We start from the raw sequence: 72,089 nt of genomic DNA, 5'->3' as shown, positions 1-72,089 counted from the left end.
GTGACCGCGAAAGAGTACACCGGTGGACGAGAAGAACGTACGCGACGTTTGAGGAACGAGAAACCGGGAAGGAAGACTGCTCGAGGAGAAGGCCGGAACTTGGGTTTGAGTGAGCCGTATTCCGGATAACCGAGATCACCCAAGCTAGCGGAGCCGGAACAGAAGACCCGGACCAAGACGAGCTGAACTGGAGCAGTGGAATCGGACCACAAAAAGTAAACTAGGTTGACTTAAGTGGTCCGGGCACCCGGAAGTGGATTTTGACCAGATCAAGGTTTGACTCGATTTGAACGTTGGGGGATAAAGTTTTATCCCCCAGGGCGCCCGGAACCCTTGGGGGCACCCAGTCCAGTGCTATAAATATAGCACTGCTTTGCACAGATTAATCAATAAACTTGTAATCCATTTTCTCTGTGCTTTACTATTCTTTTGTCTTGTCAACACTATAATAGGCTACTCCGCCCAGAGGAGATCATCAGATAGTGCGCCATCCTTTCCTTGGATTAGTAATTCTCTGATTGCAAACCAAGTAAACCCTCTGTGTCTCAGTTTGTTTTTAATTAGTCTCTTTTATTTAAAGTTACAAGTTTTATTATTAAATTAAAAATCCAATAAAGGTGTAATTTATTTTTTTTCAGGGCAATTCACCCCTCCCCTCTTGCTGGTCTCCAAAGAGACCAACAAGAGGTATCAGAGTAAGGCGCTTCAGGAGGACTAACTGCCGATCGAAGCAATGAGATGACCGGACCAAGAATTGTTCCACCAAAATTCGAGGGGGACTTCGCACACTGGAAGCGTCATATGGAAGTATTCCTGAAAACTGATTTCGAAATTCGGTTAATTATAAAGTATGGGTTTGTAGCTCCGGCGGATTAGAATGGAGAAGAAAAAGAAGAGAGCCAGTGGACAAAGAAGGAGCAGAATGATTCCGTAGCAAACAATCGTGCGGAATATCACCTGCTGAGCGTGTTGCCACCTCAAGAAGTCAACCACATCGGAAGCTACTCGTCGGCCAAAGAACTCTGGGAGAAGTTCCTAGAGCTCCACGAAGGAACATCCGAAGCCAAGCTAGCAAGAAGAGACATCCTTCGGAACAGACTGACGAACATCCATCTGGAAAAAGGTGAGAAGGTAGTCGATCTACACACGAAGGTAAAAGAATTGATTACTGTTCTCGAGAACCTCGATGAAACGGTAACAAACCGAGACACCATACGCTACGCACTCAATGCGTTTCCCAGAACACCAGAATGGACATCAATCGTCGACGCCTACTATATTTCAAATGATCTGGAGGTAAGTACTTTAGAAGAATTGTTCTCTACTCTTGAATTACATGAAACCAGGTGTGCAGGGATAACAAATGAATCAAGCTAAATGATCGCACTAAATGCAACCAAGAAGGATGAACCCGAGTCGGATTCAGAAGAGGATCAGGAAGCGTATATGGTAAGAAATTTTAAAAAGTTTTTTAGATCTAATAAATTTAAAGAAATGCAGAATAAAAAGAATCCAAGAAATAGAAGAAGGATGCGTTGCTACCAGTGTCAAAAAGGACACTTAAAAGAAGACTGCCCAGAACTAAAGAAGGACAAAGTCAAAATACCCAAGAAGCATAAGAATCTAAAAGCAACTTGGGACGACACTTCATCATCTGAGTCCGAGATTCAAGAATATGCCAGGATAACACTGATGGCAAGCTATGAGGGGCAAAGTACATCAGAACCCAGCATCGATGGAGGGGAAGCGACCTCAGATGAATGCAGCAAAGCAAAGGGAGAATCAGGCTTCAAGTCTGATATGGTAAGTGAGGTATGTCTCTTACCTCCTGTTCAGCTTTACTTTGGTATTAAGGTTTTGGCAAAATCCATGTATAAATTAGAAAATAAAAATACCAAATTAAAAAATGAAATTCTAGAAACAAAAAGAATTTTGGCAAAATCATGTCTAATAGAGAATTTTGATAAATTGAAACTTGAAAATGAAAATTTAAAAGAAGAAATAGAAAGATTGAGAAAGTCTAACGGTTCAAACATTTCTGCTTTTAAAAATTATAGAGGAGTAAACTGGTACTATAGGTTTCACCAAAATCAAATCAGAAAAATATCAAAAGCCTATGTGCCTAGAAAATACTTGACTAACCCTGTAGGAAGGAACCTCTATTGGGTTCCAAAAACTTGTTTAACTTAAAAATTAAAATTAGACTTAGCATTTTCAGCAAGAGAATTAAACATGTAATTTCTTTATGCGACTTTGTCTAGAAAGTGGTTGTTACTCCAATAACCAAGAAGGCCTAGTGCCTCGCCACTGCCTGGAAGCCAAGTATCGAAATGAAAAGTTTAATTGACTAACTGAAAAAACATTAATTTAAAATTACTTAATGCTTTAAAAGGATTATTCAATTTGTTTTAGAAAACATTTTCAAAAATATTCATGTTAAAAAAATGAGAAAATTATTATTTTTTTCCTATGTTTTTAACTTAGAAATTTTGAAAGTTTTCCATTGCATAAAAATTTTTGCTTAGGATTTTTTTATTTTTAATTGATTTTTTTTTTAAACTTAAAAATTATGTTTTAAAAAACTTTGAAAATTTTTCTATCGCAATTTGCCTTAGAATTAAAAAAAAAAACTTAAAATTTTGATTACTTAGAAACTTTTTTTGCAAGTCCTTAAAATTTTTTAACTTTGATTAAGAAAGTGTTTAAAATCTTATTACTTAAGGATTTTTTTAACCTTAGGCTTGTGTAGGAACCCCAATTTTTTATGTGATCAAAGGAAGAGAAGTATGTTAAGTCTAGGGGGAGGTATATACTAATTTTTGAATTGACAAATCTTGAACTTATTTGCATATTAATTGTTTTTATTGCATTTGTTTATTCTAACTTAACTTGGGTTGATCACATTTAAAAGGGGGAGATTGTTGGAACCCTAGGGTGTTTTGATGTGATCAAACAAGTTAAGCTAGGTCTTGTTTTGTCTAACCCTTGTGTCTAAGTATGCAGGAGCTTAGGAACACAGGAAGTCGAGCGGAAGACGCGGCTAGTGAGAAAGACGGCACGGGGAGAGAGCTGACGAGGATGATGATGAACCAAGGACCTTTGGAGAGGCTCTCAAGGTTTCTGAAAAAGACCAATGGTTAATGGCTATACAAGAAAAAAATGGAATCAATGAAAATCAACAAGGTCTGAGACTTAATTGACTTACCTGATGGTAGAAAGGTCATTGGGAATAAGTGGGTTCTCAAAATCAAAAGGAAGGTTGATGGAACGATCAAGAGATATAAAGCTAGTATTATAGCCAAGGGTTATACATAAACAAAGGGCATTGACTATGAGGAGACTTTCTCCCCAGTAGTGAAGTTTACATCAATCAGTTTACTTTTAGCGATTATTGCCAGTTTAGATCTAGAGTTACACTACATGGATGTTAAGACCACTTTCCTTAATAAAAGTTTGGATGAGAAGATTTACATGAAACAACCCTCTAGGTTCATTTTAGTAGGTCAAGGATATAAGGTTTATCAACTTCAAAAGTTGATATATGGCCTAAAGTAATTATCTAGACGGTGATACCTAAGATTTCATGAGAAGGTGATATCATATGGTTTAACAATGGTCAAGGAGGATCATTGTACCTATTTAAAAATGTTAGATGACTCTTTTGTGATTCTGTCATTATATGTGAATGACATAATGTTGACTAGGAACAACATTGAGTAACTTATAATCATTTGATCATGTCCGAGAGTCGAGGCGATGGACGCTGGGGGACGTGGCACTCCTGTTGACTATTGACGGACTTCGAGTCTAAGGAACCTGCAACCACAGCTGCGTTAGTGCCGAGCCAGGGAGGGGTTCCCCAACGATGGCCCTTTGACGCTCAAGTCAGTCTCCGACGATGTATAAGCGAGGAAGCAAAGAAGCAGAGTAACAGTAGCAACAGTAAAGTGTATCATACCTCCGTTGAAGCTCTAGGCCCTTTATATAGGGCTCCGAGGGAACGCGTACATGCTCCTTAATGTGTGCACGCTTCTCAAGGCTTCCCCTGAAAAGACATGTTAGGAAAGCGTCCCTAACACCATATCTCAATGACTCGAGTATATATCTGACGTGACAGTGGAAGCTTCCGTCGTATGATCCTCTGCTTGTCCATGTCGCCAACCATGCAGTCTGTCGATGGCACGGGTTCCCAAAAGGATGTCGCAGGATCCCTAATTTATTTGTTCTAGGGCTGAGCGGGAGGATCGCTCGACCGTCCTACTGTCTTGATGTTTTCGGGCCGAGCGGAATGATCGCTTGACCGTCTATCCGCCGCTCGGGCTCCTTATTGCGACGAACATGAGGTCGTGCTTGAAGGTTGTATGCTGGTTTCGAGACCTGATGTAAGTCCGAGCGGGATAGCCGCTCGGCCTCTGTTTTGCTGCTACTTCGGTTCTCTAAGCGTCGGAAGCTCGGTGTGTGGCCGAGCTGTGATAATATCAGATCAGACATTCCTTATTCCGACCGAACAAGTGGGTTGCCCGTTCGGATGATGACAAGAGGCCCGTGACCACCGTGACTTTGACCTCCAGCGTGGGAGTGACCTTCAACGGGGTGGGATCCGACCTCACCACCGGATCATCATTAAAACATGGTTGTCATCTAGCTTTGACATAAAAGATATGGGTGAAGCTGAGTTCATCCTTGGAGCAAAGATCCAGAGGGATCACTCGAGAAGAGTGTTGCCTCATTCACAAGAGACCTATATTAAGAAAATTCTAGAGTACTTTGGGATGAGTGATAGTAATCCCATTGATACTCCAATTGCTAAAGGTGAAGGTCTGAGCTTAGAAATGTGTTCTAAAACTTAAGTAGAAGTAAGGGAAATGAGTAAAGTACCTTATTCCAGTGCAGTAGGAAGTTTAATGTATGTAATGATGTGTACATGATCGGATATATGCTATGCAGTCAGTTTGGTATGTAGATATCAAGCAAATCCTAGAAGGGGTCACTGGAGAGCAGTGAAAAGGATCTTTCGATATTTAAAAGGAATTGTAAACTTCTCTCAGTGTCATGGAGGAGATGATTTGCGACTTGTGGGATATTCAGATGCCGATTAGGGAGGTCATCTGATAAACGCAAATCAGCATCATGTTTTGCTTTCTTGCTCAATGGCGAAGCCATTTGCTAGAGTAGTAAGAAGCAAACCTGTGTTGCTCTATCTACGATGGAGGCTGAGTTCATGGCTTGCTTATTAGCAGTTTAAGAGAGCAGTTTAATCAGGTCGCTATCATTTACACTCGACGCCCTAAGTTTTATAGTAGTATCAAACACATAGATACCAAATATAAGAGACATCATTGAGAAGAATGAAGTGATTATCAAATACATTTCAACACACAGCATAGTTGCTGACTCTTTCACCAAACCTATTAGTAGAGACTCTTTTATTGGACATAGAAAGTCATTGGGTTTATGTACTTTATGACATATCTTAGTTTGTATTATTTTGAATATGATGCCTAATGATTATATTTCTTGTGCATTGATTGGTCACACTTATATGTATATAACGTCTTTGTAATATACTTGTTATATAGATAGATATGTCAGGCTGGCAAGGTCGACTTTATCACATGAGTGACCACCTCCAAGAGTGGGGATAAAATGATTTCTAGCTGTAAGAGGTTTTGAGAGTAGCTCTGCTAGAACTTAAGTCACCCTGATATGTGTTCAGAATGAGGTCATGTGTGACATAACTGATATGGGCGTAGTCGCATCCATATTGCTTGTAAGAAGCTAGGTTTTAGATCTCAAATATCACCTGTGAATTGTGATATGTCTTTGAGATACTCTCTCAGAGATCTTTGGATAGAATCTTATGTGTAGACTGAGTCTCATACTTGCACAATATTAAAGAAAACTGACATATACCCTTCTAAGAGATGGGGGATTAATATTGTGGTACGTATTTCATACCATGTGTGATATGATGACTGTGATAGTGGGAGTCATATTATATAAGATAATAATTTTATATCCCTGAGCTCCATTGTGTGAGATCCAAAATCATCTAGGTGGGATTTCCTGTGCTCTTATTTCTTTCGGTTGTTTCTTGATGTCATGATTCAGTGTTTGTTACTTTAGTTTGTTTACCGATGGCCCGAAAGATGAATTAAGGTCTAAGAGACATGTCTAGAAAAGCATATGAGTTAAGATTGATAGATTCAAGTTTGGAAAAAGAAAGATCAATTGACAATACATCATCATATAATATTCACTGACTAGTCTTTTATATTTATTTATGTAGAGATTAAAACATATTAGTGAATATAAAATCGAGTGTCATTTGGGGATTACTTTCGATGAGGAAAGTAACTCCGTGGATGTATTAAATCTTAGATCTGGGATACAACGAGATTTTGTATCTTATGATACAATGATGACTATTCAATTATTCTAACAGGTGCATTAAGTAGTTTTATATGCAGGTATGCTTGCAAGTCACACGACGTTCAATTCAGTATAGAACAAAAGAAGAGAGTTGTAGTATCTATTTTGTTGAGAATAACAAAAAAAGGCTATCATCATGCATCATCAGGTTAATGATTGAAACGTTGTAACATAATGTTGATAGTTTGAAATACATTACTATCATCTCGACTTCGAGCAGTCCGTAGCTAGAGTTTACAATAATTTCAAATGTTTGTAGTGCTGGAGATTGGTGCATCATCAATCAAGGTATAAGGTTAAATTTTTATAAAGTAGAAGAAAATTATATATTTTACTTTTATCATATCTAAAATGAGATGGAGTCATGGATGATTAGATGTTATTGAGCCAACTTCGAGAGTTTGATGAATTTGATGAACTTGGAGGCTTGGAAGAAGACTTTTGTCTTTATGAAGGGCCATTCTAAATGGCATATTTAGTTAGGTAGGGTAGACTTTCTATTGACAAATTTTTGACTAAGGGAGGGCTTCTTTTAAGTCATATTTATTGTCTTAGTTTAGTGTTGATTTTGTATGGACTTACGAAAAGGTGTAAGCTAAGCAAATGAGAGACCATTCAACATCCAATTTATTGGAGATAATTATAATCAACTATAGCATGCCAGACGATCGCCTAGTTGGCCGAAGTAAAAGGTCGGATGAATAGAATATTTTTATTTGAGGAATAATTAATTGGATGTGCTGCAAATGGGTATAAGTTTAAGTAATCATTTAAAGATGAAATTTAATCAGTTGGTGATATACTCCTTGTTTTCAATATTAACATTTGAGAACAATTTTATGGGGGCTTTTAAGTTGATAAAATAGCTTTGTTGTGTGTGACATCATATGAGTGCTTGGAAGTTAAGTTTTTATGATTCAAATATTTTTAGTATCAAAGTCTTTAATAATTTGAGTAATGATGGTATGTTTCAGCTCAATATCTCAATAATCTTGCTTAGAAGTATAAAAATGATTATTTTTTATTCATGTAATAAATGATTAATCAAATCTGGATCGTTCGATTATACGAAATTTTTTTATCAATCATCTAGATAAATCGAAAAAAATACATGGAGGGTCATTTTAACCGTTAATATTCTCAAGTCCACGACCAATTAAAAAAAAATTATAATAAATCTTAAACTTTAAATCTCTATTTTTAATAATATTTAATCATGACAACTTATGTTTAGATGGAGTTGAAGAAAGTATTTGAGCCCATCTATGCTTTTAAAATATCTAAATAATTCAAAATTGTCATATAAAATTTAATAGATAATTTAACAATTTTAGTTAAAATTATTAGATGATATAATAGTTTTCATAGAGGTCTCTATTATTTATTTATTGGCAAATGAAGATACAAGTAAAGGCGATGATAAAAATTTAAAAGAAAATTATTTATTTGTTATGGTTGGTGCAGCATATAAAGTTGATAAAAGATGGTTATACTCATCTTTAATATTACTGTCAATTTATTTTATGACCAACATAAAGGAGATAACTTATGAATAATTATTAATTTTTAGAATAATAACTAACACATGAGAAAAATATTTATCTTGACTATATCAAAATTCAAATCTCATACCTTAAATTAGTAATATTTCATATGTTGGCCACCAGATAATTCTGAGAGGATTACTATAGCATATAAAGAGATAGAGCAATTTAGATTTTACCCAATCAACTCTAAGAGTATATTTCTATCTCCATTTTTATTTATTATATAAATTTGAAATATACACGATTTTATTACCATAACTTCATATGCCATGTATTTTTTTCTTAGATTTTAAGATTTAAATTATAATATTTATGTTAAGTAAATAAAAAAATTAAACATGATACTCATCAAGTAATACCATAAGATGAGTAGGATAACAACTCTCTATATTATAGATAGTGTTATCCTTTTTATTTTTTTTATATATCTTTAAGTTAAATATTATAATCTAAATCATAAATTTTAAAGATAAACATTGTAAGATAAGTAGCATAATAAAATTCACTCTGTATATTTTATAGAAGTCAGACTTAGGGCCGTCTCACGATTTCTTGAGGCCCTAGGTAAAAAAATTAAAAAATAAATTTTTTTAATATATTTTAAATTTTCTTTAATATTTTTCATTTAGATTTGGGATTGAAAATAATAATTTAAAAAAAAATAAAATTAGTTATTAAAAAGAATTAAATATTTTTTTTAAAAAAAATAATTTTTGATATAAAATTTAGTTTTCAGATGGATATTTTGATAATAATTTTATTTTTTATTAATAAAACTATTAAATTATTTAATCTTTTTAAGTTAGAATCTCAAATAGACTTTATTAATTTTAATTTTAAAAGATTTATTTTTTCTAATGCATTTTACTTTGTATTTTATAATAAAAAATCTCTAATTCATATTATTATCGAGAAATAAAAAGAAAGAGCGAGGAAGAAATATTATCGACAAAGGAAGAAGGACGTTCTCTGCGAGTATCATCGGTGAGGAAGGAGAAATATGTAAAATCGCTGATGAAAAAAGAAAATGGCACAATGCACTGATGAAAGAACCATTAGGATTTTTAAGAAATAGTGAGGAGAAAAGAATTCATTAGGTTTTATAATAATAATATTACTAATTGTAAAATAAAATGGGAATCGGAGTAATAATAAAAAAAGCAAGAAATATGTCAATTTAAAAATGAATTATATTTAAGGTAGAATAAAATCTCATATAAAATTGTGGTAGACAATTAATAAGGTAGAATAAAATCTCATATAAAATTATGATAGACAATTAATGAGGAAATAAAGATAAGTACAAAGTATAAATAGGAAGTGGAATCGATAATGAATTAATTGACAAGATGTCATTAATGAATTAGCAAGACATTTATAATTAATTAATATTAGAGTAAATCTTGTTGGCAGAATCTGGCCAGCTATAATTCTCTATCGTCCAATCATAATACATGCATGTACATGTATGTAATTAATATATGCATATGATATTACTAAAATACTCTTGTACATGAATTCTAACTGGCCAGGCCATTTAACATTACCCTTAGGGTGCGTTTGGTTCAAATCATCATGTATAACCTTGGTTATGTGATTACCAGGTAATCACATAACCAAGGTTATAGGGAATAAAACATAACCAAATGTTGTTTGGTTCAACTTAGGTAATGCAACAAAAACTTGTTTGTTTGAAGGTTTTAATGAATACCCTAGTTTAATATTTTACCGTATTACCCTCAGTTACAAAACCAACTATACATAATATTATTATTATTATTATTTATTATTATTATTATTATTATTTATTTATTTATTTTTTAATGTTTTTTTACTTTTCTTTTTCCGGTATATTTTTTTACTTTTTTATGTGTTTTTTTATTTTTTAATGTTTTTATATTTTTATATTATTTATAATTATATTTTTTACATTTTTAAAATTTTAATTTTTATTTATTTATTTTATTTTTAATTTTATTTTTGTTTTTTAAATTTTTACAATTTTTTTTTAATTTTTTAAAATTTTTAATTATTTTTAAAATTTTTTAACATTTTTAAAAATTTTATTTTTTTAAAATTTTTTTATTTTTTAAAAATTATTTATTTTAAACAAAAATTAAATTTTTATTTTTTTTAAAATATTTTTTTTTCATTTTTAAATATTTTTTTACATTTTTTCTCTTTTTTTCATATTTTTTCTTATCGAAGGGTATTTTTGGTAAAAAAAATTCGTTAACCCCGGAATCAACAAAAACCTTAGTTTTATGAGGTTTTCCGATTCCGGGCTGCATGACCCTTTTGCTGACGTGTCGGGCATGAAACATTACTTGGGAATCATCAAATACCTAAACCAAATAAGATTTTTGTTGATAACTTTGGATGGATAACCAAGGTTATCAAGAATAACCCCGAACCAAACACACCCTTAAAATTAATGATACTAATTTAATTTTTTCAATATCTTTAATTAATTAATCAGTGGATTCCAATAAAATTGAACCCTAGGCATAGATCTTAATGACCTATGCCTTTATTTATTCTAAAGAACCCCACTAACTAATACTGTTGTTGGTAATTACAGAAGTAATTACTATAATAAATTTTGAAGTCAATTATTAATATGTATAAAATATCTTATTAGAGTAAAATATCTTGAAAATATTGGCTATGATTTAGATATTTATATTTAATCAGGTCGACGATATTAAACCATTTTATTAATCATCTATTTATTCAAAAGGGTACCTTCGGAATTATGAGTTATGGTGTAATGATAAGACATTTAAATTATCAACCAAATATCCACGATTCAAACTCAAGTTATGATAAATTTATAAAAAAATTTATTTCAAATGAGACACGTAATTAAAGGATATTGAGCTCCTGAATTACTCGCTATGAGCATTGGAATCAAGTCGATCATTCCAAACTCGACCTATCAATTATTTTTTTTATTTATTCAAAAGGATGAGGAGACGGTGGCCTTAATAAAGTTGAAGGTTATATTAAGATTTGGGTGTACAAGTAAGGTTGATTGAACAGTGATTATTTTTTTATACAGAAAATTGATAAATTTTAATTGATTTAAAAAGGATTTAATTTTATTTTATTCGGATGAAGTATTCCTGAGTCAACAAAGTGTGAAAAGAGATATTGAGCACATGTTGCGTATTAAATTTGTAATAAATTGATTTTCTTGCACGCCGCAGACTTTACTGACTTGACAAGTTGACCTAATACAAAAATGTTTATTAATCAATTTATGGTACTGAGCCTACTCAACACAATTAAACAAAAATCGAATACACACCACGTTGCCTTGTCACACCATTTATATCAATTTTTTTTAAGAGAACCTTTATTTTTATTATCCCGAAAGGATATTGTATATTAAAAAATATAAAAAAGTATTTTATTCTATATATTTTTTTAATATTATACTAGTTTTAATAAAAAGTATTTTACAATGTAATTTTTTAAGATAAAACTACTATAATTTTAATTAATATTATTACACTGACAGTAAAGTATCTTTACTAAATATCGAAGCAATTACAATAGTTTTAAGCATAATAAAGTACTTTTAATTAAAAAGTATTTTGAATTTGTAATTATTTTAACTAAAGTTGCTTTAACAGATATTCTCATAATAATAAAAAAATATTACATTATTTTGTTAATTTTCTCATAGGTAAGCAAGCGTCAATATGTAAGTGACGATGATATGTAGATTTAATGAATTTTAGAAGCATTTTAAAAAATTAATTGCAGGGTTATTTTGAAATGAAATAAAAATAATATTTATTTTTAATGTAGAATAACAATATAATAAAATAAATAAATAGTAATTCTTATTGTGGCACGATTTTGAAATACGTTGGGCCATGATGGGCGACATGGTAAAATTGAGCCCAGTTGCAGCCCATTATCTAGAAAACTCGATTTATAGGTAAATTTAGAAATATATGATTTTTCAAATACAACTCGACCTTGAATTGCTGAAAAATATCAGATTTAGATGGGAGGCTTTCAGATTCACGTCAGGTTCAGATTGAGAGTTTTGGTTATGTAATGATTGAGTCGGATTGACTCGAATGGATCTGGATAGATTTGAATTTAAAATTTAATGAGCTGTTTTTTATAGGATTAAATTAAAATTTATTTTAAAATTAAGATATTGTATATAAGAATAATCAAATATTACAATAAAAATAAACAATTATAGATTTTTTTTTAAAAAAAATTAAATCAGATTATTGAGTTATTTAAAATTTTTGGATTGATTTTTATAAAATCCTTCCTAGGATCTTATTTGAATTCATCTGACCAAATTGACCATCTCAAGTTGGTAAAAAATAACTGTGTTCGTTTTAATGTCTCCTAATTCGTTTCATGATTAATACAAATGAGATAAATTATAGATGATTACTAACGTTTGAAATATTGACTTGGATATGAGAGAAATATTTATCTCAATTATGTTGAAATTCGAATCTCAGACTTAGGTGGCGTTTAGTTAAATGATAGGAATGACTATGAGTATGAGTTTAATAGTAAGGTTAAATAGGAAAGAGAATAGAAATGAAATCCACCTAGTTATATGGGTTTTATTGATTCCCATAAATCTAGAAATCATTATCAAATTATTATTTCCAAAACCACAATCTAAACACTATCTTTTACTATCATTCCATTTCCTCATTCCCAAATCTATCAACCAAATGCCCCTTTAAAAGTTAACAATACCTTATGTGCTAGTCATTAAATCATCTTGGGGCAAGTTCGGACTGAGTTTGGGCAATCATAGAACTTGCCCCGTTCAAAAAATAGATCCAAATTTAGATCTGTTCTACCTAATTTTTCAATCAATCCTATTTCCAAATGGATTGGATCCGTCAATCCGCTAAGTTTAAAATAAAAGATACTTATTATTATTATAATATATTTTATATTATATAATATAAATATAAAATATTATTATTATTATTATTATTATTATATTATGATAGATTCGTAACAGAGTCATTTAAATTCGTAATCCACCCTTAATCTATTTCTAAATCTAGTCAACAGATTTAGACCCGCTACATCCGTCCTGAATAGAACGGATTTAATATGCGATCGAATTTAAACCCTACTTATTTAAAGATGAGATCCATTCAAATCAAAGGTCCAGATCAGTGGACCATCCCCTAGTCCGTAAATTACGGACCAGGAGATCCCTGCTGGATATATCATATATATGACATATCGTATTTATATTAGCGGATGCAATATAAGAGAAAAATCCGATTCGTTTTCCATCAACCCTTCTCCGCCTCTGTGCTATTTTGCTAAATAACAAACTACCAAGTCGCTTGCTCCTGCAAACCTCCCTAGAACCCGTCGCCTGTCCATCCTCCTCCTTCGCCGTCCGCCGCCGTCAACCTATGGAGAAACCGAGTACTTTGATCTCCCACATCGAAGCATTCGTGGACTCGGCCCGCGTTCTCAACCAACATGTCTTGCTCTTTTGTTCTTTTTTTTTTCTGCAATTTCTGAAATACTTATTTGTTGCTTTTCTCTTGTTGTACCAAGCGTTCCTGTTGTTTTCATGATTGATTTTATTACGGAGCTTATTTAGAACCGATTGTGCTGCTCGAAGTGAAGAAACCGACTGGAAGCGAATATTGTAGTTAGGGTTTCGCTAGTCACTCTTCACCTTCACGAACTTGGAGGGTTTCGCGATCTCTTAGTTTACTCATAGGGATTATTTTTAGATAGGTCTTTTTCATAGCTTAATTCGTTTCTTTACATTTAGCATTTGCACGCACCAAAAGTTTATTTTAATTGGTTGATTTTTCTAACTTCCATTTACATACTTTTGTTAATTTTGTTGTTTTTGGGGCATCAGTTAAACAGCTGAAATTATTGTATGACAGGCCAAAAGTGTGGATGCGATTTCTTCTCTGATAAAGAATGATCTGTTAACCCTGGAAGCATTGGTAAATTCTTGATGATTATTTATGGGCGTATATGTGTGTGTGTGTGTGTGTGTGTGTGTGTTTGAATATTTGTCATCTTATTATTTTCTTTTGTCTGTCAAAATATTGAGGTGCGAGAAATGGAGCTGTACTTGACCTCCACAGACCATATTATCCGTGGTAGAGGTAATTATAGTTCGAAAGATGGAAGAGTACAGTTGTTTGGGCAATATTTTCTGCTTATGGAAAAAGTAAAGTTTGACACTGCAATAAAATCTACATTTTACTGAACTTTAAAGATTTATGCTGTTGGACCTCTAATGAATGCCGATTCATTGAATGTGAGTTATGCTTTCTTGTTTATTGTATGCTGAATTGCACGTGCGGATATGTATACAATGGCACCAAACCGAAAAAACAGAGACATGCAAACTTATTGATGTTCACTTGTTTTTTTGAGATTGATCCTTTCCTTTGATGTTGCTTTGAGTTTGTTTATCATCATCACTAGATCGCTTCATAGGCCTCCAAGGGAGGGGGAGATAAATTGCAAACTTATGTTGTTATATTGATGCCAGAGAGTATGATGCTCTGATGACATCACAGTAACATGTAGTTTATTAATCTACAGAACATCTTGGGCTGGTTTGGTAGTGTGTATTTTCGAGAAATACATTAAACTAAATAATGTCTTTGTTGACCTTTTAATCACATATAGTTTTTACTGAAATGCACCTAGAAAACAATTTGGGATGTCTAAAAGAATGGTAATATATTAAACTATACAGTATGAAGTATTTATCAATACATCAATTTTACTATCAATTCATTTTTTATTTATAAATATGACTTTAACAACTTTGTTAATTTCTATCAATAAAATTATCTCATACAAAGTATTATTTTACTGGTTACAATAACTTTCCAACTAAATAGCAATATTGAACTATTTATCACTGTATATTCAGTGTACTATTTTCATAATAATTTGTTGTTTTCTTCTCCCTCTTCATGAGATTTAAGTTATGATTCATTGATTTGTTATGAGGTACAAGTGAATCTGGAGTTCCTCTTTGGTCGAAAGTTTGATACCACTTCAAGAGATCTTTTCTATTTGCAATTTGTTGATTCTTTATAGTTTCACTGAATTACCGACACACTAGATCCTTCATTTGTGCATATAAGGTCTAATTTTCACACTACTCCTATAGATATTAAATTGGGTCCTGATCCAACAAACTAGTTTGGTTTTCCATGGACAAATTTTTTACAATAAATGGTAATGCACAAGACATAGGGATCTCTTGAAGACTGCATATGCACATGTATACATATTGTGGTGGATAATGTGGGTGTGGTCCTTGCCCCTCCTAATTGTCATGATTTCCATATGTTTTCCCCAGAAGTTATTATATATACATCTCTCTCTCTCTCTCTCTCTCTCTCACAATAAATTGCTGCTGCCTGTCCATTTTGAACCAGTGCATGCTCTTGAAATTTGATGAAGTCAAGAATCTTCTCCATACAACATCCACATGCCAAGTGACCTTTGCTTGCACATAATCATACACATGTACTAGGTCATTTTTTGTAACACTGTTTGCTCTTGAGATTGATAAAGTCAAGGATCTTGTGCATGCAACACTTACATACTAGGCAACCCTTGCTTGCACATAATCACATAAAAAACACAGTTTCAGTTATTTTTTTATTTTATTTTTCAAGTTCAACAACCTTTAAGTTTGGAAGTATTTGTAACTTTGAGCTTTCCATATTGGATTTTCAGGTACACTTCTCCTTGCAGAAGTACTTAATTGCCTTCTTGAGAAGCCATTAGATAGTCATACTATAAGCATTTTGGTAGAATTCTTCACAGCAAAACTAGTAAGATCGTCTTATCCTACTTCGTTTTGTACTGCTGCTGCAGATAACTACTTTTTTTACAAACCAAACAATCCAAATTTAAATAATTTAAGGCCTCTTTCTATTTTGTTTATCACGTTGCCTTTGTCCCTGATTGCATGTTATCTACTGCATACACTTGCAACTGATGAAACTTTGCCTTGATATTTTAGATTGGCAATATAGACCAAACAAGTTTCTTTCTAGGAAGAAATTAAGTGGAAGAGATGAAAATTAATGAAAAATGCTCAAGTAACTTGTGTTTAAGACTTGAAAATTTTAAAATGTTATATGTGCATTAGATACGAGGGCTCAAGGATTTTTTTTTTTTGCATCAAGTTGGTCCTTCATTCACTATAAATTTTTTGAAGAATTTTTGGACGATTTGAAATATCTATGTATCTACTGATTAGTTGTTGCTTGAGGCATATGATTTCACTGTTGTATCCAATCATGCCATAATCTAAACATTGCCATTAAAATCAATTTTCTAGCAGATCCACTTGTCCCTAAGATGAATTATAAGATTAAGACGTTTTGTTGATATTTGTTTACATATGGATGATTAAAAATGAATTAAAAATTAAAATCATCTGCACCAGTCTACACCAAGTGAATTTAACTAATATAACTGTTATATCATCTATGATAATTCAACTCACTAATGCAATATTTATTAAAAACGAAATTATTCAATTAATACCTAAAATTATCTAATTAACAATTAATTAATATGTTTTATATTATATAACATATGTTATATGTTATATATTATATATTATATTATATGTTAATTCATAATATATAATATATAACACATATGTTATTTAATGTAAAACATATATGCATATATAATGTACAACAAACATATATATGTTATATAATATATATAACATATCTCATTAATCATTCCAACTCAGCCTCAAAGCAATCTCAATTCAAGTCACAATTAAGTAGTGCTATAACATTTCTCCTCATCTAGGAACTTTACTCCCTGCTGCTCCCTGCTGTTTGGCTTTCTCCAACCCCTTTCTGCTAGATCTGTGTCTTGTCACACTGAGTTTGCCTGTGTCTTCAGCTGCATTCTTCATCAGTTTTTTTCTTGACAATTAGAACAATGTGCGAGATACTAGACACTGGGTAGCTCCACTTCTTGCAATGGCGTCGTTCTAGAGTCCCTATAAGGGTATAACTCAGTCTATTTGTTGCTCTGTCACCAGTTCTTCCTCTGCCCATGGATTCTACAACGACCTCTCCCTCTATTTGCAGATTCAGCCAATATTTTTTCTCCATTTTCTTTTCTCAAGTAACAAACCTTTTAACAGACAGTTCCTTGATCTCGGCCCCAACAATTTTCAACCAGCAGCCATCTTCTTCTTCTTTTTCCTGCAAGTTTCTAGGTTCCAGCTGTTTTCCATCACTGGAAGCTACCTCCAAGATACAGCTTCTGCACTAGTCAGCAGCACTAGTGGACTCTCTTCATCTTCTTTCAACATCTCTGCCAAATCAGCTTGCACTCGTGTGCACTGATGAGTAGCAAACCTGTTCAGGTTCTCTTTATTCTTGGTGTTCTGAGACCTTTCTGGTGAGTTTCCTTTTCCTTTACCATCTCAGATTTATCGTAGTGTAATTCTTCTCCAGCAGCAGTTCTTATCTTTGTCCTTCCATTTTTGCATCTTCATCCTGATCGTTTGTCTAATCTTATCTTCTTTGTCCTGCACTCACTATGTCCCACTATATGTTATGGATTGTCTGAGTGTGCTCCTTCTCACCTTTCTTCTTTCGGGTCTTGCTTCAACTTTTCAGTCACCCTTACAATCCTCATAAAGTGTTTTTCTTCTCATATTTCTTCAACCCCTTGTGGTGCTGTTGTGCTGTTGTATGTGCAGCTGCAAGTAAAAGTCTACTGAGAAATTTATTCTTAGGGTTTCTCTTCATCCTCTCTCTGTTGAAGTGTTGATCTGAGGTCAGGGAATCCACACCTTTGTGCTCCCTCAAAGTTTTGTTTCATCTACGCGCAAGTGCTATATTTGTGATTTCATCTTTATTGTCTCTTAGTCAAACTTGATTTCTAGTTTATATAACAAACTGGACATAAATAATATCTATACTCGAGTTTGAGGTGAATACTAAAGGTATTAGATATTGAGTAAATATTGTAATAAGTTTAGTCCCATATCAGATGAATAAGGTTTATGTTCTATTGTGACATATAGTTATCCTTTTACAATAACATAGCAGTATAGTGTTGGTGCTCGTTCTTCTTGATCCTACATATAGTGTTTCATTTTTCCAAACTTAACTATAATATTGCAATGGCAGTTGAAATGTCAAAACAGAGTTTCTTTTATGTTGTTTTGCACAGGTCTCTATAGTATTTCATTTTTACAAGTTAAATATTGAAAGCTTTAAGAAGAATTTTTTTATGGGTATTTGACTTGACTAGTAACAGCTAGATCCAAGATATGCTATATTGTTGTCGATTGTGACGGACTTCATATGTTTAAATAAGGAATATCTTAGGGACTCGAATCATTGAATGCATGAGCATCTCTTACATTGATAGAAACTGTATTATATCTCATTGTTTACATAGGACTACTAACATACTAGTTTCCTAAACAACAACAACAACTAAGCCTTTATCACATTGTTTCCTAAACTAACATACTAGTTCCCTAAAGTCTAAGAAAAACACAAACTAACATACTAGTTTCCCTAAACACAAACAGATAGATCCAAGATATGCGATATTGTTGTTGATTGTGACGAACTTCATATATTTAAATAAGGAATATCTTAGGGACTTGAATCATTGAATGCATGAGCATCTCTTACATTGATAGAAACTGTATTATATCTCATTGTTTACATAGGACTAACATACTAGTTTCCTAAACAACAACAACAACTAAGCCGTTATCACATTGTTTCCTAAACTAACATGCTAGTTCACTAAAGTCTAAGAAAAACACAAATGCCATCACAATTATCAAACCTAATGCTTTAATTTCCACTTATCTCCGATACAGCTGTTTTGATTTTAAAATTTTTTTTGACATGATTGAATTTAATGTATTCTTTTCATGATCATTTTCGTTTTGGAAAGCGATCTGTAAAGTTGCAGGTTGCTTATCATTAAATTTTAGATGCAATTTCTTGTCTGAATGGCAGCTCAAATTGATATTTTGTGTGGTTATCCTTTTTGCATCAGGAAGATTGGCAAGTACTCTGGGGAGTTCTTGTTGGTTGCCTAGCTCTTTTGAAGAGAACAAAAAAGTTTGGCATGGTTGACAATAGTGATGCAAGAACACTTGCAAAATCTTTCTTAATTAATGTACAAGTGCAATCACTAGCAGTTCGTGACCGTAAGGTTAATAGTGCACGGGCAATATTTTTTTACTATTTTGGAATGTGGGTTACTGGTTTTTGACATGGATTTTATATGCCTTTGCAGTTATGTTTAGAAGTTCTTCAGTGCCTATTGGATGCTTATACTGATGCTGTTGTGGTGTTGGTATTTTGCACTTCTCCTTGTGATTTTGAAATTTAATTTGATCACCTATTTCTTCTTGTTTCCTTTAGCTATCAAGCTGTGATATATGGTTCTGTCGTCTGTGCATTTTCTAACAAAATCCATTGCTCCATTTCATATTAGCATCTCTTGATCCATAGTTCTGTATATGTTCAAAAGAAAACCCATTGCCTTTCAAATCGGAGGATCATCAGTCAGTACTTGTTGAATAGCTGATACAATCTAAAGTTTGTGACTTGTGAGCCTTCAGTGTGGTAGGATATTGCTGGCTCAATTGTTATACATATCAAGGATTTCGTGATTGTATTTTGTCATTGAAAAGCACTACTTTATTATGTTGAATGAGTATAACTTAGAAGAAATGGAATGAACTGAGATGTACTTGTGGTATAGGTACTTGTACATGCCATCTGAAATTAGACGTTTAAGTTGTGTAATACACCATATCCAAGTGAGTTACACGGGGATAATCTCGTTTTTCTTTTCTGTACTTTTAAGGACGAAAATCCTAGCTGCTACTGAGTTAAATTCAAAACTACATCATGCAGAGAGAATGATAATGATGGAATAAATAATTGAGCGCCCATGGAGATTGCCAACTACTTATGTTAGGAATTACTTGTGTTGGGATTGATCTATTGCTAATGTGGCCCAAATTCTAAGGGATTCTTTGCATAATACAAGGGGCCTGGTGAACCAGAATTATGACACAACGCAAACCAAGAACAAAAAAAATGCTAGAAAACTTGTGCTTTTCTTGTCCTTGTCCATGGACATTGCTCCTCATCTGAGAATGGAAAAGGTAGTTTAGAAGGTCAATTGACTAGGGATGCATTATTCTTTTCCTGTTCTTGTGACGAATTAAAATTATGCACATTTAGTTTTAGAATTGTTATTTGATTTCATTTTTCACTTGAGGGGATATTTGTCGTGCTGTTCTGCTGATGTGATTCTATTTTTAATAGCTCAGCTATGTTTTGATTTGTGTAGGGATAACTTTTTTATTACTGTAAGTTATAATTAACTTATCTCAAATGTCTTATTATATGTAGCAATTCATCTTACATCGTACAAATTGTGGTGGCACAGGGTGATGACCTTGTTTATGGAATATGTGAAGCAATAGATGAAGAAAAAGATCCTCGATGCTTAATGCTTAATTTTCATCTTGTTGAGATTCTTGGGCATTTGTATCCTGATCCATCTGGCCCAATGGCAAGCTTTGCTCAGGACATCTTTGATATTTTAAGTCGGTACTATCCTATATACTTCACACATGTAAGTTAAAACAAAATAGAACTTGACCAGTGTTTGTGAAATGTAAATGGAACTTTAACTTCTCCATCTTCTTGAGTTTGCAACATTATTTTGCTATATTTTCTGGTTGGTTTTGTCATATGCCCATCAAGGATCTTATGCTTTGAGTATAATATGGAGACCCACCCTTCAACTTGTGAATTATTTTCCTGTGCACCCCTTCATTGATATTTTGGTGAAGAATTCTTAGAAATGTTTGGTTCTCAATAGTACATTAAGACATGATATTCCTCCAACAACGAACCATTTGTGTTTATTTCCTAATAGTGATCCATACCACTAAATTCAAAGATTTAGAAATCAGAGATTGGACATACTTTTTCTTTTCCCCCTATCATAAAGAATAATTTTAAGCTGCATATGCCTAAGGTGTATCTCTGCTAATACTATATTGAGGTAGATTTGCTGTAGAAATTTTGTCAAGGCAAAGAATTGTAGTTAGTTACTTGGATAAAATCTACTATGATGACTGATAAGCCATGTTTTTGTCCAATATAATATTAAATTTTAGTCCTTTTTTATCAAGCATGTGAATTGCGTAATTGAAGTTATGAAGTATAATATGTAGGACATTGTAAAACTTTTGTGCTATTGTATGCTCCTGTGTAGTGTGTGTATTGTTATGTTATGTCCAACATCAAGCCATATCTGTAGGATTGATGGCACAGCTAGAGGAGGGAGGGAGGAGAGAGGAGAGGGGACATTGTAAAACTTTTGTGCTATTGTATGCTCCTGTGTAGTGCGTGTAATGTTATGTTATGTCCAACATCAAAGCCATATCTGTAGGATTGATGGCACAACTAGAGGAGGGAGGGAGGAGGGAGGAGGGAGGAGAGAGGAGATGGGGTGGATAGCCAAAAAATATAAAAAAAAATGACAATTTCAATTTCCGCTCCTGATTTACAAGGTTGATCAAATTTTAGATGGCGTTTGGTTCACTCCTAGGAATCGGAATAGGAATGAGTATCATAGTATTATGGAATGGGAATGAGTATGAGCTTGGGTATCATTCTTAAAAATAATATTTGATGACTTGAATATTTTTAATCGGAATGAACTTAAATATTTTTTTTTTTTACCCTTAGAGGAAAATAAGAGAAAAAAATAGATGTGAGAGAAAAATATGATGAGAAAGTGTGATGAGAGAGAAAGTGTGATGAGAAAAAAATGAAGAGAGGGAAAGTGTGGTGAGAGAAAAATGAAGAGAGAGAATGTAATACGAGAGATTGAGGAGAGAAAAAGTATGATGAGAGAGAAAGTGTGCTGACAGAGAAAGTGTGATGGGAAAAAATGAAAAGAGATAAAGTGTGATGAGTGAGAAAATGAGAGAGCGTATCGTAGGAGAGATTGAGGAGAGAGAGTATCATGAGAGAGAAAGTGTGATAAAAGAGAATGAAGAGAGAGAAAATAAGGAGAGAGAATGTCTAATGGCAGAGAATATGGGGAGAAAATGGTAGAGAATGAGGAGAGAGAAAATATGTTGAGCGAGAAAGTATGATGAGAGGGAATAAGGAGAGAGAACAAGGAGAGAGAAAGTGAAATAAAAGAAAAATTGAACAAATATATTGAGGGTATTTTTTGTCCAAAACTTAATTTTTATTCCCATTCCTATCAAAACCCAATGGAAGAGGTGAGTTTCATTAATACTCAAGTTTTTGGATTTCATTCCAAAATCGTAATTTCATTCCCATTAACCAAACACAAAGTTTGGGAATGAATCCATTCCCTCCTTCCCAAACCCCTAAACCAAACGCCATCTTAGTATAGAAATATGCTTTGTGTTTGTGAATCAGAATATATGTAGCATAATTAAAAAGAAAACAATTACAAATAATATCAACAATAAAAGGAGTATTTAACATGGTTCGAACCACTAGGCGTTACTTCACAGCCCACCAACTCATTAGGTGGATCACATCTCAAAATCACATTGAAAAGGACCTTCTTTAGGAGTGGAGAACCCTTAACAAATATTCTCATACAACAATATACAATAATGAGTACAAGAAAATAGAAAAAGAAAAACATTACAAGAGTCAAAGCCTAATTCTTAGTTCATGATGTCGTTAGAAGCATTTAGTGATGCAAAGAATATGAGAATTCATTGTGATTTTTGGTTTGTTTCACGGTCCCCTTGTACCCCTAATTTATACACACAAATCAACACAGTGGAAAAGACAACTCAATTGATTAGCTTGTGATTGAATTCCGTTGACTCGAATCATTTTCAATAGGTTGAAACTATGATTAAGGAAACCGAGAATGCCAATTGATTAAAAACCTCTTTTTAGTAACTCGACTCAATTCAGTTGATAGGATCACGGACTTATCTTTTCCACAAATAGTTTACTCGATTAAATGCCATGTCGCAAATCCTTTCTGGTCGACTCAAACAAACTCACTCATATGGATAAGATAACAATCTCATCCACCAGAAAATACTTATTCTAGTTGGCTGAAGGCCTCTTCAATCAACTTGAGCCCAATAGTGAGCACCCTTTTTTGAGTAGTCTAATACCTACTTAACTCAAGCTACTTTGGTCAACTAAAGACCTTGTATACTTGTCTAAATCTAAAATAGAACTTTCTATTCTTGAGCTGGTTGTTAAGACTACTTAATCGATTCAACAAATAACTCGTCTGAGAGTACGAGGCATTCCTTCATTCAACTAAATCTGCTTAAGGATTTCAACTTTGCTTGAGATCACACTTGTTCCTTTGTTAAATGCAGACCTAGGTAGACTTCTGCTCATAAAGAAACTCAAGATTACATTCCCTCGTAATCTCCCGACCTCAAATGCCTAGATCCCCTATCTCCAACTCTTCATCCATTTTCATGAAGGCTACGCTTAGCCTTTAGGTCTTTGTCCACTTGCTTAGCAGCTCAACCTCTAGGTTTTCATTCATCTACCTAGATGTTTCACCTTTAGGTCTTTATCTGTTTACCTAGAGGTCCCACCTCTATGTCTTCATCCATTTGCCTAGAGGCATCACCTCTAAGTCTTCAAATGCTGTCGATACTTCTTGTTCACAAGCCCATCTCATTCTTGACCATCAAACCATTAAACCAACAACCGGTTTAACTTGACTGCATTAAGTCATCTATCAGTATGACTCAATCCCATTGAGTCACCACCAAACTCTTGGTCAACCTTGACCTCACTAATAGCCTGCCAAAACCTCTTGGAATTTCTCAACAATTGTCAAGCTTCTAGTTGTCCTTAACCTCCTGGACTTTTCCATCAACTGCCAAGAATTTAGTCAGCCTTGACTTCTTGAACTTCCAATCAATCTGCCAAGTTCTTGGTCAATCTGGACCTCCTTAAACTTCCAATCAACTTGCAAAGCTCTTGGTCAACCATGACCTTCTACCAATGGAGACTGCACACTCAATAAATATATCAAGCTCATGATAAGCCTAACTTTAAGCCTTTGTCAACCACATCAAAATATGCTAAATCAACTTAACCGCTTGGAGCATGATTGCACCAACAATATGATGCAAATATGTTGGGTAGCTGAGTTTACATTGCAACTTGTATCCAGTTGATACCTTCTGGAATAATAACTGCACAGACTGTTTACTCTTATCTTTGTCAAAATAAGCTCACATATTTTATGGATTTATGGTGCATTTGTTTTGGTGTCAAGTGAACCAGAGCCTAAGATTTGAGATCTTGCAGCCAGTCCATGTTTAGTAGTAGTTTGTGATCACTTTTTGTGTAGTTGACCACAGTTGAGACAAACATCGCTTGAGGTCGATGGTGAGCTTGCCTCTTCTTTGAATTTCAGGAGCTGACTTTAACTCATGAGAAATGTTTCTATGGTATCTTGGAAGTTTGCATGAGAAAAAGTAGTAGCCAATGCTGCTATCTTAGGCAGCCATTGCTACACAGCTCTACATGCTTGCCTTGATCATTTTTTTTTTTTTTTCTGTTTCTTCTGATTTCATAGGGATTTTGGATTACAAGTTATTGCTTTCAGTACTCTGTTATAGTTCTTTGCTCATTTTTTCTGTTGTATACATCTAAGATTATGCATTCAATGCCCAGCTAACTAGTATATTCCTTTAATGTTCATCAATGTAATTCAAATGCTTGAATGCTTGCTGTGCCATAATACTTTATGTTATCATCACTGGTTCCTCATTGGATTTGTTTTACAAATATACCAAGTCATTCTTGTAGTATTGGAAATCATAATGTATGTTTATCTGTTGCTTTCACGTTTTTCATATATCTGGCAAACACATCTCATGCTTGGATCATGAGGTACATACATTTCTGTTCACTGCAGCCAAAGGATGATGGCTTGGATATAAAAAGGGAAGATCTCTCTAAGGGATTAATGGTATGCCACTTGTTCTCTGTTTTCTTCTGCTCAATCTTTGTTAGTTTTCAAATTTATTCTGAAAAGCCGAAAATTATGTGGAAGGTTTATGTCTTAATGATTATCTACTTTTTCAATTTTGTTTTACTTTCTAGTACACATGATATTTTCTTCTTTTTCTCGTATTCTAACTTTTTGGAGAGGAAGACCTACAATATGAATGATTGAGGAATGTTGATATTAGATAAAAGCAAAGACTTATTTTAGATGGTAATTTATATAGAGAGAGTAGATGATGATTGTTAGACACGTGCTTCTGGCACTGGCCTGGAGCAATGTTCTCATTTTCAGGATACTTCTCCATCTGGCAGTGACATATGTCATGGTAAAATGCAAGCACGCCAGTTTGTTTGGGGAACACCATATTGAATTAAGCCAGTTTGTTTGGGGAACACCATATTCAATTAATCCTTCACTCTACCACGATCCTGATTGGCCTAGACAAAATAAAGAAATTTACAGAAGGATGTAGGAAATAGAATCAAACAAATCAGTAATAACCTAATTTTGATTTGGTCTATCAATTTAATATTCTTAATTAGTATTGTTTGTTTTAAGTAAGGATTAAAATAGTTTTATGCCATCCACTGGTGTTTCAAATTTATCTCATGTTTATTATTGAAACTCAGGTCCTCATGGTAGATTATCTTGACCAATCTTGTATATGATTAACAAAGGGTTATGGTGTGTGTGTATGTGTGCTCCAAGTTTTTACACTAGACACCATCTAGAATTATTGCCTTGCACTGTACCATCATCTGATTATTCATCTATCACTATCTTGATGAAATTATAGAAGATGTTGCTAGTTACAACTGTATTTGCAAAATACTCTCAATAGTTAGTAAAGTTTATTCTGAATGAAAGTAAAATAGCTTTTGTGCATCATTTACCCGTGAAATTTGCGTTTGGATTTCTAGTTCAATTTTTTTCCCTTCTCATTTGAACTTCTTATAATGTTTTTTTGTCCTACAAAGGTCTTTAAAATTTAGCTCTTGTTTTCAATGAATTTTAACTGATGTTTTTTTTTAAAAATTTATTGCTTCATTATTTTCATTTTTTAAAAATCTGTTGGCACTTATTTATTAGCAAAATTCGTTTTCTTAAAAACATTGCTTTTAGTATTTTTACGTCAATGTATATAAGCTAATCACTGGTTATTATATTTTCTGACATCTTTTATGCTATGCAGAATGCTTTCTCTTCATCTCCTTTTTTTGAACCATTTGTTGTGCCACTACTCCTTGAAAAACTGTCCTCATCTCTGCTATCTGCTAAGGTTTGTTTGTATGTCGTTGGATTTTGTAATGGATGCTTAAAGGTTAAAGCTACTGGAGAAGTGTTACCAATGAGTTGGCAAATCTTTGCAGCTTGATTCTTTGAAGTATCTTAACAGTTGTTTATACCACTATGGAGGGAAAAGGATGGTCAAGCATTCTAGAGTTATCTGGTCTAATCTAAAAGATGTGATCTTTAATTTCTCACCCGAGAGACCATTATTAACTGATGAATTGGATGTAGATATGAAATCCGAGGTTAATCAGATTAGAATGGAAGCTCTAAATTGTTTGGAAACGGCTCTCTCATGCTTCGATTTTTCTGAACAAGATTCCTTTCTATGCTTGATTATTGATGATCCAGATATTGGAACAAAGTTAGAGTCACTGACAAGCATAACAAGCTATTCAGGTACTTCCGCTGAAATCCAGCGCGATTTAAGTGCTATTGGAGGTATCTTTACTAGCATAGCAAAGGTATCAATATATTGCTGCAATAAAGTGTTCCTGAAGTTCTTTCCCTGCCTAATGGATGTTTTAGGAGTTTCTAGAAACCATTCTTCTCAATTTTGTATCACTAACCACAAAACGGTTCATGGCGGAATGAATTTTGGAGCACTTTTTCTGTCGGTTGAACTCCTTAGTTCGTCTAGAGAATTATCTTTGGTATCTAATATTGCGGCAGAGTTCATTGCAGAGTCAAAGAGCTGGTTTTTCATGCTCAAAAGTTTCTCTATGGATCTTTGTCATGTTCTCGGTTCAGTATTGAGGACATCCAATACTTCTATGGTTGCTAGTGAAAAAGAAGGTGTGCTTTGCGCAGGTACATTTTATATATATCTTTCTGGTTTCATTGTCGTGAAATGCTAATTCTGTTAGACGAAATGCTAATTATTATGTTAGACAAAGATGTGGCTGTTCCTTATCAATTAATTGATAGTTATCATGATTTTGTTGTGAAAAGTTCTGACATCTGAAACCTAAGATGGGATAGTTTTTCCATTTTAAATATTAAAGTTGTTTGAAGATTAATTCTGCATACACACTCACATTATGATATTCTTTATTTTCTTCTATTTTATGTACTCTACCTTTTAGAACCATGTCACAACATGTCAATTTTGAAGGGCTTGTCAAGCTAATATTCTGTGACATGGTTCTAAAATGCAAGTGACTCCCCCCATATGTGGTTGAGTAAGTGGATTTGGAAGGGGACTCTATAGTAGTCCCATATGATGACATATGCAGCTTGTATATTCAATAATAATAAATTATTTAGTTGGTTTATGTTAAGTTAAGACTGAACCAAATTAACTCAAAATCCAAAGTACTCTTTTTGGAAGGATGTTAATTATCATTTTACTTGTATATATGCTGTATTCTAGATTGTGGATTAATATTAATAATTATATTCCATGTGTTTTGCATTATATGTTTGATTTTTTTTTTTTTCTGTATGGAAGGATGAATGAATAGTGTTAATGTGTTAATTGATATACTTTCTTACATATAGTCATAAAGCTCCTGCTAGGGTCTAGGGGAAGGGTCGGACCACATTGTACACTGCCTTACCTTGCATTTTGCAAGAGGCTGTTGCCACGACTCGAATCCGTGACTTTACCGCTATGCTAAGGGTCCCCTTCATATGGCAGCAGCTTTAAGGTACTTTACAAAAATTCTTATGTTTATAAGTTTATTTATTGTTTCTATTTTGTGTGCAGTTAAGGGCTTGCAATCACTTTCAACATTTCCGTCATCCTGTTCACCTATATCAGAAGGCTGTTATGAAGACGTTTTAGAGATACTTATGTCTATAATTACTGGCAGGAGTGATGAAACTTACTTGTGGAATTTGTCATTGAAAGCCTTGGTCCAAATTGGATTGTGGATTGAGAGTGCTAGTGGTCATGATTCTGCTAGAGGAATATGCTACAACAAAGTTGTTGAGAAAATCCTTTCCATGCTTCAAACTAATGATTCTATGGTCTCTCTCTCATTGAAACTTGTTGCAATTTCTGAAATTGCTAATGTTGGTCAATATGTGCTAAGTATAATTCGAGCACTTGAAGATGCCATTATTTCCAGCTTGGTAGCTTGTGTATGTTATTTCTTTTTTTTGTTCAGTGTGTTAGATTCTCTTCAGTTTTGAATGATGCTTGACAATTAAATATTCCTTTTCCTTTTTTATCTTAGATCCAAGGGGGTTTAAAATCTTCTGACAGCTTGGTTGGTTTGCTTGAATGCTACACCAGTCGGGTTCTTCCAAGGTACAAGCTAAATGCACCTATATGTTTGTATTTAACATGATCTTCTAAAGCTTGCAGATGATCATACTTTCTAAGATTAATACATTTAAAATCCATTTCTCTTCCATAACCTTGTTATCTTCCTGCCGACTGAAATGAATACCTCAAAATGGTAGAATAAAGAATTTCAGGTTGATGTCTTTACCTTGTAACCATGTGTTATCTACAAGTACATAAAAATTCCAAAGATATTTGACACTTAACACTACAGCTTAAAATATTTGCTTATTTTTCTTCAAAGTTTTGCTCTTTTTTTTTTTTTTTTGAAAATTTGAACCTGCAAGCAGCCAAGCTGTGGTGGTGGCACACTGACATCAATACCTGTTGGTGATTAATATTTCCTGTGCCTTTGTAATGGTTTTGGTGCTGATAAGTGACAATTAGAAGTTTCTTAAGATTTAGCCATGTCCTAGTGTTTCCATTGTTTTTGTTTAAATTGATTGGTTAACCACTTGTTCCAAAAGCTTCAGCTCTTAGAATAGGGTTCAATTTTACGTTTATATATTGGACTACCACATTTGTTCATGTGGTATTAATGTGTATGGAGCTTCCTAGCTTCAACATGCTTCCTCGCATCCACCATAAATCACAGGCCTTTTTTTTATTTGATACTGGTAAAGTTTCAACTCCAGACCTCCTACAAGGGTACCATGTTGAAATTGATTGGCTCTTTGGAAAGAGATCAATTTTATATTTATTTATTGAACTACCACATTTTCCATGGAATTAATGGGCATGGAGCCTCGTAGCTTCAACACTTTCTTATATACTTGCAGCAGAACTCTTTTTTTTTTTGGAAATTCTCCCTGTAGCTTGATATATGTGTATATCATATGAAAGGATAATAGTTTTTTGCATGCATTTGTAGATTTTTGTAGGCTTCTGAGTTCATGTAATCGTAAACTAGATGTTTTGTAAGGTTTAGCTGATTTACTCTCCTTGTCGATTCATTACTAACTTTGATTCTAGATGCTGTACTTCTGGGAGTTTTGATGATGTTGCAGTTCAATTTTCCATCAATATTTGGAATCAACTTGAAAATGTATCTGTTTTCAACACTGATGTAACTATGCAGGTATGCAAATAAAGCTTGGCAATTATTTTAACCTAACGTTAGGGCATCTATGTATTGTATTATTGAGTCAAAACACATTTCAGACTTATGAGTATATTTTCAACACAACATTTTTTATGATGTCTCTGGTTTTAGAATGTTCTTGACCAGGTTATGATAACAATGAAGCTTCTCGTGGCTGGTTGTACAGTGGAAAACCAGTCCCTGATTCTAAAAAAAGCTCACTGCGTTATTTTATCAATGGACTTTCTTAAAACACAACCTTTTCAAAGTATTCATGGAATTATTGCCCTCTCTTGTCGAGATAAATGGATTGCATCTCTTTTTGGATCAGTCGTGATAGCACTTCGTTCCCAGACTCCTTTGACAGATATGAAAGGAATTTTGAACTTGTTTCTGATTCTTCTACCTGAAGGAAATCTGCCAGCAGCTCAAGCTCTGGCATCTATGGTTAATAAATGTCCTTCCAGTATTAATGAACCAGAAATTTCAGCTAGGCTTTCTTTGGATCAGGCGTGTGAAGACATCCTAAAACTTTGTTTATGGACTTTAGAAAGCAACAGCCATTTGAAACAATACAATTTTCTTGACAGAGATATTTGTTCCCAGAGGTCTATTGTCCTTGGGATGGCATGGGTTGGAAAAGGTTTGCTTATGAGAGGACATGAGAAAGTAACAGAAATTGCAATGTTTCTTATGAAATGTCTAGTTTCTGACAGTAATGAGGATATTACACTTCAACAACAGAAAGAGAATGGAAAAGGTGTTGGGATGGATGCGAATTCCTCTTTGGCAACATCTGCAGCCGATGCATTCCATGTGCTTCTGAATGATTCAGAAGACTGTTTAAATAAGAAGTTCCATGCAACAATAAGGCCACTTTATAAACAACGTTTTTTCTCAAGCATGTTACCGATCCTTCTCTCTTCAATCAAAGAATCAGGTTCAACAAGTAAAAAGTATTTATCTTCTCACTTGATGTTTTGTTATTTAATATGCTTTGTCTAAGTCATCTCCATGCCTGCAATATTATTCAAATGATTTTCAAATTTTGCATTCATTAATTGTGGATTTACTTTGATCTTAATCTCATGCAATGCTTCACCCCTCTAGACTAGCCTAAATCAAGATATACTAAAGAACTTGTGTTCATGATGGTGATGTGTGACATTATTGTAGTTTTCTTGGGGTTCATTAGAAAAATATTTTCCTAGACTACTTTTTTTCCTGTTCTCCATAGTTTTGCATGACTAAAAATTGCAATCAATTTGGGGAAATGACTTCTTGAAACTAAAACATTTCCCCAACCCCACACCAACCATCTCCCCTCTCCCAATTGAGCCTTCGAGGTGTCCAACTCCGTCTACCCTGCATTGCACCCATGCTGAACTTAACTTTGCCTCTTCGATCCCCTCTGCAATCCTCATTGTCATCTCCCTTGTGCCTCCATCTCTCACTTTGAACTTAGCCCCATCCCTCCTGCCCCCCTCTATGGTCGTCTCAAGGTTGAATACCACTAAACAGGTGAAAATAGTTTCCTGTAATCACTTTGTGTATAATTTCTCCTTGAAATTTTTTTTACACATAAGTTATTTTCTGTGAAACAAACAGACCCTTATTGTTAATTTTAGGCAAAAGACTCCCTGAGAATGATATCTTAGAAATGCAATTTGTAACTTGCTCAATGAATTGAAAACCTGTTGTCCTAAATTCTCTTAGGAATGCCAGTTTCTAACTTATCCTATGGGTTTAAATTTTAAATCTTCATTGCTGTAACCTTCCAGATTCTATGCATTGATACATTTCATCCTTTCAGATTCAAATGATCTTAGTGATTTAATCAATATTAGGGCAAGTAGTGGGCCTTGCATGCCTAGTGCTTGGTATCCTTCACTTGGTTCATTTAAGTTGCACCATATGCAATCCATTGGGAATCACGATTTGATGAAAGTTAACTTTTTTCCTTAAAAACACATACAATCCAAGATGATGAAGTTAAAGTAATAGTGGAGGGTAATTATTACTCAATGATGCTGTGAAGTTGTAACTATTTGGAAATTAACTTTACCCTTATTGTTTTTTAATTTTGTCAATGGAATATCATTATTTAATTGAGTGTCTAGCCTGATTTTCTATTCTAGATTCATGATTGTATTATGGGTATTAGTAAAATGATAGCACTAAGCTTTCGGCTATGTCTCAGAATCTTACCTCCAGGCATAACTAGACTTGGATGAGAGTAGTTGCAAATCATTTCCCCCAATGTTCGGCAATAATTTTTTTGTCTGTTCTTGTCAACTAAAGGGTTGTGACAACTAATGCCAATTGACAATCAATCATGCTAGGGTCCTTTCAAGACAAAATAACCACGTATGCCTTCATTTATTTGCAAGTGACTTGGAATTCAGCATCTTTAGGATATTTACATGAAAGGATTTTGCATCTGGTAGACTCTATTGCCCTGCCTGTTTATCTATCTCCATACACATGTTATACATCTGACACTCTGAGTCAAACACCGACATCCCTATTGATTTCATGAGAAATTTTTTGGTAACAACTGTATCAGACACCTAGATCTAATACTTCTGTTAGATACTTATAATCAAGTCCGAGTAACATAGAAGTTAGACATTAGTTTCCTGAGTTCAGCATTCCATAACCCTTTTTTTCCTTCAATGTGACAGTTAATGTCATTGGCAAGAGCAAATCCCTTTTTTGTTTTCGTCGACACGTTATTTTGTTAATTATACGGTTTTTTATATTTGTAGTTTAAGGTTACTTAACACTGCAATTAAACTTCAGGATAGCATTATACCGTGCTCTTGGACACATTATTTCAGACACACCATTGGCTGCAGTGCTTGCTGAATCCAAGAAGGTTGACATCAGAAACTTTGTAGTTTGTTTTGAACTTAGATCATGCATTTAAATTGCATTTTGTTGTTGGTTTGTTCAGTATGCCTCTTCTTCAATTTATAATGTCAACAAAGTATCTTGTCTCCTTGTAGATCATACCTGCTCTACTTGATACCTTAGCTATTTCGGGGTCTGAAACTTCACATAAAAAAATAGTATACAGCCTACTACTAGTCTTATCTGGAATTCTGATGGATGATAATGGTGAGAAAATTTTATGCTTATGTTTCCTATTATATATCTAGAATTTGAACATGTTGATTGTGTAATTTCATTTCTCATTCATTTTAACAAAATAAATATTGGTACTTGTGAATGGGACTGCAATAATCTAAGAAACAGTTAAGTCTTCTTTCTCATAATCATATAGTTCTTTCATAGTGTGAACCATGCTTTCTATCATCTAAATAGATTAGTTTTCTTAGATTATCATTACCCTGTTGTTGTGTGTTAATACAGTTTCATAGAAGTACATAAAAGCACATCAAATTACATTTTTTTAAAATTCTAGTAAGCTTTCTATCTGTAACCTATGATCCTTCAGTACAGGACAATACCTAGGAATCATAATGCTTTTTCTCCCTTCTTCTGTCTGAAAACATTACAAGGTTTTGGTTCCCAAATAACTTAGTTTTTCAATTGTTTCTTTTGATGGCTTCATCAGTGCTCAAACAAAGCCTTGAGCAACGTTTAAGTCTCTTTAAACAGCAAAGCGATTAAATTTTATGAGCCAATTCAGTTCTTCTTTGTATTAAATGGATGATTTTCAACACTTTGTTTGGGCTTCAGAATGGGTGACTCAAAATGACCACTACACCTTACTAAGGTGAATAAGGGTTTACTGGGCTTCCTAATCTGACCAACATGAAAATGTTTTTTTTTCTTGATTTCCCTTTGTTAATTTTAGATCTCAATTTAGATTCAGATTTTTTTGGTGACCAAAACTGATCCAATTACTGATGATTAATTGTGAATACTGGCATCATTTTTACTTGGAATTCAAGAACAATACCATTTTGCTTGCATTCGAACTCTTTTGGCTTGAGTCTTTTTGATGGGTGAACCCAATTTAAAGGATACATATTGCACTTGGGCTTGTTTACAGAGCATACAATCGAAATCGGATTTGGTGAAAATCATTTATCTTTGAACATGCCTGGGCTGAACTGATTATCCAGATCTATTATTTCGACTTCCATAATAATGACATTGAAATTGCATGCTTTTGCAGGTAAAGTGACCATATTGGAAAACATACATACAGTTATTGAGTGTCTTATCAAACTGATTTCCTACCCCGATTTGATGGTAAAAATCTATGTTGATTTAACTGTATCTTAAGCTGCAAGAAAATTTTGTCTTATTGAATGAAATCAATTAAATCATTTCTAGCTGTCATTTTTGATGGAATCAATCATTCAATTATCTCATTCAATAACTTCAATTGCTTGGATATTGCAATTGACATAAAACTTGGATGGTACAAGACCATAGGAAGTGGCTTGAATTGTAACATTTTGAGTTACTGGACTATTTAATTTTGTTGAACAATTTTTGCAGCTTGCACAGAAATAAATAGCTGTGCTGAGCGGTCGTGAACAGTTTACCCAGCTTGTACATAAAAAACAGCTGTGAGCACAAAGTAGGAAATCAAGGAATTTAATTAGAAAGATATTTTTAAGAATAATTAGTTTCCTATTCTCTCTTCTATTTTAATTTTTGTATATAATAATGAGTATTCCCATTTTGAATGAGATAGAATTTTCCACATCAATTCTTTCCACACGGTATCAGAGCTTAGCCGTCATTGCTAATTCTATCTTTTTTTTTTCTACTTCTGCATTCCTTCATCATGGCCGATTCTCAAACAACCATCTCCGATAAGCCTAGCCAATCTATTGTATTTGATGATTGTAGTTTAGTCTAGAAAATTGGTGATCTGTAGAATATTTGGGCTTCCAATAGACTTAATGAGAAGAGCTATTTAAAATGGTCTCGGGTTGTTCGTGCGTACCTCAAAGGTAGAGGGAAACTTAGCCATATCCTTGGGATAGGACGTGCCACGACTGATCTAATTTTTGGGGCATGGGATGAAGAAGACTATGATTATGTCTTGGTTATGGAATTCTATGGAACCATCCACCAGTGATACATGAATGTTTCTCTCTACTACTAGTGAAATTTGGAATTGCATTACCCGCACTTACTCAAAAGCCCATAATCCGTAATGTTGCCCAAAGTTTATGAACTCAAAGTCAAAGCGAGTGCTACTAAGCATGGAGATAAATTGGCCACTGAATATGCCACATTTTTACAAAATCTGTGGCAAGAACTCGATTACTACCAAGTAATTTAGATACAATGTGTTGTAGATGCTACCGTTTTGAAGAATTTTATTAAAAAGGAGCATGTATATGATTGTTAGCTGGCTTAAATCCTAAATTTGATCAAGTCAGGATCCAAATCATTGGCAAAGACTGCATACTATCCTTAGCAGAGGTAATTTCTCTACTCTAGGCTGAGGAAAGTTGACAAAGTGTGATGCTTGAGCCCCAACCCATGGCTCGATCAGCCTTGCTGCCAAAATTGATTCACAGGAGAAAGATAAGTGTGGTGTGACTCCGATTAAAGACAATAAAGCCTATCTTTGGTGCAACTACGGTAAGAAACCACGCCACACCTACGAGACATGTTGGAAACTACTTGGTAAACCACCAAGTTGAGAATAGAGAAGTCGTGGTGGGCTACACAAACTTCAGGCACACTTGATCGAGCAATTCCATACCAAAGACAACTCAAACCTAGGCGGATTCAACAGTGTAGAAATTGAGAAACTTTGAGGATTGTTGGGTTCTCTTGATAAATTGTCCGGCGCGTGCTCTTTGACTCTCTCAGGTATCCCCTCACTTCCTTTTTGTATGAATACCTCAAATAGGTTTCTTGATAACTCACTTGGGTGCCATAGACCATATAACACCTAATTCTCAAATTTTCTACACTTGGAATATCACAAGAAACACTTGGAGGAGACTTACTAGATGGAACTTGGAATATCACAAGTATCCCTCGAGTGTATTCAAGGAGAAAGGCCGCCGCTCCAGAAGCGATACAAATCCAAGAACCTCAACCACAAATCTCCGACCCTGATGCTTGGATCATGGTAAGATTTGACCCACCTTTACAACCCGCTGAATCATCCATTGACTTAATAGATAGCTTTGACGTTCTCATTGCGGTTAGAAAAGGTACTAGAGAATGCATCAAACACCCTCTCTATCCTCTATCTCACTATGTTTCTCTTAAACATCTATCACCATCGCACAAAAGATTCATATTGAGTCTAAATACCATGATGATTCCTAATATTGTTTCTGAGGCATTGTCAAAAAGCAAATGGAGGGATGCCATGAGGGAGGAAATGGATGCATTAGAAAAGAATAAGACATAGGAGGTTGTTGAGAAGCCAAAGGGGAAGAACATTGTTAATTGTATGTGAATTTTCACACTAAAATACAAAGTGGATGACTCTCTTGAGAGATATAAAACTAGAGTTGGTGGCAAAAGGTTATACTGACTTATGGAGTAGATTATCAGGAGACCTTTCCTCTAGTTGCAAAAATGAATACTGCCAGAGTTCTACTATCTTTGGCTGCACACTTTATAACTAGCAATTTCTACAGTATAATGTGAAGAATGCATTTCTCCATAGAAATTTAGATGAAGAAATTTATATGAACCTCACACCAGGATTTGTAAGGGATATTGGTAACAAAGTATGTAAATTGAGGAAGACTTTATGGTCTAAAATAATCTTTTAGGGCATGATTTGGAAGATTTATAAAACTCATGAAGAAGTCTCGGTATATCTAAAGCCAAGGGGACCATACTCTCTTTATTAAGCACTCAACCTCAGGGAAGGTGACAATTCTTCTAGTCTATGTAGATGATATCATTGTAATTAGAAATGATGAAAAGGAAAAACAAGATCTAAAGTTGCAATTGATAGAAGAGTTTGAAATAAAGGAATTGGGCAAACTGAAGTACTTCTTTGGTATTGAGGTAGCATACTCTACCCAAGGATTTTTTATTTCTCAATTATGTGACTGATCTGTTAGTTGAAATAGAGAAGATTCAATGTAAGCTGACTTCTAGTCCAATGGATCCAAATCACAAGATAGGAGAAGCTAAGGAAGAATCAACTGTTGATAAAAAAAATGTATCAGAGGTTGGTTGGTAGAGTCATATACTTTGCTCACACTTGTCCAGACATAGCATATGCTCCGAGTGTAATCAACCAATTCATGCATGATCCAAGAGAATCTCATCTTCAAGTTGCTTACAAAGTATTACATTACTTGAAAGGCACTCCGAGAAAGGGAATTTTGTTCAAGAGAAATGAGACACTAGCTTTAGAAGTTTAGATGCAGACTATGTAGGTTCTCTAGTGGATAAAAGATCAACTACCGGATGTTGTACTTTCCTTGGTAGTAATCTGGTGACATGGAGGAGCAAGAAGCAAAATGTAGTGGTAAGATCTTCTGCAAAAACAGAATTTAGAATCATTGCTCAAGGATTATGTGAACTACTGGTTGAAAATTATTCTCGAAGATTTGGAAATAAAATGGGAATGCCCCATGAAACTCTATTGTGACAATAAGTCAGCTATCAATATTGTTCATAATCCTATTCAGCATGATAGGGCTAAGCGTATTGAAATTGATATACATTTCATTAAGGAAAAATTGGAGGAAGGATTAGTGTGTATGTCATATGCCCCTTCAAAATTACAATTGGATGATGTGTTAACAAAGGGACTGAGTAGTTCTAGATTTCATACAGTCAAGTCGGGACATCTATTCCTAGTTTGAGGGGGAGTGTCGAACTTGAACAGCTTTCGCAGCTTGTATAGAAATAAATAGTCGTGCCAAACAGCTGTGAACAATTTTCCCAGCTAGTACAGAAATAAACAGTGAGCATAGAGTAGGAAATCAAGGGGCTTAGTTAAAAAGATATCTTTAGGAATAATTAGTTCCCTATTCTCTCTTCTATTGTAATTTTTGTATATAATAATGGGTATTCCCATTCTGAATGAGATAGAATTTTCCAGATCAATTCTTTTCACAAATCTCACCTACCATTCCTAATGATTATGGCAACATATTGGGATAATAGAGTGTCTAACATACATGGCTGACATTCTGCATCGTGTATTAAACACCTTTCCTTTGCTACTAGCTACTGTACAGGAGTGTAGATGGAACACTGGAGGCAGGTTCACTGTGAACTGCCCTTGCATTCCATTGGTTTTACTAAGCTATAAGTTAATACATCTTCAACCTGGGTCCCATTTTTACCAATTGTTGTTACAAACTTGATATAGTTGACTAGTACCATTCTTAATGGCCATTGATCATTAGATACATTGTGCTAGCCTTCAAGTATCAGTAGGCAGACCTACCTTTTGTGTTGTATTCGTTCTACAACTTGCAATGTGGACTTAATCAGATCAGGTTTCCCAGTTGTGAACTTTCAATTGGTATACAGAAGCGTTCACTTACTCCTACATCTGGTAGCTTATTTCAGGCCTCTTGATTTATAAGTTTCATGAAATAGTAGTGTCGATCATGGATGCCTTGAGCATCACATTACACTAAAGTTTGCAGTTTGCACTTTCTATCGAGTGGACATCCCATGTGCTCAAGCCTCAGTGTTAATCCATAAAACCTTGTAACTTGACTGAATAGTTGCTTCAATTTGTAACTTCTCTCTGGCATTACAAGTAATTCTCTTTTAAACAAGTTCAGTTAGAAAGGTTTGTGCTGAATTGTCTCAGATTGTCCGTGAGACTGCGATTCAATGCCTAGTGGCCATGTCAGTTCTTCCTCATGCAAGGATTTTTCCATTCCGACCAAGGGTATTTGCTCACTGACTGTTATTTGTTTGATAGTTGATCCCTCATTTTTCCCGTCAGGGGCTTATATTAAAAATCGATGCTCCATGCCCTTGCTACTTTTTCAGGTTCTTAAAGCTGTTGCTACCGCTCTGGATGATCGAAAGAGGGCTGTTCGGCAGGAGGCTGTCAGATGCCGTCAAGCATGGTTTGAGCTTACCTTTTATACTTTCTTTGTCGTGTGGTTTGATCCATCTAACTACTAAATGCAGGGCCTCAATTGCATCGAGAAGTCTTCAGTTTTGAGAAAATTGAAAGGGAAGGTCGTTTGAGGCCAACATTGTATACTGCTCCAGATCTTCAGCAATTCAAAGAATTTTCATGGTGAATAGAGTTTGACCAGCAGCATGCGTATATAAGATTGTAATGCTTGGATCTGCCAAGCAAACGAGCAATATGTGCATTCTCAGGCCAAAAGATGTTTACAAGTTTGACTAGCTTGATATCTCCTAAGTGAGGCATTCCCAAACAAGATTCACGAGAAATGTAGGTTTACAGATTTGTATTTATTCTTATCCATTTTTGTGCGAACGATAAGTTGCTTATGTAATTCAACTCTCAAGATAAGACCAAATTGTTTTCTAAAACATTAAAAGGATTTTTTATTTTATTTTATTTTGTTTTAAAGAGTTTTGTCCGTAGGCAGTTATTTACGAAAGATTCGTTTTACTTGCGCACGCATTCACAGAATCTATGGAAATGTATACATACTATTCTTGGTGTCCCTCCAGGGGGGCGTTCATCAGGCAGATAGAGCGGCGATGTCGAAGAAGGCGCCCTTCTTGGCGATCAGCTGCGCGTAGCTCCCCCGCTCCATCACCTTCCCCTCGCCGAGAAAAGCGATGGAATCGAGATTCTTGATGGTGTTCAGGCGGTGAGCCACCACCACCGTCGTCCTCCCCACCATGATCCGGTCTAGCGCCTCCTGCACCGCCCTCTCCGACTCCACGTCCAGCGCGCTCGTCGCCTCGTCCAGCAGCAGGATCGTCGGGTTCCGCACGATCGCCCTCGCGATCGAGATCCTCTGCTTCTGCCCTCCCGACAGCTGCACACCCCGCTCCCCGCAGTTGGTTCCGTATCCATCCTTGAGCGATCTGCATTTCATTTCATTTTCATGCACATTTGTGATCATCAATCTAATCTGTTGGTTGCGTTTAATTGGAATGATTGTGATTGTTATTACGAGATGAAGTCATGGGCGTTGGCGGCTCGTGCGGCTTCGACGATCTCGTCCTCGGTGGAGTTGGGTTTGCCCAGGGCGATGTTGTCGCGGACGGTGCCGGAGAAGAGGACCGGGTCTTGGCTGACCAGGGCGGTGAAGCCGCGGAACCAGATCAGGTCGAGCTCCCGGACGTCGGTGTTGTCGATGCGGACGACGCCGCGGTCGACGTCGTAGAAGCGCTGGATCAGGCTGACGACGGTGGACTTGCCACAGCCGCTCCGGCCGACCAAGGCCATGCTCGTCCCGGCCTTCACCTCCAAACTGAAGTCACGCAGCACCGGGCACTGCGGCCGCGCTGGGTACGCGAAGTCGACCTTCCGGATCTCGATCTTCCCGTGTATCTTCTTACTCTCGCCGTTGGAAGAAGAGGAGGAGGAGGAAGAAGCTGGTATGAAGGACTGCCGGTCCAACACCTCGAACACCGACGCCACAGCGGTGGCGCCCTTGGCCAGGTCGGAAGTCATGCTGCCGGCCTCGGCGATCATCTTCCCCGTGCTAACCAAAATGAAGAAGGTCTTGAACACGTCTCCGGCGGATATCTCGCCGGACTGCGCCAAACTACCTCCGTACCAGAAGTCCAACGCCCACGCCAAAAACGACAGGCAGGGCGAGCTTCCTGTTGCCAGGCCCGCCACCCACGCCTTCTTCCTCGACGCCCTCACCGGCTCCTCTTGCGCCTCTGTGAACAGCTCCAGCACCTTGTCGGCGCACCCGAAGGAAGTCACCATCCGGTGGTTGTACACGGCCTCGACGGCGATCTGCGTGCTGCTGTGTTGCGCCTTCGCTAGCGCCACCGACACCCGCGACAGCACCACCTTCTTGGCGTAGTGACAGATCATCGTCGACGGCTGGATCGCGATCATGACCAGGGCGAGCTTCCAGGCGATGATCAGCCCCATGGTCATGGCGACGACCACCCCGGAGGCGGTCTGGAGCAGCAGGGACACGCGGTCTGCGACCAGCGTCTTTACCAGCGCCGCCTCGTTGCTCAGCCGCGAGCACAGCGCGCCGCTGGAGTGCGCGTCGTCGTCGAACCACGCCACCTCGAAAGTTAGGATCTTTTCCAGCGCCCGGATCCGAACACGCTTCGTCAATCGCTCGCCCATGTAGGCGAAGCTGTGGTGCTGCAACAGATTGACCAGGATCGAAACCAGTGAGAGGGAGGAGAAAATTAGAGCATAGCGGCGGATGGCGGCTTCCACCTCGTTGTGGTCCTGGAGGAAGAAGGCGGCGATCATGCCGCCGATCGAGAGCGCGTAGATGGGCTGTATGGAGCCAAATACGACGGCGGAGAGGCTGCCGACGACGGCCTGCTTCCACTCGGGCGCGTTCATCGCAAGGAGCCGGGAGAAGGATGGCGCAGGGGCGGTGGCGGCGATGCTAGACTGATCCTCGGAGAAGGCCGAGAAGGAAGAGGGGCTGGCTTTTGTGACGCTGAGGCGGCTCGCGCTGCTCCTCGCGACGGAGGAAGGGCGGAAGGATTCCGGCTCCGGATCGAGATTGCTCGAAATCCTCTGCAGCTTCACCAGGCGCGAGTAGTGGCTGTTACTCTGAGCGATGAGCTCGTCGTGGGTGCCGATCTCGACGATCCTTCCGGAATCGACCACCGCAATTTGGTCGGCGTTCTTGATCGTGGACAACTTGTGAGCGACCACCTGATCCATCACCACGTCAACGATGCATTCAATACCGGAGAGGAAAGACGAAGCTTTTCCTTTTTATTTTTATTGTATTTTTTATCGTACCAGTGTTGTTCTTCCCATGGAGGCTTGATCGAGGGCGTTCTGGACCAGCTTCTCCGATTCGGAGTCGAGCGCGCTGGTGGCTTCATCGAGAAGAAGAATGGCAGGATTCTTGATGACTGCTCTGGCGATGGCGATCCGCTGCTTCTGGCCGCCGGATAGAAGCGCGCCTCTCTCCCCGATCTTGGTCTCGTATCCCTCCGGCAATTGCCGGATGAAGTTGTGAGCATTCGCAGTCATGGCGGCGGCGTACATCTCCGTGGCGGCGGCTCCGGGCTTCCCCATCAGAATATTCTCCCTGATCGACGTCCCGAACAGAGCATGGTCTTGGCTCACTAGCCCCATCTTTCCCCTGATCCACCTCAGCTGCAGCTTCCTGATGTCCACGCCGTCGACCCTCACCTCGCCGGCGTCCACGTCGTAGAACCGCTGCAGCAGCGCGATTGCGGTCGACTTGCCGCTCCCGCTGGTGCCTACCAACGCCACTGTCTGCCCCGCCGGGACCCGGAGGCTGAAGTCCCTAAGCACGGCTGCCTCCGGCCGCGAAGGGTACGCGAACCGGACGCCCTCGAACTCCACCTCGCCATGCATCTCCTCCACTCTCAATCCCTTCTGATCCTCCGCATCGATCCGCGGTCGTCTGTTGATCCTCTCGACTATTCTCTTCGTCGCCACCGATGCCTCCGTCAAGTGTTTCACCTCAGGCAGCGCCATGCCCAGAGATCTACATCAACCCATGAATCGATCCATGAACTGAAACAGAAGAAGAAAAATTGAATCTTTCTTACAATCCGCCCAAAACGAAGGAAATCCCGGCTGCATAAATCCGGCCACCGCTCTCTCCATGGTACATCACCAGCCTGCTCCCATACCAAGCAAGGAAGGCCCAGATGGCGAAGGACAAGCCCGTGCTTCCCACTGCGAGTCCCTTGGCGACGCCCTGCTTGATGCCTAGCTTCACGGTCATGTCCAAGATGCCGGCGTACCTCTCCACGATGCTCTTCTCGGCGGTGAAGGAGTAGATGGTCTTGACGGAGCTGAGCGCCTGCTCGGCGACGGCGTTGGCTTTGCCGTATGCCTCGCGGGACCTGCGGGAGAGGTAGAGGAGGTACTTGCCGTAGATGAGGCCGGGGATGATGAGGAGGAGGACGAGGGGAAGCGCCACCAAGGAGAGCCTCCAGGAGAAGTAGGTGGAGAAGACGAGGCCGGAGACGAAGGTGGAAGAGTGCATGAAGAAAAGCGGCACCTGCACAGGCAGAGCTCATGGAATTGAGTACATCTTCTTCTTCATGTCCATGTCCATGTCCATGGTGATCTTGAAGCTTTGTGTTTTGCTAATAAACTTATATAATTTCTTGTGATAAATCTATTCCATGCAGACACATAGAATTTTGATTGAGTGAATTGATCTAGAAATTTTTATTTTATACGACTACTATCAGTTGTGTTATCAATTCTTGGAGAGTACATATGAGTAGAGGTTAGGATTTATTAGGTTAAAGATGAAGGATTGATTAATTTGAAGAATGGAATTATTTGAACAAATAGTTAATTAAAATTGAAGGGAAAAGAGATAAACAGTGTAAGATTCACAACATAAAATATATGATATAATCAATGGTAAACTAATTAATGAGATTGTTATAGAGTAATTAATTTAAGTAAAAAGTTATAATATATTTAAGAATAATATTACTTTTGAATGTTGGATTAAGAGTTTAGAAGTTGAAAGTATGATATTTTTAACTAAGCCATTAACAAAATTTTGATATTCAAAGGAGTTTGTGGAAATCTGAAAAATGCTTTAGTGCTGGATTAAAAAGCTACTTAAATTGATGTCCATATCTTGAATTTTTGTAAAGGTTGGTATTTAGAAAGCTAAACTTCGAAGAGAAAAAAGATATTTAGTAATTACAATAAAAATTTATATATAATTAAGATCATTATTGCCATTTTGATTTGAGCTAATAGAAGTATGACAAATATTTTTTTATTGCAAGTTTATTTTAGCATTATAATCATATTTCACATTAAACTTTTTAAATGCATATCATTTACATATATTAAGGTGCTAATTAATGAAGTTTGAATTGAGGAAACTTTGAACTTAAAAGTTTTAAGATAACTAGAAAAAATAAACATATAAAACGAATTTTTAATACATACTATAAACATTAAATTAATAAAATATTAACATGAGTGAACATTAAATTATTGAAAGGGTTTGAGATATATTAGATTGTATTGTTAATATAATAGAAATGAGTGGCTTTTATTTTGTTTGATCATCATCCCCCTTATGTTATAAGAAAATTTTGATATAACTTATCATAGATATTGATAGGGGACAATTGAAACAAAATATCAATGCAGCAAATATAGAAATGCTATGATATAAGTGAAATTAAAAAAAAAAAAAGGATAAAAGTAAGTGGGAAAAAAAAATCTCCCAAGGAAATATGGTATACTTCAATGAGTAATAAAATGAAAGAAAATATATTGAGATGATATGACTCCTAGTAATAAGAGGGATAGAGATTTATGGTTAGCAAAAATAAAGATATTAAAGTGAAAGGTATAAGAGATAAATATAAACTAAAGAAAACAATTGTTGAAATAATAAAAGTGTCTTGTTTGATTGAGTTAGACTTGATGGTTCTTGTAGAACACTTAGACTTGATGGTTCTTGTAGAACACTTAAATTATATGGATTCTAAGAACCATATAAGAATTTATATATAGAAAATATAAGAACATATGAGCATGAATCTTCATTTCATCGAGAACATGACATAAGAAAATAAATATATAAACAAATATGACAAGGAACCGGATTAAAAAGTTATCATTACCTTTAGCGTCATCTAGAAATAATCCCTATGGAAGAAGATGCAACGAAAAGAAAAGGAAGGTCTTCCAAGGGGCTTAGGGGTGACGGTGTCGAAAAGCTTTAGGTCAATGGAGAACCAAAAGTGCTGTCAAGACTAAAATCCTAAACCTTTGGGGACCAACCCGTTATATAGTGGACATTTATTATCAGCTCATAGATAATAATAGATACGGGACTATAGGTTCTACACATACAAGGTCTACATCCAAAAATCAAAACCCAATAAGCCTAAGTTAGATCACTTTAATGGGTTTGGTTTGTACTCATATGCACAACTTACAATTAAGCCCACCAATTAGAGATAATAACCAACAATCTTCTGCTTGAGCTATTTGTGAGTTGTATATGAAATACAAGTAAAACTTCAGTTGGTATCAAATTTTATGGGTATAGAATATCCCTGTAAACAATCTGGTCCATTAACTTCATTAGTATATGACTAATAAGGTCATAGCTACTGTATATGATCATAACAAGCCCCAACAATAATCGTAATACCAATGTCATTAATGGCATAGTTCAAGATGTAAATGTGTAGAATGAAATTACATGAAATGCGATTAATACATGTCAAGTTTCAACTGGTCCTAAGATGACCTCAAAAGAGGTCAGATCATATTTGTGAAATACTTTATGCTAAACTGCAATAATAAATCATGATCAACTTTATGATTCTAAAAAGAATCTGTATAATATTTACAAATACCAAATGCTAAATAGCAGTGGTAAATAATGATATCACAGTCAGAGTGTCAAACAAACATATAAATTTCCATTAATGTTTTGAACTTTAAGTACGTACAATAATTAAAATAAAATATTTATCTTTATTATCAAATATAGACTCTCACTAGATGAGTTCTTCTTCCATAAGGACTTTCATATCCACAACATGCGCATGAAACACCTTAGTCACTAAGCCTTTGGTGAGTGGATTGACCAATATGGAATCTGTGCTGATGTGCTTTACCATAATCTGACTACTCTGAACTCTTTCTTTAATCACTAGAAACTTAATGTCGATGTGCTCAAACTTCGACGAACTGCGGTTGTTCTTGGCATAAAGTTCTGTGGCTTTATTATCACAGTAGATCCTTAGTGGCTTGTCAATGTCATCAACGATCTGTAATTCTGTGATAAAGTTCCGTAGCCAAATCCCGTAATTGGATGCTTCGTAGCATGCTACCAACTCTGCCTCCATAGTAGAAGTGGCTACTAGCGTCTGCTTGACGCTCTTATAAGATATAACACCTCCAACAAACATGAAAATATAACCCGAAGTAGATCTTCTACTATCCAAGCATCCAGCAAAATCATAATCTAAATATCCAATCACCTCCAAATGATCTGATCTTCGATACGTGAGCATATGTCCTTTAGTTCTTTGCAAATATCGCATCACTCTCTCTATCGCTTTCTAGTGCAATGGTCCTAGGTTACTTACATATCTGCCTAACATCCCCACTGTAAATGTTATATCTGGTCGAGTACAAACTTGTGCATACATGAGACATTCCACTACTGCCGCATATGAGAATTGTTCCATCTCCTTTATTTCAAGTTCAAGCCATGAGCATTGCTGTAAATTGAACTTGCCACCTCTTGACACTGGTGTGTCACTAGGTGTATAGTTCTGCATACCATATCTTATAAGTACCTTTTCAATATAGGCCTATTGTGAAAGTCTAAAATGCTCTTGAATGATCATGATAGATCTGTATGCCTAAAATAAAGGATGCTTCACCAAGATCTTTTATTTCAAAATTACCAGATAGAAATGACTTGGTTTGATGCATCATACCCTTATTGTTGCTCGTATATAATATATCATCAACATACAAAACAAGTATAACAAACTTGCTTCCACTGAACTTGACATATATGCACTGATCAATGGAGTTCTCTTTAAATCCAAATGAGGTAACTACTTGATCAAATTTTCGGTACCAATGATGGGACGCTTGCTTTAAATCATAAATAGACTTCTTTAATCAACATACTAGGTGCTTCGAGTCCTGAGACTCAAAGTTCTCTGGTTACACCATATATATAGGCTTCTCTATGTCTCCATTGAGGAATGTAATCTTTACGTCTATTTTATGTAGCTCTAAATCATAATGAGCTACAAGTGCCATGATTACCCTAAGGGAGTCTTTCATCGACACAGGTGAAAAAGTCTCCTTGTAATCAATGTATTCTTTTTGAGTGAATCCCTTAGCAACAAGACGAGCCTTATACTTTTCGACATTTTTCATTGAATCCCGCTTGGTTTCAAATATCCATTTACAACCAATGGACTTATTTCCTTCAGATAATTCAACAAGTTCCCAAACGTCATTATCTGCCATAGACTTTAACTCTTCTTGCATGGTGTTAATCCACCTTTTAGAGTTAGAACATTGTTTGACTTCTTGGAAAGATGTAGGATCACTTTCCAACCCTATGCTAAAATTATACTCTTGGAGATAAACATAATCATGAAAATTCATGGTTCTCCGTTCCCTTGTGGATCGCCTTAAAGGCACTTGTGTTTGAGGTGGTTGAGGTACTTGCTTATCAAAATGAGACAATACTTCAATTTTAGTGGCATATTCCTCTAATTGCATTGGAGATGTCATGGGAATATTTTGGTTCACTATGCTCACTGGATCTGTGATTCTCATAATGTGCGGTATGGTAATCATACCGCTACTGATTGCACTAGTAGTGACCATAGGAGGATTGCCAATGCTTTCCTCAAAAGATACTTTCCTGATTTTATTACTCTCATTGTCCTCAATGAACTTGGCGTTTCTCGTTTCGAAGAAGGATTTATTAGAGGGATCATAAAATTTATATCATCTTGACTTTTTAGAATAATCTATAAAATTGCAGCTAATTGTTCTTGAATCCAATTTCCTTTCATTAGGCCTGTAAGGCCTAGCTTCAGCTGGATAACCCCAAACGTGTAAATTCCTAATGCTAGGCTTTCTACCCGTTCATATCTCGAATGAGGTTTTAGTTATTATCTTACTAGGTACTTTATTGAGTAGGCAAACTGCAGTCTTGAGTTCTTCACCCTACAAAGACTATGGTAAAGAAGTGAAGTCATCATACTTCTTACCATGTCTTTTAGGGTTTGATTACGATGCTCAGTTATACCACTCTGACTGGGTGCACCAAACATGGTATATTGAGGTATAATCTCACACTCAGTAAGGTAGTTCACAAAAGGCCCTGGACGTTGTTCACCTGATCCATCATATCGATTGTAATGTTCACCTCCACAGTCGGATCAGACGACTTTAATTTTCTTACCTAGTTGAAGTTCAACTTCGATTTTGAAAATTTTGAACATGTCCAAAGATTGTGATTTCTCATGAATAAGGTACCGATAACCAAATCTGGAATAGTCGTCTATGAAGCTAATAAAATATGTGTGTCCATTCCAATATGCTTAGGGAATAATCCACAGACGTCCGTATGTATTAGTTCCAAAACGTCACTATATCGGTTAGTCCTCTTGTTCATTTTGTTAGTAGTCTTCCCCTTAACACACTTTATGCAAATATCAAATTCTGACATATTAAGGGAATCGAGAATTCCATGTGACATTAAACTTTCTAGCCGTTCTTTGGATATATGTCCTAAACGCCTATGCCACAACATGGAAGAATTCTCGTCGGTAAATTTGCGTTTCGTACCTATACTATGCATTATTACGTTGTCAACCGTAGGAGTAAAGGTGTTCAATTTATAAAGCTTATCAACTAAGGAACTATTGCCAACCAACACTAAATTAAGAAAATACTAAAAATTCTATTTCTAAATAAACAAGAATAACCTGATTTATCCAAATAAGAAATTAAAATTAAATTTTGTCGAAAAGACGGTACAATAAAAGTATTTTCTAAATCCAGAAAAATATTGGTTCCTAAACAAAGCCTAAAACATCAATCGACTCAACTTTAACCTTCTTTCCATTTCCTATATAGATGTATCTTTCATCATTAAGCGAAAGTCGACTTCTGAGATAACTCTGCGTAATGACACTTATGTGAGTAGAAGCATCGATATCTATCCATCAAGTGTTAATGGGTACAATAGCTATATTGACTTCTGAACTAATAAAGTTGAGAAGTTTACCTTTCTTTACACGTCAGTACTTGAAGCAGTCTTTCTTCATATGACTTTTTTTCTTGCAAAAAACAAGAACAAGTGGATACCTTATCTTGCTTTTTGTGCTCCTTATGGTCATTGCCTCCAAAATCTGCAGTTTGTTTTCCTTTTCCTTTTCCTTTGTTATTGATCCTCTTTCGTTTCTTGCTCTCACTTTGAAAACTAGATGCTAAGTGAGAACTCTCAGATGTCTCAATCTTTAATCTCCTCTCCTTTTGCACGCATTGTGCAATAAGCTCATTTAATGTCCACTTTTCCTTTTGAGTATTATACGATATCTTAAAAGGAGTGAACCATGCAGGTATAGACATCATGACAAAATACACTAACATACCCTCAGACATATCGAATTTTAGTGTTTTCAGACTTGTCGTTATTTTGGACATCTCCATAATGTACTCCCTTATGTTTCCTTTACAATTGTACTGCATGGTTACCAACTTCATAAGAAGTATAGTAGTCTCGACCTTTTCATTTGAGGTGAATCGATCTATCAATTGGTCCAGAAAACACCTAGCATATTCTCCCTCTATTATTGAGCCCTTTATTGGTGTCGGTACAGAAAGCTTCATGATACTCAGACACATACGATTTGATTTCTCCCATAGCTGAAATTCAGTCCTCTACTCTATAGTGCTAGCACTGGTTATAAGTGCTGGACGATCATTCCTTAATACATAGTCTAAGTCCATGCAACCTAAAACTACGGTTACACATTCTTTCCATTCAGAAAAATTCGAATCAGTTAGTGTTGGGATGTTATTAATGCCGATAGTTATAAATTGCATTGAAATTAAAGAGAAAAATTTATTTAAGCGCACGATTTAACTAAAGCCAAAAACATATAAGTAATATAAAATTATGCAAATAAAATAAAATTTTAAATATATATAAGAGTTCTTTATGAGATACCAAATACAACACAATGTGGCTTATTTTGGGTCGACACATTATTTATTAGCAATGCTCTCTAATATAACTCAAACTTTAATTGGTCACACAATATATCTTCCTTTGGGCAGACCCATTGTGCGCATAATATGATATTTTATATGAGTTATATTTTGGTTCATAGCTCACAACAACCTTAATCGGCCACATAATATGTCTTCCTTTGGGTTGACATATTTTGTGTATAAGCTGAACAAAATAATATTTTGTTCTATAGTTGTAAGCTACCTTATGGATATATCTGACATAAAAGTAATCTTTTTTGGGGCTGATTACTTTTAGCATATATATACGTCTACCAACATAAAATGCACTAAACCTACTTAAGGTGCCTTTCTTTGGGCTGACACATTAGTTCAACTTAGAGCATCCACAATGACATTAAATATTTCCTCCAAATATTTATGGGGCCCACTTCCATATCATCAATCAAATATCTCACTTATCAAATATCCCAAAACTCACAATAAAATATCCCCTCAACCAAATATTTATGGGCCCCACCTATCAAATACTTTTATCTCTCAATCACAACTTATGGGGCCCACTTTCCTTCCACCCACAATGAAATCACCGGGCACAACTTTGTGCCCGGTGATTTCTATTCTCTTTTCAAATATCCCCCACAATGGGGGATATTTGAGAGAGGGGGATATTTGGAGAAATATCCTCTCCAAATATCCCCCATTGGAGATGCTTTTAGTAGCACGTTGTGTAGATAGACTCAAGAAAATTCTAGGAACTTAATTTGAACAGAAATTACTTAATCAGCTTTAATAACTCCAAATTAAACTTATCGATTGATTGATACCATATGACAATCGATTGATTTTATGCAATCAATTATCTGAATCGATTTGAAAGTCTACTATATGCATATATAAAATCCTCCTTTAAGAAATTAGAATTTTATTTAAGTTTTATAATTAAATAGTATTATTTAATACTACTTAATCCCTTAATTATTCATGCATTTAAAAAAAATTTAATGCACATTTATTTATTCATGTTTTTTTATTTTTTTTAAGTGTTTCAACAACAGTGCCAAGAAAGAAAAAACACGCATTACGTTTTTTTAATGCAACACTGTTTAAACAAAACAGAAACAGTATTTTTTTTCTTGCGCATGAAACAGTAAAAAAAAGTATTTACGAATAAAAGAATTTATTTTCAATTAAAAGGTAACTTAATAAAGGAAAGAATCTCAATTGATCGATAAAGAAAATAAATTTAATCGAAATAAAAATAATCTCAATTGAATAAAAATAATTTTAATCGATTGATAATAGATGTAGTCATGAGTTTAAGGCTATTTATCAATTGAAATTTTTAATCATTTTTGTTAAAAATTTTAGATTCGACAATTGATTGCTCGACCAAAGTAATCGATTGAATCATCACAATTTTACCTAAAATTAGATTAAACAGTGATGATTTTTTTTACCGTTCTTCGTATTCTTTTCAGAAACACGAAAAACTTTTAAAAAAAAGTCTATCTTAGTTTTCTCATATATGATTTTTTGATGATAAAAAATTATATTATATTAGGAAAACTTAATCTAGCATACATACAACAAATCGACGAAAAGCATATACTGTTTTGCCATAAAAACATGAAGAAATAGGGTCTTGACTCTGATACCAATTGATGATTTTTGTAAAATACCTAAACCGCATGGATTCTAAGAATCGTATAAGAATTCATATATAGGAAATACAAGAACAGATGAGCATGAATTTCGTTTCATTGAGAACATGACATAAGAAAATAAATATGACAACAAACCTAATTGAAAAGTCATCCTTGTCTTTAGGGTCGTCTAGAAATAATCTCCGTGGAAGAAGATACAGTGGAAAGAAAAGGAAGGTCTTCCAAGGGGTTTAGGGATGACGACGTTGAAAAGCTTTAGGTCAATGGAGAATCAAAAGTTCTATTAAGATTAAAACCCTAAATCCTTAGGACCAACATATATCTAGTGGACATCTATTATCAACCCATAGATGACAATAGATGCGGGATTATATGTTCTACACATACAAGGTCTACAACTATAATCGAAACACAATAAACCTAAGTTAGATCACTTTAATGGATTAGATTTATACTCATATGCACAATTTATAATTAAACCTACTGATTAGAAATAATAACCAACTAAACTAGTAATAAATAAGATTTATATAGATCTCAATTCCTAACTAATCAAGTCTCTTAATAAATTCAAGCACAATTCCATGCATGTCACTCCTTTCTAGTCATAGCTAGTCAAGTGCTTACTATGTGTTGCATGTGGTGCCTAACACTTTTCCCATGGAAATATAATATTCTTTTATGGAAAAATTTGCATGCACTCCCCATTAGCAAACACAAGTTTGCATGCACTCCCCATTGAAAAAAATCTTTCTTTTCACTCCCTAGTCTAATATACTTACCTAATTGCTCCTGATATTTTGAGTATAAAAAGTCTAAAAATGAGTATAAATCCTCTTAAATTCGTTACAATTAAACTAGAATCTAGTATATTTTATATCAAATTGAGTACGATTCTTTTTCCACCTCAATTGGATGAAAAATATACTAGATTTTCTTTAAATGATACTCAATTAGATGTAAAATATACTAGATTTTCTTTAAATGATACTCAATTGGATGAAAAATATATTATATTTTTTTTCAAATGGTACTGAATTTAGGAAGAATTATATTAAATAGGAAAAAAGTCGTACTCAATTTAATAGAAAATATACTCGATTCTAGTTTAAAATGCTAAATTTAATAGGAATTATACTCATTTTTAGACTATTTATACCTAAAATATATGAAGGACAATTTTAATTAAAAATATACTCGAATATACTAGATTTTCTTTAAATGATACTCAAATGAATAGAAAATATACTAGATTTTCTTTAAATTATACTCATTTTTGAACCTTTTGTACCAAAAAAATCTGAGGGGCAATTAGGTCACAATATTTGTATGAGGGAGTTGAAGCAAATAAAACTTTGTATGCAGGGAGTGGAAACAAAGTTTTTTATGGGTGGGGATTGCATGCAAAATTCAAGTTCTAATTGGGGATTTTTCTCTACTTTACTCTTCATTTTTTTATCAATGATTTTATATTTTTTTAAGAATATAAGTGATTTTAAATTTAGGAAAAAATAATGTTCAGATCAATTTATTTAAAAGTATTTTTTTTGGCAATATTAATACTTAAACTCTGTAAATTTATACCTCTAAAGCAATTTTTAAAAGAAAAAAGAAGAAAAAAAATACTAACATTTGTGAATTGTTTTGATCAATGTTTACATCTAAAGCTGTTTTATATACAAAACTCTAAATTAAATAGTTAATTGTTTAATATAGAATATTGCTGTTCAAAATACCGTGTCAATTTGTTAAAGACAAGGAATTTGATTCATGGACTTTCAAGGCAAAAAAGATGCCCTTTAAATAAAAAAGAAGTCAAAAGGAATATTAGTTTTTAAAATTTCCATTAGTTTATTCATTAAGTTAAAGCTAGTTCTTGTAAAGAACTGAAGGTGCACCTCTAATTTTCTCTACTATTCAATAAATTTGTAAAGAAAAATATCTACTATCAAAATCTAAAGCTCTTAAAAATATTAACTTCTAACTAATTGAGCAAATTAAGACTTTCAAATTATTTCATTTAGACAAAAGTTTAAGTTTCATGAAAGAATTCTATTACATATTATTACCACAAAATGTCCTAAAGCTATATTGGATGCACGAAAGCAACAAAGTTAAACTTCTTTAGATATCAAGGATGTTATTGTTTTTCATACCATTGCCATTTCTAACTTGTTGACCATTCAAATCAACACAAATACAAGGAATTTGATGCAAAAAGAATCCCTTTATTCTTCTTCTTGAAAGAATCTAAAGACTGTACCATTTGATTCTATCATCATTATCTTTCATGTGTTCTTTAAAACCTTATTAAAAAAGCTATTGGTTCCTTATTAGTTTACCAAATATTTGATAATAAAACATCTTTTAATTACTAGGGTATTTCTATAACCCTAGCTACTAGGGTTTCTGATATAACTACTCATCTGATGTCAAATCAAACTTAATCATCTGACAAATCCTTATATTTTAAATAAAGACCTTTTTTTAATAATAATAGTAAAAAAAAACTAGCTAGGTTTTTGGGAAGAACAAAAAGGGAATATTCTTCTAAATAACTCAATCAGTTAATTAATTACCTTCTCACTTAGCACTTCTTGAATTAGAGAAGTGTCCTTTGAGATACTGTTAATGATCTCTGCTGTTGTTGCCTCTTGTGAATCAAAGAATGCAACCTCTTGTCTCAGAATAGCTTCCAAATACTTGTGTCTGATCCTCAGCACCTGCCTCTCACTCGTTTTGCTCCAACAATACCCTTCTGCGAAGCATCGGTCAATCGATCGACAAATCGATTATATGAATGTGTGCAAGATATAAATTTTATAATAACTAAATCACTGAACAAGATCATGTATAGGCATTGATCACCCAAAAAGGCCACCAGCAGCACTGCCAATCCCAAGTACACAAAGTACAAGCAATACTGCAGAAATGATAAAACCTCAAATTCATGAAATTAAGGTTGAAAAAGAAATTAGGGCTAGCTGTACTACCTTCTCTACGTCCTTCATGAAATCTGCATGGTCAAGAAGGCCAGAGCTGTGAGCCTTGCCGTAGCCTAAGCTGTTCATGACTCCGCTGGCGAAGAGAAGAAGGCAATTGACCGAGCATCCATCTCCCACAGCTCCCGCGGTTCCCATCACCATCAGCACAACGTCCACCCAATCTGCAAATAAGAAGACTGATCCGTGGCCATGTCCTTTGGCTTCCTCTCCTTCAGCTTTGCCTTCTCCGTCCATTAATTGCAATAACAGAAATGGAGTGTTGTGATGCAAGACGAGGAGGCCTCTCCATGGGCAAGGCCCTATTTATGTGCACTAGCTAGCTCACTCCCATGGTGGTGCATTTAGTGGGTGTTACCTCATGTCCAAATTGCATAGAATAAATTAATTAACCAGCAAAAGCATGGCTAAAGATTAATGGCCTTTTCTTCCACTACATTTCTCCTCATGTGCTTCAACCAATTGAGGTTAATAATAATAATAATAATAATAATAATAATAATAATAATAATAATAATAATAATGAGTTTTGTGCAGCTTTAGAGATGTAGTATTACTTTAAGATCTAGGTGCCACTTTGGAAAATTGAACTTTTATTAAAGAAGGACAATGATCGAGTTGGTCGCGGGTCGGTGTCTCTTGTCTTCTTCCCCTTCTTTTTTTTCAGTTTGGATTTGTTCATAGTAACATATAAGGCTCTTTCAAATTCTCACAACTGTTTACTTAGACCGACTTAGAGTATCCACATCAGTTATCTTATTCAAAGATTTTATTCTAAATTTTGGATAGGTTAACTAAAAATTCTCTATATTAGTTACCCTATCCATTCCCTAATTAAATTTAAATTTGATGAATAGTGATTCTCTAAATTTAGGGAATGAAACCTCTATCCTAAAAATAAAATAATATTTATTTTTAATCTCTCTCTTTCCACTCAATCTCTCTCCTTCCACTCATTCCATAAATATAATAATAAAAAATAAAAGAAAGAGAAGAAAATAATAAAAAATTAAGGATGATGAAAATTTTAGGATATTTGATGTAGTTGAAAAGTGATTATCTAAATTTAATAAAGTGGATCATTTACTTTAAATTTTAGATATAGTAATAGAGAAACTGATGTGGATGTTCTTAATGCCTAATACAATTTAGATTGTATGATGCAGTAATTGGCTTTTAGCTTTTACATATTGAAGTGGTTAGGTATGTTGCATTGTGTTGTAGTTTCCATGCTTTTGTTTTTGGGAGAATAGATTAAATCATCATGAGACAAGAGATGGTTAGGTATACAACCCTATGAGAATGATTAAAATAATAATCCCCCACTAGGTGTCCTTGTTTGACTTAAATTAAGCTTGAAATCATGTCAAATAGTGAGTTAAGGATGTTAACCATTTCAAATTATCTTCGTCATCTGTTAAGTAAACATGACCTATAAAATCAATAAGTAGTTGCTAATAGCATGTTGATTAGACTTTTATAAGCTTGCTTTATGAATGATAAAGTCACTAGCATTGCCTAACACTGATAAAGGCTCTCTGCAACATTCAAAGGGAGGAAAAAAAAATAGTTCCACCAACTTTATGCAAAGTTTGAAAGGTTAATTTCCAATCTTTTTCAATCATGTTAGACACCAAATTAGGGTCTCTGTTCAGTATTAAAGATGAAACCTTTTTGAATATTCCAACAGTAATGTTGTTCATGAAACAAAATACACAAGAAATGGAGTACTATTTGTAGGAACTCATCTAATGTTCGTTAGCCCGCCCGACCGACAACTTTCTTCCTACAATGAGAAGGAACAACAAGTATCTCTTATAAACTGGGAGCCACGTGCAATTCCATAAGAATTAGTACTCTAACATCCATTTCACAAACCAAACATAACGAATAATCAACTCTGAACCACAAGCTTTATTTTTGTCAGATTGGATTCTCTGTTCTATATAGATTGCTACATTACAATGGAATAATTTCTTTAAGTCACATCGTTTCTGACTACTCTCAGCAAGTATGAAGGTGCCAAGAATATCAAGTTCTTACAAGAAATGCCCACGCCAACTAAGTTCTGATACCAGAACCCTTTTTCTGGCCACTAATGAGCAAACCAACTTGCATGATTTGCATGCTTCAATGAATTTTCAGGACAAGATGTCATTGTTCATGGAGGAAATGATCATTATGGAGATGCTTTCAGTAGTGATCACTACTAATGAATTCTCTTTAATTAGTACTTCTGCATGTTTGGGTGTTGGCCGGTGAGTTGGAATGTTTAATTTTTCTATGCAATTATCTAAGAACACGTGGCTTTGGAGAAATAACTTTAATCTAATTATGATCTGTTTGTTCTTAACTTTAGTTATGTTTAATATACTGAACATGCTGGTTTTAAAGCATGTTAAACATGGACTGGTTGAATGCTTTTGATTAAAGGCTGCAGGATAAATTTTTTTAAAAACCATTTAAAAGTGCCCTTATACCACGTGACTATCTATTAAATAATAATCCCTAAACCCTAAAACCCTAAAACCCTAACTCAATGCTTTGTTTTTAGTGTGGGTGATGGTGGAGGTACCAAGGGAATTGTATGTATTGATGATTATGACATTGTTCTGTGCTTCAACTGTGGATTGTTGGTATGTGTTTAAATAGTTCTTGGGAATAAAAGGAATAATTGATCTCTTAACCATAATTTGGAGAAGAAAACAGTTTGTTAATTCTTTATAAAGTTAACACTTGTCTTGCTTATTGCTACAATAAATCTGGAAATCATATTCTAGATAACAAATATTGTGAAGAACCTATGCAACTAATTGTTAATGTATATAGAAATGAAATTATTTTGCATAAATTTCAAAATATGAATGAAATTTTTTTACAGTTTGATAAAAAAAATAAGCTTTCTCTTTTTTATTAAATATTTCTTAACATTATTACATCTCATGTATAGTATGTTTATTTTTATGTTATATAATTTATTTTGTGTTAAGATTTTCGTCCCTAATAAATCCACTCCAATAATTTTCAAGCCAAGTCACCGTTCATGAATTTCTTCAGTTCAGCTCTAGCATCTAAAAATAGAAAAATTACAAATTAATCACGTTATGATTATCGAAAGATGTTTATGTTTTTATATAAATTCATTAATCAAATTGGCATACATTTCATGCAGAATTTAGTCAATATTATTCCAAATCAACACTCTCTAAGATAACGGGTGGCAGCATATCATCACCACATCAACTAGTTACATCCTTACAAATAACATTTTATGCACTTGCACTTTAATTAATTATATGTATGATGTGTTAGGACTTTCATCCCAATCTGCATTTGGATAATAAAAGTTTTGATTATTTTGATAAAATTGACATAGCTAGGGTTTAAATTAGACTTGTGGTTATTTGACTTATGTGATAAGTTGTGTTAGGGTCTACCAAGTATAGAGGTTGACTTGGCGAGACTAAGGGTTATGAGAGCTTGATGGCTCAAGGTCTATAAGATTGAATAAGGATGGTGCATCCAAGGGACCATAGGACAAGGAGCAACTGAGCATAATAAATCGAGAAGGAGATCTACGTAAGAAAAGGTGAGAAGAATGACTAAGGAGGAGGTAAGGGCTTAAAGCATCCAAGGAGCTATATCTTGACAGTATAAAACCTCAAGACTTGAAGATACTCCAAGTAAGATGAGTGGAGTGACCTATATACATAAGGCAAATGGTAGACAAGTAACTTAGACAAACTCGACCTTAAAATTGGCCGGAGATAGGATGTTAGTTGATTAATGGTGAGATTCAGTTTATTAATGATCAATTCAAATATTCATATACCCCAAGTTAGGTTTGTTTGGGGTATTATGATGTAAGAGGATTTGTTGATTTTTTTTTATTATTATTTTTAGTAATTTTCAGGTTTTTTGATATTTAGGGTATTTTTGATCATATCTATTTTTACAAGTTAGGTTTTTGGGTCTAGATAAGCGTATTGTTAGTTGATGTTTAAGGTGAAGTTTTTTGGTTTAATAAAATTTTCGGCATTGTCGTTTATTTTCCTAATTTTTAGTATTCTTCTTCGAATTAATAGGTTATAGAAGATTGTTTATGGTATTCATGTGTGAATCAACAAATTCAATAGCCCACAGGATAATCGTTATCCCGCCTAGCGTCAGTTGGTATTAGAGCTCTTTGAATCCAATGGATGGTCGAGGTCGTGATCCTAATCGTGACAAGCAGGTTTCAATTGAGGAAGTCTCACACCGTGATCATTGTACTCAAGACGAGATACTTGAAGATCTACAGAGATAAGTCATAAAGCTATCCAGTGTCTAGCTGCGCAAGATCACAAATGTCATAAGTTTTTTATTTTAATTCGGATTCCACTTTTGCAAAACTCTATCACAATCATGAGAATCATGATCGAGATGAGTTGTTTGCAGATATCGAATTTCCAATTGAATATCTTGAGTTTTTTTGGTACGTTGCAGACTGAGGAATTCTTTGATTGGTTTGATGAGGTGGATGAAAACTTTTATTAAAAGAAGATGTGGACGACAAAATCGAAATAGTCGACGATCCAATTTATGACAATGATGAGATAGATGATGAGTCTGATGAAGATGCCTTGGAAGAGGATGATGACAATGAAGAATCCAAATTTAAAAGTGAATATATTCTCTCCCCCGAAGTTCCAATTACACTTTGTCTAAAAAGCCATCTCCTTCTAGGTATTGTGAGAATATATTCTTAGACGGTGAACTATCTATTCCATGATTGTAGTGAGGCTTTGCTCAAGGTAAAACAAGCATTCAGATCAATTGTAGTACTCAATCCTCCTCCGGAAGAGTCTATTGCACCTTATCACTCCATTACTTTGTTGGAGACTTTTCATCTTGATTATTTTGAACTACTATATTCTGCTATTCATGGTGATTTTGTTGATCACCATATCAGTGCAAAAGAACAGATCACACTTCAATATACTATGGATGACACACGGTATTCCATGTTACAATTTGGATTATATGAAATATTTTGTGATGGAACTGCTTCCCAGATTGGTTTACAGCTTGAGGGCTTGTTCTTGTGGAGGATAATCACCCATCTTCTCAACATGATGCAAGTATTCTAGTGTCTGATGAGTGTGATGTGCAGCATGATCAATCTTTATTTTCTTTTCCTCTAACTCCAATGGATATATTGATGATGCTGCAACAACCTTCATAAATGTTGCTATGATGTACCAGGAAATTGGGAACATGAAATTTACACTATGCTATTTGCAAGAAGCATTGAAAAAGAATGAACGGCTTCTTGATCCTGATCATATTCAAATCGCAGTATGTTATCATGCTCTTGCAATTGCATTTAATTGTATGAGTACCTACAAACTTTCTATTAAGCATGAAAGCAAAACTCATGATATACTGGTTAAGAACCTCGGGAGAGGAACAATGACAACTCTTTTCCTCAAGGAGGATCAGTTGGAATATTTTGAGAAACGACGCATCAAAAACTTGATCAAGAAGCCCTCATAGTTTATCGGCTTCTACCCCACGATCACCCAAGGTCGATTTGAGGAGCTTAACATGAACCCGTTCAAGAAATACATGGATCTGGTGGAGAAGTGTTTGAGGGACATAAAAATGGACAAGAGCAACATCCACGATGTGGTGCTTGTTAGCAGATTGTTGAGAATTCCCAAAGTCCAGTAGCTACCCGAAGATTTTACCGAGTTGATGTCCGATGGTTTTCCTCCTGGGCTACCACCTGACAGTACTCTAAACTCGAGAAGTCGTTGGATCATTTTTAGTAAATTATTAATTTTAGTAATTTTTAGATATTTTGGTATTTAGGATATTTTTTGTAATGTTTACTTTTTACAAGTTAGGATTTTAGGTCTATGTAAGCATTTTGTTAGTTGATGTTTAGGGTGAAGTATTTTTATCTAATAATATTTACAGTAGTGTCGTTTATTTTTCTATTTTCTGGTATTCTTTTTTGAATCAACAGGTTGCAAAAGATTGCTTTGGGTATTCTTGCGTGAATCAACTGATTCAATTGTCCGCAAAATAATCGTTATCCAGTCCAACATCATCTTATAATCAGATCAGTTGATAGCCCTCACCCCAGGGGTCCCTCTTGGGATGTCCTAGGTGATCCGAAAGGGAGGTAAATCATAGGAGGCTTCTCCTAGTACAGCATCTCTTTGCATGAGGGTCAAGTGACCAGCGAGACATTGCGCAGACGATGGAGATCAACCCCATGACCTATTGCAGGAACACCACGTGCCAATCCGTAGGGGTGGTATTGGACCTTATCAAATGAATAAAAGATTGTTTGGTGGACTAGCCGAGTCGATTGAGGTTTGATGAAATATAATATTTCTAAATTGACTAGAATAGTTAATTGAATTTTATTAGAAGAACACAGAATATCCAAAAGTCGATTGGAGTAGCCGACTAAGCACTTAGGAGTTGACTAATGATTCAGACCAATTCATTGATGTTGCAGCAACCAATTCATATGTATCCAATGATGAAAGTTCCAATAGTATGATTCAAATAAGCTTCAAAGAGTAGTTGACTGATGGGTGACGCTCAATCGACTGATGTTTGTCAGATCAACAAATGACAGGATTCAACTTGAAGGTTATAAAAAAAGACCAAGGAGTTGTGAAATTAACAATCCATAGAGTGCAATCACTTCCATATTCTACTTTTTGATAGAAAAAGTATAGGAAGAGGGTAAGAAAGAATATGAGAGCAATAATAAATCTTATTATTTCACTTATATTTATCCTAAGGACAATACAATATATAATGTTTAAAAAGTACTTAGTCAATTAACTAATGAATAAATAATAGCATTATTCTAAGAATTATTTTACTAATTATAACATACTTATTAGACTAATCCTAATATTAATTTGATTTGATTTGGTGATTTGATCCGATCAATTCTGATGATTCTCTTTTATCTCTTTTACTTTCTCCAAGCTTCATTATGTTTATTACTCTTTTATTTATTAATTGATTTGGTGATATTTTCCACCTTAATTAGAGTGGAGAGAGTATTTTACGGTCAAATAAATGTTTTATGTCTTTGGAATTGACAAAAGATATAAAAAAGATAAGATTTTCATTTCATGAGAAATACTCAAGTAAACTTGCTAAAATATCAATAAAAATCACATAATAAAGGAAACTTTGATTTGACAAAATAGGAGTAAAACCCTAAACATCATAGTGAATTATTTTTAAAGGAAAACTAGGCATATGAGAAGAAGAAATAAAGGGTAATTTATGACTTTTTTGCTTTCAAACATGCTTCACAAGAATGAGATGAGGATGACAAAGATGTCGATAAGTTAAACCGATTAATAGTTCCTTGAACAAGGCGTAGAGATGGATGACCAAGTTGTGCATGCCAAGAGATTTTATTCGTGTGTTCTCCAATTAGAGCTTTGGCCGATGTAGGTTGAGGATAGTAAAGATCATCTCTAATTTCTCCTCTGAGCAAGGTAGTTCTGGTTGTGGGATCTTTCACAAGACAATAATGAGGGTGAAATTCAAAGAACAAATTATTATCAAGAATAAATTGACGAACTGAGAGTAAATTTTTAGTGATGGAAGAAATATGAAGTGTATTGCCCATGGAAAAGAGTCGACGAGATGAATGAAAAATGTGTTTCTAAGGTGAGCAATTTATAAACCTGAACCGTTGACTACTTGTACAGTGTTAGGACCATGATAGGAGGATGCCTCTGTAAGAATATCATAATATAACGTGATAAGTTGCTCCAGAATTTGGATGTTATCATGAGATTGAAGAATTTGTCGTAGGCATATAAGGATTTCTTTCAAGAGAGAATGCTCTTGGATGATATGATGGAGTTGAGGTTGATGCTTGAGTTGTGGATGCAAAATCTCCAGCAAAATTTGAATCAAATCTCTTATAACATTGATGAGCAAAGTGATCATTCTTGAGACAAATCGAACAATGCCCTCGTTTGATCGTCCTCGTCCTCGACCTTATCCTTGTCCTTGTCCTCGACCTTGTCCTCGTCCTCAGCCTTGTCCACCTTGATTTCCTTGATTTTATTAATGATGGGTAGTACTATCGATCTTGTGTGCTGAAAGAGCAAGATAATTTGAGACCTTTGAGATTGTAATTGTAGAAGTATCTCATGTGAAGAGAGCAAGCCATGAAGGGTGTCGAGTGACACTTGATCTATGCGAGTAGTTATACTAGGACTAAAGTTGTTAGATTGAGGCCCAAATTCTGCAAGAACATGTATTAGAAAATCTGGATCTGAAATTGGATGGCCAATCATAGCAAACTTATTGACAATGGTCTTGATTGATTGCATATATTCATTGATTGACTTGTCTCCTCGTTGCACTGATTGTAATTACATGTAAAGTTGAAGAACACGTGCTTGAGAGTGTGAAGCAAAGGTTCGAACAAAAGCTTCTCATATTTGACGAGAACTAACAAGCCATACAATTGTAAGAAGTATAGGCTCACTAATCGTTGAAATTAACCATGCATAATTAGTGTTAGGACCAAAAGTAGCTAGAGGGGGGGGGGGGGGGAATAGCTCGTTGCTCAGCGTTGCTTGTTTCTTCAAAGATGTGCAGCGGAAATACAGAGAAACAATCACACAACGCTAACACGGTTGGTTTACTTGGTATCCACCTCACAAGAGGTGACTAATCCAAGGATCCACACCAACACACACACCCTCCACTAATAAAACTCTCCTTTATGGTAACTACCAAGGGCGGAGAAGCCCTACAAGACTCAATACAAGAAGAGAGGGAAAGGATACAAGAAATACAAGCTTACAAGCTTACAATGAGTATAAACCCTAACCCTAGCTTCCCTTCTTGGCTTTGATCCGCCTCTTGACTTGGAGAACTTCCAAGATCCTTCAAGAACTGACGATCTGAGCTTTGAGAGTGCTGTGGAGGAGCTGGCGAGAAATCTGGAGTGAATCGAAGAAGAGATACCGCAGCCATCGCACGCCTGCAGCTTAAATCGACGCCAACGGTCGGAACCCGATCGATTCAAATGTTCCCAATCGATCGGGGAGGCTTTGGATCGATCCACGAATCGATCCAGAGCGCCTCTCTCAGAGAACGCGATCGATCCACGGATCGATCCGGCGCTTATCGCGCGAAGGGCCCCCAATCGATCCATCGATCGATTGGGACATCTGGATCGATCCACGAATCGATCCGAGGCTCTCTGCGTCTCGATCGATCCACCGATCGATCCGCCTCTGAATCGATCCATCGATCGTCTGAATCGATCTCGATCGATCCAGACTTGGTTTTGCCCAAAACCAAGTTCCAAGACTCCAAACCAACATCCGGTCATCCTTGACCTGTTGGTACATCATGCCTAGCATCTGGTCACTCCCTTGACCTGCCAGGACTTCCCACCAAGTGTCCGGTCAATTCCTTTGACCCACTTGGACTTTTCTCGTCATGCCAAGTATCTGGTCACTCCCTTGACCTACTTGGACTTTTCTATTCAGATGTCTGGTCAATCCCTTTGACCTATCTGTATTTCCTCGTGCCAAGTATCCAGTCAATCCTTTGACCTACTTGGACTTCCCAACACCAGATGTCCGATCATCCTTGATCCATCTGGATTTTCCCTTGCCTGGCTTCACTCACCAGGACTTTCACCTAGCTTCACTCACTAGGGTTTTCCATCTGCCTAGCTTCACTCACTAGGTCTTTCACCTGGCTTCACTCACCAGGACTTTCACCTAGCTTCACTCACTAGGGTTTTCCATCTGCCTAGCTTCACTCACTAGGTCTTTCACCTGGCTTCATTCACCAGGACTTTCCATCTGCCTAACATCCCAGTTAGGACTTCCCAGTCAAGTATTCGGTCAACCTTGACCTACTTGACTCTTCTTCAATTAACATCTTATTGTCAAACATCTAAACTCAAACCAAGACTCAGCTTGGTCAACCAGGTCAACCTTGACCTGAGGGATGTTGTACCAACAATCTCCCCCTTTTTGATGTTTGACAATACCACAATAACACTTACAATACCACATGTAAGTTAGGCTAATCCCATAGCCTCATTCTTCATGCCACTAGGTAATGAAAGCATAAGTTAAGCTCTTCATTCTCCCCCTAAGAGGGCAAGCTCCCTCTTAGATAATGAAAGTCTAACTTACTCCCTTTCATTAGTCTTTTCATTCTCCCCCTATTGGCACACATCAAACTCCCCTGTAGGGCACACTCAACCCATCTTTAGGCACACATCAACCCATGCCTCAATTTCGGGTATACTTCAACAAATCCATTGTTGAAAGACTCTCCCCCTGAAGAGTTGCTCATCGTTGTTCACAACATCACTCGTTGTGATCAACACGATAAAGAAGGTCCCATACCCTTCATTCATCCTTAACTTCTCCCTCATTGTAGACAAATACTCAACCCTGAGCATTTTCTAACCACGTGAGTTCCCACTTGAACTAATGAGGATATCCACTCCCCATTTCAAGTTCAAAAGCTCATACATGAGCATTTTCCTTAAAAGAAGGTTAACCACCTTCCAAGTTTCATGAAAAATAATTTTTCATGTCTTTAAAGAGTCCCTCCCCCTAAAGACATGGTGGTAACTTCTGTCATTGCACCAACAATGACTTGGAATCCCTAAACCTTTAGGAAACCCAAATTTAGAAGTTTTGAGGTTCAAATATTCAAAATTTGAAACAAACCTCAACCTAAACTTCAACTTAGCCTTCCTTAACCAATCCATCCTTGTTTTCCACACGAAAACACCCGTTTTATGTATACAAATGTATTTTTAGGGGTTTGGAATGGTTACCTAGACTCAATTAGGTTTAGAGTGCTGAAATCAGACCTTCCCAGCCAAAATCAGCATCCTGGATCGATTGGAGTTGGGTTCCAATCGATTCAACCTATTTGAATCGATCCACTGATCGATTCAGGATGTGTGGATCGATCGGCTGATCGATCCAGCGAGCTTCTGCTCGCAAGAGTTGCCTTCTGAATCGATCCACGGATCGATTCAGGAACTCCAATCGATCCACGGATCGATCGGAGCCTCTGATAGTTGCTGAATTTCAAATTCAGCCAACTTCAGAAACCCCTAGAAAATTCTACAAAAATCCAAAAATCATGAAATTTTGTGTAGACATTATTTAGGGCATACTTAATCATGGAAAAATAGTTTTCTATGAAAATACATCATATTTTCAAAGATTGACACAAACTTGAAAACTTGCAAAAACTTTAGTGTTTTCTTCAAGTTTGTGTCTAACTATTCAATGGTGATTACTATCAAAAGATAGCCTTCACCAAGGTTTTCCAAAAACATTTTAAAAACATTTTCAAAACCAATATCCCATCATGTTCCTTGGGCATAATGCACATGACTTATACATTAGCTTTCCCAATGATGGGAAAACACATAACTATGTGTTTTGATGAAACTAAAACTCAAAAGAATGCACTAAATCAACATCTTGAGTTTTGTTCATCTTCCTAACATCTCACTTGTATCTAATGTACACTAAAACACGTACAAGTCACCTTATAGTCCTTGTGAGATGTGAGATTTTGGTTTTGCCCTAATCTAGAGATCATGCATATCTATCTAGGCATTCTAGAGATATTAGACATCCACCTAGGATGTCACTTGTCAATAATTGTTGTTAAATGCCATTTGTCCTTAATTACAAGGAAATAAACTAATGCATGATAATGTTATGGCATACATCAAAATAAAATAACTTTCAAAAGAAAGATTCCTATAACTACATGATGTATGAATGTCATGACATAGTATTTTTGGATTTTGCATAATAAAACATGAATGCAAAAATAGACATGATGTCATGGCATATGATGGGCAAACAATCATGGCAAGATTTAGCATAAATAAAGTATTCCTAGATTAACTATCTAAGTATCCTTAAAATCTTAGCTAAACTTACAACTTAAACCTAGATTGCCCTAAAGTGCTTCAAGAAAATGCCAAAGCCTAAATTGGCATTTCTAATTCCCTTGATTAATGTATGCCAATTGAAAGTAAGCATATCCTCAAATGTTGGCATATTTCATTTTTCACAAGAGTAGCACTTTTAAATTAAGGCCCGGATTGCCTTAAATTTCCTAAGAACATACCAAAATCCCAACTTGGTATTCCTTATGAATTTCCCAATATGTGCCATTTAAGATTAAATTCAATTCTTCCATCATTAGGCACATTTTACTCTTTCAAGGAGTAAATAATAATTCCATTTCATTTTCAAAGGTTAACAAAACCTTGAAAATGCTCCTTGAGTGTCAATTTCCTCAAAGTTGGGTTAACTACCCTTCTAATCGGAGTTGACACTCTCTAACCCATTTATGGGGTAGAGAAAATGCTCCTAGGAACCCAACACCTATTGGTGCTCCTTGGATGCTCTAGGTACTCACTAGGGATAACTTCCCTAGATACCTTCCTAGTGACCTTGTTGGGCTTCTTAGAAGCCTTGGTCACATTTTCTAGGTCAACTCTAGGGATAGCCTCCCTTGTGACCTTGTTAGTGACTTTCTTAGACTTCTTAGAAGTCTTAGTCACTTTGGTTGCAAAGATACTTCTAGGGATATCTTCCCTTGTATCTTTGACTTGACCTCTAGACTTAGGGTTTGTTCCATAGCTATATGGAACCCTATGATAACTAGGCACATCCCTTTTAGCTTTGGGTTTGTATCCCAAACCTCTATGGCCATTGGATGACTTTTGTACCCCTAGACCTAGGCTATGCTCATTTTGGCCTAATAGGATATTTTCCATCCTTCTTAGAGTCTTTTCCATTTTATCAAGTCTTGACCTCAAGACTTGATTTTCCATCACTAAGTCCTTAGTTTTTGGTTTTCCATTAAGTCCATGAGCATTTTTATTTCTAGACTTGTAGCTACAATCCTTAGAGTTCTTGCCTATACTTTTACCTACATTCCTAGCCTTAGGTGTAGTAGTTTTGGCATGTAGGGCCACATGCTTTTCCTTAAAGCCCTCATGCTTCCTATTCTTATGGTAAATAACATTAAAATGATAAAACTTAGAACTATCATGCTTTTTACCATAATGTAAAGGGGTAGGCTCAATAAAAGATACCTTCTTCTTTACCTTGGAGGCTCCCCCTTGACTAGTGCCTCCTTGAGCCTTGACCACCTTCTTCCCCTTGGGGCATTGACTTCGGTAATGCCCCTTTTGATTGCAAGAGAAGCATATAATATGCTCCTTGCTCTTCTTTGTGTTAGGGGTGATCTCCTTGGGCTTCACCTTGCCTCTTTGTGCCACTTGGCCCTTCTTCTTGGCCAATTTAGGGCACTTGCTCTTGTAGTGCCCATGTTCCCTACACTCAAAGCATATAATATGATTTTTATTATTAATTGAAATATTTATACCTTTGCTTGTAGGGGTGGCATCTTTTCCTTTGGATCCGGAGGTAGAAGCTTCCTCTTGATCAGACCTTGATTCTCCTCCATTTGATTTTTCTTGACTTGTGGAGGTAGAATCTTCTTCCTCCTCTTCGTCTCTTGACCCGGATGTAGAAGCTTCTCCTTCTTCTTGATCCGGCGTCACCAAGGATTGCTCCCCCTCAATCCTAGAGGTGGAGGCTTCATCATCTTGAATATGAAACAAGGAGTATGCTCCCTCCTTGTTTCCTTCGGTGCATTCCCTTGAGGATGAAGCTTCTTGGATTTCCTCTTCTTCGGAGGTTGAGCATCTCTCAACCTCGGAGTCCTCCTCTTGGTCTTGCTCCAAAGAGTCACCCTCTCTGGATTCTTCTTGCTCTTGTACAGTGGAGGGGATCTCTTCATGAAGCTTGTCCAATTTGCTCCATAATTCCTTTGCATCTTCAAATTCTCCAATTTTGCAAAGGATGGTGCTTGACAATAAATTGACCAAAAGCTTGGTCACTTTGTCATTGGCCTCGCACCTTTGGACTTGCTCTTGGCTCCACTTGCTCCTCTTGAGAACTTTGCCCTTTGAATTTCTTGGAGCCTTGAAGCCTTCCATTAGAGCAAACCATTGCTCTATCTCCATCATAAGAAAATTTTCGATTCTTGATTTCCAAGAATCGAAGCTTGTGGATGTGTACAGTGGAGCCACCCTTGTGTCAAATCCAAGTCCATCTTGGAATTGCATCTTGAAGTTGAGCTTGATAAAGTCTTGAACTTGAAGAATTTGCTCCAACTTCTTCACCCTCTAGCTTTTCTTGTTATGCTTGACCCTTCCGGCGATGATTCCGGTGAAGAGCGGCCTCGCTCTGATACCACTTGTTAGGACCAAAAGTAGCTAGAGGGGGGGTGAATAGCTCGTCGCGTTCGCTCGTTGCTCAGCGTTGCTTGTTTCTTCAAAGATGTGCAGCGGAAATACAGAGAAACAATCACACAACGCTAACACGGTTGGTTTACTTGGTATCAACCTCACAAGAGGTGACTAATCCAAGGATCCACACCAACACACACACCCTCCACTAATAAAACTCTCCTTTATGGTAACTACCAAGGGCGGAGAAGCCCTACAAGACTCAATACAAGAAGAGAGGGAAAGGATACAAGAAATACAAGCTTACAAGCTTACAATGAGTATAAACCCTAACCCTAGCTTCCCTTCTTGGCTTTGATCCGCCTCTTGACTTGGAGAACTTCCAAGATCCTTCAAGAACTGGCGATCTGAGCTTTGAGAGTGCTGTGGAGGAGCTGGCGAGAAATCTGGAGTGAATCGAAGAAGAGATACCGCAGCCATCGCACGCCTGCAGCTTAAATCGACGCCAACGGTCGGAACCCGATCGATTCAAATGTTCCCAATCGATCGGGGAGGCTTTGGATCGATCCACGGATCGATCCAGAGCGCCTCTGTGCTCTAGGAAAAACGGATCGATCCAGCGCTTATCGCGCGAAGCAGCCGCGTCCCAATCGATCCACTGATCGATTGGGACATCTGGATCGATCCACGAATCGATCCAGAGGCTTTCTGTTCGCTGGGAAAAGCCTGGATCGATCCACTGATCGATCCAGCTCCTGGATCGATCCCCTGATCGATCCAGCTCCTGGATCGATCCCCTGATCGATCCAGCACTTGGTTTTTGCCCAAAACCAAGTTCCAAGACTCCCAAACCAACATCCGGTCATCCTTGACCTGTTGGTACATCATGCCTAACATCTGGTCACTCCCTTGACCTGCCAGGACTTCCCACCAAGTGTCCGGTCAATTCCTTTGACCCACTTGGACTTTTCTGTCATGCCAAGTATCTGGTCACTCCCTTGACCTACTTGGACTTTTCTATTCAGATGTCTGGTCAATCCCTTTGACCTATCTGTATTTCCTCGTGCCAAGTATCCAGTCAATCCTTTGACCTACTTGGACTTCCCAACACCAGATGTCCGATCATCCTTGATCCATCTGGATTTTCCCTTGCCTGGCTTCACTCACCAGGACTTTCACCTAGCTTCACTCACTAGGGTTTTCCATCTGCCTAGCTTCACTCACTAGGTCTTTCACCTGGCTTCACTCACCAGGACTTTCACCTAGCTTCACTCACTAGGGTTTTCCATCTGCCTAGCTTCACTCACTAGGTCTTTCACCTGGCTTCATTCACCAGGACTTTCCATCTGCCTAACATCCCAGTTAGGACTTCCCAGTCAAGTATTCGGTCAACCTTGACCTACTTGACTCTTCTTCAATTAACATCTTATTGTCAAACATCTAAACTCAAACCAAGACTCAGCTTGGTCAACCAGGTCAACCTTGACCTGAGGGATGTTGCACCAACAATTAGTTGATCCTTCTTACTCCATGTAACATAATTTGAATCATCTTCTTGTGGTTTAAGAGAGGTACCATCAACAATTCCGAGTAAATCATGAACACGAAGTAGCGAAATAAATTACATCTTCCAAAGCATATTTTATCATTGTTAAATTTGGTGGATAAATAAGATATGACATTTAGGGATAAGGAAGAGAGTTGTATAGCAAAATTTTTTCCTGTGGTGGATGATTGAGAAGAAAATTCAGACATTATAAAAATAATGAGTTGTGTAATGATAACTTATCTATGGTGAAGGATGGAAGAGAGATGGGAGATTAGGAGCAAAGGAGCAAAGGAGCAAATTTGTGGTTGTGAGCAACGTGAAGAGCAGAGTGAAGGAGATGCTCTAGTTGATGGTACCGACATTGACAAGGTGGTGACAAACTCTCCTTAGGCGATGGTGCTTCCTTCTCTGGAGATGGTGGAGAAGAAGTATATCGGAAGAGGATAAGAAAGAATATTAGAACAATAATAAATCTTATTGTTTTATTGATATTTATCCTAAGACAATACAATATATAATATTTAAAAAAATACTTGGTCAATTAACTAATTAATAAATAACAGAATTATTTTAAAAATAATTCTAATAATTCTAATAAAATTATTAAAATAATCCTAATATTATTAATTTAATTTGAATTTTGATTCGGTCAAGATTCTTTTTTTATCTCTTTTACTTTCTCTAAGCTTCATTGTATTTATTACTCTTGTATTTATTAATTGTTTAAGAGGTTTCTCTCCTTCTAGTGCTTAACTGAAGATGAGAAAGATAGTAGGTTTCACGTAGACTGTAGACGTAGCAGCTTGAGGGCTGTGAACCACATAAATTGAAGGCACCAATCTGGTTTGTTTTTCTAGTTGTCTTCTTTATTTCTACTGTACACTATTTTTTTGTAAAATACTAACACTACATGTGAGTTTGATTTTCATCCTCCTCTATCACACTAACATACCAATCCAACATGATGCAAACAAGAGATATATATGCACCTTCAAATAATCTTATATTTTTTTTTTATATAAGGTAAATATATAAAGAAGAATGTACAATCTATAAGTTCATAGATCTAAACATGTATTTGGATCTTGATGAACATCCTGTTCAGATTCGAGACCCCGCCATTTAAATTCCAATGATTTCTAGACTTCCAAATAAAATATATTATACAATACATAGTCAGCGTCTTCATCTTTGCAATATGCTCTGAAACTCTAGTCTCCGTCTCTCGCGGTGCTCATCTCTTGTTAGATACTCAATCAAGTGCTCATTCTGGTCCACAAGGTTGTGCCAATTGAGAAAATGAAGAAAAGGTGCTCCTGAGTCCATCATTCCTTTAGCATTGGGGGCAGGTATTGCATGACACATAAGGAAGTTTATCCTTAGTCTACAAACGTCATGAGCAAGTAGCCACAATACAAAACTATGCTTGGGCATGATGCTTAGGACATCCACAGTCGTATAATATTTTCATGAACTTTTTCGTTGTCATATCTATTCTACGTCAAAAGTAAAAAACCTCATATATCTTTCTACTATCAAAAAACCTATCAACAACTCCTTTATAAGTCCCACACTTTTCATTATATATATCTTCTCACCTCTATTCTACATTATATATAATTAAATTTTAATACAATTTAAATTTATAAATTATTGATCTAAAATAATATTAATAATGTTACGTAAAGAAGGGGCAACACTTCTCAACATCTAATGCGGAGGAAGATGAAGAGAGAAAGAGATTGTATGGAGCAACGAGACAAAGACACACAAGAAAGGAGCAAACACGAGGAGGGAGAAGAAGAAAAGAAAGAATAAGAGTTATCGTGGTTCAGCGACGTGCCTACTCTACAAAAACGACTGAAGCTTTATTAGAATTCTCTCTACACAAGAAAATCATATTCCATGATTCTTGTGATTATACAGTAGGTTTACAATGATCCTTATAAATAAGTCATAAACTCCAGATCCGGTAAAATCGTAACAAAATTTTGT

At 35.8% G+C, this 72,089-nt stretch overlaps 2 protein-coding genes across 12 annotated transcripts; one reads left to right on the top strand and one right to left on the bottom strand.

The window, feature by feature from the left end:
* The first annotated feature begins 13,284 nt into the window (after window positions 1-13,284).
* LOC122006824 (MMS19 nucleotide excision repair protein homolog) lies at window positions 13,285-39,227 on the top strand. 10 transcript variants are annotated; one of them, XM_042562468.1, is made up of 20 exons: window positions 13,285-13,480; window positions 13,901-13,963; window positions 14,074-14,128; window positions 15,729-15,826; window positions 19,059-19,217; window positions 19,302-19,361; window positions 20,469-20,657; window positions 24,993-25,046; window positions 26,278-26,364; window positions 26,456-27,185; window positions 28,084-28,460; window positions 28,556-28,629; window positions 29,638-29,743; window positions 29,894-30,702; window positions 32,549-32,624; window positions 32,755-32,866; window positions 33,894-33,970; window positions 38,496-38,576; window positions 38,681-38,760; window positions 38,825-39,227. In XM_042562468.1, exons 1-20 carry the CDS (start codon window positions 13,409-13,411, stop codon window positions 38,856-38,858), a joined length of 3,393 nt encoding a protein of 1,130 aa, XP_042418402.1. In that variant the 5' UTR covers window positions 13,285-13,408; the 3' UTR covers window positions 38,859-39,227. The 10 variants fall into 10 exon arrangements, 9 of the variants coding, with proteins under 9 accessions (XP_042418402.1, XP_042418401.1, XP_042418400.1 ...); XM_042562467.1 differs by having other exon boundaries at window positions 29,882-30,702; XM_042562466.1 differs by having other exon boundaries at window positions 29,879-30,702.
* On the bottom strand, window positions 39,214-54,520 carry LOC122006823 (putative ABC transporter B family member 8). Of its 2 annotated transcripts, XM_042562465.1 has the most exons (8): window positions 54,220-54,520; window positions 54,095-54,149; window positions 53,806-53,984; window positions 42,365-42,822; window positions 41,580-42,300; window positions 41,037-41,489; window positions 39,796-40,958; window positions 39,214-39,706 (listed from the first exon to the last, which is right to left on the bottom strand). In XM_042562465.1, exons 1-8 carry the CDS (start codon window positions 54,463-54,465, stop codon window positions 39,355-39,357), a joined length of 3,627 nt encoding a protein of 1,208 aa, XP_042418399.1. In that variant the 5' UTR covers window positions 54,466-54,520; the 3' UTR covers window positions 39,214-39,354. The 2 variants fall into 2 exon arrangements, with proteins under 2 accessions (XP_042418399.1, XP_042418398.1); XM_042562464.1 differs by having other exon boundaries at window positions 39,796-41,489.
* Window positions 54,521-72,089: the final 17,569 nt, after the last annotated feature.

Source organism: Zingiber officinale, chromosome 7B (assembly GCF_018446385.1).
Source record: "Zingiber officinale cultivar Zhangliang chromosome 7B, Zo_v1.1, whole genome shotgun sequence".
Classification (NCBI taxonomy): Eukaryota; Viridiplantae; Streptophyta; class Magnoliopsida; order Zingiberales; family Zingiberaceae; genus Zingiber; species Zingiber officinale.
Note: the sequence above shows the minus strand (reverse complement) of the source record. Positions and strands in the feature narration are given on the sequence as shown.

Excerpts from the sequence above, each read along its gene's own strand:
- LOC122006824 (XM_042562466.1), top strand. The coding sequence starts at position 13,409 with ATGGAGAAACCGAGTACTTTGATCTCCCACATCGAAGCATTCGTGGAC. Across the intron at positions 13,964-14,073 it reads TGTTAACCCTGGAAGCATTG|GTGCGAGAAATGGAGCTGTA; the intron begins GTAAATTCTTGA and ends CAAAATATTGAG. Across the intron at positions 19,362-20,468 it reads CTGATGCTGTTGTGGTGTTG|GGTGATGACCTTGTTTATGG; the intron begins GTATTTTGCACT and ends GTGGTGGCACAG.
- LOC122006823 (XM_042562464.1), bottom strand. The coding sequence starts at position 54,465 with ATGGACGGAGAAGGCAAAGCTGAAGGAGAGGAAGCCAAAGGACATGGC. Across the intron at positions 42,823-53,805 it reads AAGAAGTGCTAAGTGAGAAG|GTGCCGCTTTTCTTCATGCA; the intron begins GTAATTAATTAA and ends CTGCCTGTGCAG. Across the intron at positions 39,707-39,795 it reads AACGCCCATGACTTCATCTC|ATCGCTCAAGGATGGATACG; the intron begins GTAATAACAATC and ends AATGAAATGCAG.